At 39.8% G+C, this 72,089-nt stretch overlaps 2 protein-coding genes across 2 annotated transcripts; one reads left to right on the top strand and one right to left on the bottom strand.

Moving 5' to 3' along the window:
* The first annotated feature begins 47,836 nt into the window (after positions 1-47,836).
* On the top strand, positions 47,837-50,733 carry LOC104241250 (pentatricopeptide repeat-containing protein At4g14050, mitochondrial). Its single transcript, XM_009796179.2, has 2 exons — positions 47,837-47,971; positions 48,086-50,733. Exon 2 carries the CDS (start codon positions 48,143-48,145, stop codon positions 49,973-49,975), a length of 1,833 nt encoding a protein of 610 aa, XP_009794481.1. The 5' UTR covers positions 47,837-47,971; positions 48,086-48,142; the 3' UTR covers positions 49,976-50,733.
* An 87-nt stretch (positions 50,734-50,820) lies between these two features.
* Positions 50,821-66,692, bottom strand: LOC104241251 (probable acyl-activating enzyme 16, chloroplastic). Its single transcript, XM_009796180.2, has 18 exons — positions 66,222-66,692; positions 63,734-63,925; positions 62,302-62,416; positions 60,564-60,651; positions 60,163-60,374; positions 59,228-59,346; positions 57,663-57,812; positions 57,425-57,492; positions 56,843-56,948; positions 56,561-56,719; positions 55,920-55,973; positions 55,755-55,835; positions 53,957-54,094; positions 53,491-53,650; positions 52,096-52,175; positions 51,879-52,024; positions 51,284-51,341; positions 50,821-51,197 (listed from the first exon to the last, which is right to left on the bottom strand). Exons 1-18 carry the CDS (start codon positions 66,375-66,377, stop codon positions 51,105-51,107), a joined length of 2,175 nt encoding a protein of 724 aa, XP_009794482.1. The 5' UTR covers positions 66,378-66,692; the 3' UTR covers positions 50,821-51,104.
* Between the last annotated feature and the right edge of the window lie 5,397 nt (positions 66,693-72,089).

The raw sequence follows: 72,089 nt of genomic DNA, 5'->3' as shown, positions 1-72,089 counted from the left end.
TTATCCCCTAATCAGACCCTGTCTTATGCCAAGATTACCCTTATACCTTGCATATTACTGTATTACCCTAACTCTTAATAGTTAGTATATAAACCTCTCTGATTTCAGCCAATACCTGACTACTAGCTAATTAAACTCAATACTGCTTTCAGGCTGATTTGTTAGATTTCTAAAGCTAATTGCCAATTCTCTGCCTACGTTCAGGCAATGATTCAAACTTTAAGCAAACAGGGGTGTCAATCAAATGGTATGAGTTGGCCACATTGGGAGCCAAACCTGACCAACTCACAGCCAATTGATCCAATATGCAGTCAAGGGTGTAAACTATAATCGACGTGCTACTATATCAGGCTTACAAACAACATCATAAAATAAAAGAAACAGGCACAATAATCGTACTGAAATGTAGGCTCCTGATTTTTCAATCTTTCAAGTGAATTCAGTTGACGACACTTATTTAGATGACTACACAAACTATAATATACAACAAACAATCAATAAAACCAACAAACAAACTCATCATTAACTCAAAACGTACACACATGGACAGACGAGTCACAAAACAAAACAAACCAGAACCTGAACGACAGATAAAATTAGGAGGACAAAAGAAAAAGGAAAAATATCTCAGGGAAATGAAACTAAGACTGACTCAAGCTCGAACTCGGACCAGGTTATTTGGGGTCTAATGGAATTTAACCGAAGTGTTCTCAACTGAGAACACTTTGGTAAAAGTCTGCTAGACCCTGATCCTGCCACTGATTCGGACAGACCTCCATAACTCTAAGGTCTAGGGTTTCTGGTGGTCTGATTTGGGATCTGCTTAGTTCCGATCAGATTCGAACAGAACCAAAGTTATTCGGGGGGTGAGGCAGGTCAAGAGACGCTGTGGTGTGAGTTTGGGGTCAATCGGTGTAGATCTGGTTTTTGCTTGAATCTTCGATTGAAGATTCGAGAAGTTTCGGGGTGATTCGAGGTGAACGGTTGACAGATTCATGTTCGGGGTGGTTGGGTGCATCGGGGGTGTTATTTTGGTGGTCATCGGAATCCTAGTGGCCGGGGTTACAGAGGAGAAACCTAAGGTTTCTTAGGGTTTGAGAGGAGGGGGGTTTTGGGACGAAGGTGAACAGTGGGGCTAGGGGGTTTGGTTTGGGGCGTGGGGGTAAGGGGTTAGGTTTATATATGTAATAAGGGTTTAGATCCTGGCCGTTGGATCAAGTGAGATCAAGGGCCAGGATCTACTCATTGAAGAGAGACGACGTCATTCGGGGGCTGATAGTGGGTTGAGACCGGGTAGGGGATTGGACCGGGTCGTGTTAACGGGTTTGAATGAGGGCTTGGATCCGTTGGATAAATGGGGTTGGACGGCTCAGATCAACTTGCCTGAAACGGCGTCGTTGAGGTGAGATGATCAGCCTGATCAGGACCGTTCGTTTGAGTCAGATCAACGGCTTCAATAGGGACGCTGATACGGCGTCGTTTGAGTCCGTGCTTGGGCAGGCTCGACTTGGACTGGATCAGTGCTTTGGTTTTGGGCCTCGTTTTGGGGCCCAATCAGATTTTCCCCACCTTTTCCCTTTTTTTGATTAACAAAAAATTGAAATAAACTTCCTAAATAAATTGTAAAAATTAAAAATTAAATTAAAACAAAATTACACACATATTAGTTAACACCTATAACAACTAACAGACATTTTAACATTAAATACAAATCACTCAATGACAAGACATATATTTTTTGATTTTCTTTTCCTTTTGGAGTAACTTTCGCGAAGCAAAAATCACGTGCTTACAGCTGCCCCTCTTTGCCCGAAGACACGAAGGGTTTTCGCGCAAAGATAAAGCGGACAATTTTTGCTCGTCCGAGTTCTCCGTGTGAAGCATTTTTTGAAGAAGATTTGACCGAGCTTTGCTTCAGAGGTTTCCTACATATCCTGGGCTGAACAGGAATCAGGTCAATGTAGTTCGGGAAGTTTTGGTAGCTGGGACTACCGTATGATTGTAGTGTTCGCTGCTATTGTGTGCTGTTGCATGCTGCTGTAGGATGTTACCGCTCACCGATCTCCTTGTTACATTGTTCTAAAAGGAAAAACAAGAAGCTAAGCTAGACTATGGATCATGAGATCTCATCCATCTTCAACTTGTTCTTGTCGCCTTGCCCTTTTTGTCGGCTTGCGCTCTCCTCCGATGCTCTTATTTTGTGAACTTGGGGGATGACATTGGTCTTTTGCTTTTCTGAATGCCAGTTTTCGTCACTTTGTTTGGTCCGCTGGGGACATGGCCTTCTTTATTAAACCTTTCAGTGGTTCCTCTGGTGGTACGACTCTCTTCATCAGATCTGTTGCGCGGGGCATGATTCGATGTTCCCAAACCGCTTCTTTCAAGGCGCGACCTTTCTTCCTTTTGAATTGCGCGCTTGCCTTTGCAGCTTTCTGCTTCTTGGTGCTGGGGATTTTATTGTTTCCTGCTTGGGGGATCTCTGTTGTAACCTTCCGTCTTCAGGTGGGGTTACTGATTCCAAAATCTAGAGCTAAAAAGTATTCCCGCATTTTACTGGTGGACGACCTAGACCTTAAATGTATTCCCGCATTTTACTGGTGGGCGACCTAGAACTTAAATGTATTCCCGCATTATACTGGTGGACGACCTAGAACTTAAATGTATTCCCGCATTATACTGGTGGGCGACCTAGAACTTAAAAGTATTCCCGCATTATACTGGTGGGCGACCTAGAACTTAAATGTATTCCCGCATTATACTGGTGGGCGACCTAGAACTTAAATGTATTCCCGCATTATACTGGTGGGTGACCTAGAACTTAAATGTATTCCCGCATTATACTGGTGGGCGACCTAGAACTTAAAATGTATTCCCGCATTATAAGTATTTTTGTGATATTTTTGGATAATTATTTGTATTTGTCTGTGTTTGCTTATTTGTTAAATTAATAAAACATATAAAAATATGTCGCATTTTGCATGTAGGATTTCATTCTACAATTGTTAGTAATTAAATTAGTTTTACAAAAATTAAAAATTACAAAAATAGGCATCTTTTGCATTTTTAGCATTTAATGTCCAAATGAACAATTTTATGCTTAATTATTACTTAATTGTGCGTTAATTGTTATTGGGAGTTAATTTGCGCTTTTATAACTTAATTTAGTTCTTAATAATAATTTAAGTATTTTTATAATTTAGTTTTAGAAAATAAAAGAAGAAAAGATAACAAAAATACAAATAAAAATCGGATTGGGCCACTTTTTCAATTTTCAACCCCAGGCCCAAACAATTGTCCACGACCCAGTCCACTTCACACGGGTCGACCCGGTCTGCCCCATTAACCCAATACCCAACCCCTTTCTTCATTTTTTTGGTTTAAACACAAAAACAAAACAAAAAATAACAAAACCAAAAACCCTAAAACACTAACTCATCCGCCTCCTCTCTTCATCCTCTCAAAACTCCAAGCTCACAACCATGGCTGCCTCCCTATCAACAACACACACACACACAAAAGCTCCACCTCCCTCACGTCCAAGTAAACCCCGCGACTGCTGCGTCGACGTCAAGCTCGGGTTTGAAGCTTGACGTCCATGGCAGCCTTTGCCCCCGACCTCGTTCCAGCTCGGATCTCGTCATTGTTTTTGCTCCAGCTACTGCTACTTCTGTTTCAAATTCGCGTCCATGGCAGCCTTTGCCCCCGACCTCGTCGTCCATGGTTTCTTCACGAGCGAACGCACCCAGCTGCTCCTGTTTCGCGTCAACCACGGCTGTTGTCACTGCTCGCCGTCCAGTCCGTTCCCCAGTGCGTCGTTGACGCTGCTTCCCCTTCTACCATGGAAGTCGTTTGCCGCAGCCGCTCGTCGTCCAGTTAGATGCCAAACAGACCCATCACTGCTACTCGCGCCAGTTTCTTCATGTGACCATACACGCCCCAGCTGATTCACAGTCCATTTTCTTGTGACGGGCGGCCATCTTCTTTGGTCGTCCGTTCATGGTCGTCTTCGGCGACAAATTATCTTGGTGCGATACTCGTTTCCGGACAGTTTGTTTTCATCGTCATTTGTTTTAAGCTTGGGTCGACGAAACAGTCCGTACATATTTCATTTCAATCCGGTTAGTGATTTTTGAGTTTTATTTTGTCCGTATTTTGTTTTGATATTTTTCGAATCTAAAATCGGCAAATGTTTGTTTTGTTTATCGTTTGAATTAATTTTTAGTTCATGTTCATGTGTTGTTTGTTGAATTAATTTTCAGATTTCAAATGGAAGTTAATTAGTTATTTTTCATGTTTATTTCATGTTTGTATTGTTGTTTAAGTGAATGTTTGTTAGTTTAATGTTTGTTAGATTCAAATTGAAATTTAATTAATTATTTCTTCAATTTGTTTCATGTTGTTATGTATTTTCCAGAAATTATTTATGTTGTTTGAGTCATGTGAACCCGTCATGTTTGTTGCTAAAAATAGATTTAATTCATGTTCATCTTTGTTTGAAGTTCATGTTTAAATCCAGTGATTTAATGTGAGTTTATGTTTGTCTTTGATTTGTTAATTTAGTTTGAATCATGTGTTTTGTTGTTCGTATTGTTGTGTTCTTGCTCATACATTCATGGTCTAAATTAACCAGGATTGGTTCCCGATATGGTTAATTCATTCCATTAATTTTGAGTTGTGTTGTTCATCGTGTTCATATAATTGTTGTTGAAGATTGTTGAGAAATTGGTCATCTTGATCATATTTTGGTCAAGTTATGATTAATTGAGTGTTTAGAGCTGATGGGGGTAATTTGGTAAATTGCATTGCATTCGGGGGTAGATTTGTAATTGCAATAAGGTCGGAGGGGTAGTTTGGTAATTGAACATTATTTTGATTCTTTATGTTAAGCATGGGGGACAAATATAATGGGGTGGGGTTTTTGATGTACTTGTTTAATATAATGGGGGACAAGACAAAACATAATGGGGAGGAATCTTGTACTTGTTTAATGTAGGCATGGGGGACATATTGTAATGGGTTGGTAATGTGGCATTTATTTAATGTAGGCATGGGGGACATATGGTAATAGGTTGGGAATGTGGTATTTATTTAAAGAAGACATTTAATAGTAGGACAAAGCATGCCATTGGGGGAATAATTTGGGGGTTGGGAATTGAAGACTTGTCTTGCTATAAATATAGAGTCATTTCTTGACATTGAGGAGAAGACTTGAGAGTTTTAAGAGAGATTTTTGGGGGGAGAGAAAAAGAGTTGAATATTATTGAGAGGATTTTTAGAGAGAGTTGACAGATTCTTTTTACACTTGAGAGTTGACATACTTTTATACTTGAGAGAGTTTGTGATAGTAAAAGAGAAAGACAATTTGAACTTTCACTCGAACAATTCTGTTTGCTTTTCTTCGAGTGTTATTCAAAAGTCAGAAACTACTGCATCTCGTATCTTTTCTCTCTTCTGCTTTGACTGCGATTGTACTTTTGCACTGCTGAGTTTTCAATCTGTTACTGGGTTATTCTACTGGTTGTTACTGGTTTTGCGGTGTTGCTGAACCTGCTGTTGCCGCGTTATTACTGTTGCTGACTCCTACTTCTTTTGTTCTTGTACTGCTGTTTCCAGGTACACATTTGTACACTCTTGGCTTGAAGCGAAAAAATGAAATATTAATCAGGCTCCTGTTCCTGTTGAATTCTTTTGTTTGGATCTGTGTTTGAATATTAATTTTCCTCTCTTTGTATAAAAATGTAGTCGATTAATTAATGAGTAATGAGGCTGCATATGTATGATTTCTTCATCTAATAATGCTAGTTTAAATTACTTGAAGAATAGTTAATCGGCTTTGATATTATTGTGTATCCCTCTCATGTTCCAGCATTAGTAAATAATAGAGTATAAAAATGAAAGCAGTTTTTCTTTGTACAAACTCGATCGCAATTTTCCAATCGCATTAGCCGTAAACTAATAACTAATAGGTTACGTTTTCAGCATGTAAATAATTAAGAGATTTTCTTTTATTTTTAGAGACGAATTTAATAGAAAATATAGTCACTATAGGTTTATCCTTTAAAATAAAAATGAGACGAGCCTCGCCAAATGAATCACAAATCGTTGGGGCCCTCAATAATTGATCATGATAAATACTTAGAATTTGGGATGGACTGTTTAGTGAATTCCACTGCCTTCCCCAAAGATAATAACGCGTTAGATTCTTTAGGCGCGACTTAATTAAATTACATTCTTAAATTCGGGTGCGCATTTATGTGACCCAAATTCAAATCTCAACGGAGTCGAAATGTGTTAACAACTACGGGTGCATTGATTGTGACGTGGTTCGAGATGCATTTTCACGACGTTGCAATTCTATAAAAATAAATGATAATAATAAAAGCGGTTTAAACTTAATAAAAGCACATAAGTCACAACATGTATTTAAATCAGATATTTAGCCATTATAACAATTTAAGCGACCGTGCTAGAACCACGGGATTCGAGGGTGCCTAACACCTTCCCTCGGGTCAACAGAATTCCTTACTTAGAATTTCTGGTTCGCAGACTTCATTTGGAAAAGTCGAAAATTTCCTCGATTTGGGATTCAAGATAAACCGGTGACTTGGGACACCAAAAACCAAACCTTTCCCAAGTGGCGACTCTGAATTAAATAAATAATCCCATTTCGAATATTGTCACTTAAATTGGAAAAACTCCCCTCGCGCATTTAACCCTTCGGGGCCGGGCGCGCAAAAAGGAGGTGTGACAGTGGGCGACCTAGAACTTAAATGTATTCCCGCATTATACTGGTGGGCGACCTAGAACTTAAATGTATTGCCGCATTATACTGGTGGGCGACCTAGAACTTAAATGTATTCCCGCATTATACTGGTGGGCGACCTAGAACTTAAATGTATTCCCGCATTATATTGGTGGGCGACCTAGAACTTAAATGTATTCCCGCATTATACTGGTGGGCGACCTAGAACTTAAATGTATTCCCGCATTATACTGGTGGGCGACCTAGAACTTAAATGTATTCCCGCATTATACTGGTGGGCGGCCTAGAACTTAAATGTATTCCCGCATTATACTGGTGGGCGACCTAGAACTTAAATGTATTCCCGCATTATACTGGTGGGCGACCTAAAACTTAAAAGTATTCCCGCATTATACTGGTGGGCGACCTAGAACTTAAATGTATTCCCGCATTATACTGGTGGGCGACCTAGAACTTAAATGTATTCCCGCATTGTACTGGTGGGCGACCTAGAACTTAAATGTATTCCCGCATTGTACTGGTGGGCGACCTAGAACTTAAATGTATTCCCGCATTATACTGGTGGGCGACCTAGAACTTAAATGTATTCCCGCATTATACTGGTGGGCGACCTAGAACTTAAATGTATTCCCGCATTATACTGGTGGGCGACCTAGAACTTAAATGTATTCCCGCATTATACTGGTGGGCGACCTAGAACTTAAAAGTATTCCCGCATTATACTGGTGGGCGACCTAGAACTTAAATGTATTCCCGCATTATACTGGTGGGCGACCTAGAACTTAAATGTATTCCCGCATTATACTGGTGGGCGACCTAGAACTTAAATGTATTCCCGCATTATACTGGTGGGCGACCTAGAACTTAAATGTATTCCCGCATTATACTGGTGGGCGACCTAGAACTTAAATGTATTCCCGCATTATACTGGTGGGCGACCTAGAACTTAAATGTATTCCCGCATTATACTGGTGGGCGACCTAGAACTTAAATGTATTCCCGTATTATACTGGTGGGCGACCTAGAACTTAAATGTATTCCCGCATTATACTGGTGGGCGACCTAGAACTTAAAAGTATTCCCGCATTATATTGGTGGGCGACCTAGAACTTAAATGTATTCCCGCATTATACTGGTGGGCGACCTAGAACTTAAATGTATTCCCGCATTATACTGGTGGGCGACCTAGAACTTAAATGTATTCCCGCATTATACTGGTGGGCGACCTAGAACTTAAATGTATTCCCGCATTATACTGGTGGGCGACCTAGAACTTAAATGTATTCCCGCATTATACTGGTGGGCGACCTAGAACTTAAATGTATTCCCGCATTATACTGGTGGGCGACCTAGAACTTAAATGTATTCCCGCATTATACTGGTGGGCCACCTAGAACTTAAATGTATTCCCGCATTATACTGGTGGGTGACCTAGAACTTAAATATATTCCCGCATTATACTGGTGGGCCACCTAGAACTTAAATGTATTGAAATTGTTTCCCCGTTCTTCCGAGAAAATTTCGACGATTGGCAGAAAATTTTCTGCCCCGGTTTTTGGTGATCTCCCTGGCGTTGCGTTTTGCTGCCATTATCAATCCTTTGTTTTCCTGCAGCAGACAAAAGGATTTAGTTAGTTTTAATCGTGGTGGTAGAGGGTGCCTTTCCGGCGGATGATTTTTCCTCTCTTCCCCTTTTCTTGCTCTATGTCCCCATAATTGTTTGGTGGGCAAAATTGCCTGCTGGGGGTCTCTAGCCTACTGGGGGTTGGTTTTCAATTAATCCCCTTTTCTGCTTTCTCTTTAAGCACATGCTGTGGGAGTCTGCTTTTAACTCCCGAAACCACTCCTTTTAGGAGCTTACCTCCTCCAAAACTGCCGGGCACGATCACTGCATTTTCTGGGACCGGCCTTTAAGACTGTTTGTATTATCCTGCATTGGATGAATTCCCCTCCGGTTTCTGGTAGTAAGCTTTGAAAAATCCTTTCAAGACAAATTTTTTAGGACAAGAAATAAAGATATGGAAAGGAGAAAATCTTTCTGAACCAATATTTTGTGGGAGGAGACAATCAAAAGAACTTATCTGGAGGACACAACTGGTCCCCGTGATCATGGCGTGCACCATAGATTCCGACCCAGTCTATTTGTATCAATTGATTTGCCCGATGGTTTGACTTGCTGGGGATGATAAAGGAGTGTTCACTTCGTTTCTAATGTGGTAGCTTCGCTGATCTGTCTCGTCGCCTCATAGTGCCCTTCGAGGGGTTTTCACTAATGAGACTCTCTCTTTTCTCTCATCTCCCGGCGCCTTATGGTGCCTGTGAAGGTTTTCACCAATAAGACTCTCTCATTTCATATCCCTCATCTTACATCGCCTCTCGGTGCCTGTGAAGGTTTTCACCGATAAGACTCTCTCATTTTATTTCTTTCGAGGAATCGGGGTGTTGTAGATACGACCCTCTCTTCTGGAGATTCCTTTGACCATCAATTCATTCCCAAGTCTTACGATCCTCTTCTTTGCTGGGGATCGGTGTATTATTCTCGGCCTTATTTGCCTGACTTGGCATCTCTTGGACATTGATCGGGAGGTCTTTTGGACGTTGATGTTGGTTTTGGTGTGGGGTTAAAGAAAGTCTATAAAAGTGAAAATAATTTGATGGGTGATGTGCTACAACTTTTGGAATCAAACCTTTGTTGGAACTTAAAACATAACCTCTGCCCCAGTTTTCTTGCTTGGGGATTTTATTTTTTATACTTATGTTGAGCTATGTGAGTTACGCACACTGCGCCTATTATGCACACTATGTACATTATGCATCCTATATATACTGTGATGCACACTATGACCGAGCCGTGAGGCGCCTACGTATCCTCTTTGAGGAATCAGGTCAAACGTAGTTCCCACCGTTTTGTATTTCTTATGATTTTATCTTCCTTTTTTCTTTTTCCTTCTTTTCATTTTTCTTTTTCTTTTCTTTTCTCTTTTTTTTCATGTCTTTTCCATTAGTGATTCCAAAAGAGGGGTATGAAAGAATAACTTAAGGCTCAAAGGGGGAAGCAAGGGTTAAAAAGTGTTTGGATAGAAGAAAGAATTGCCTCCGTCATCTCATTATCCAATAAATGCCAAATACAAACAAATAAACCAAAAATTGCCATAATTAAAGAAATTACGCATAATATCTCTTGACTGCATCTGAATTGATAGCCATGTCGACACATCTACCTTCGACATCTGTCAAACACAAAGCACCGTTGGACAATACTCTGGTCACGATATAAGGCCCTTGCCAATTTGGGGCGAATTTGCCTTTTGCCTCGACCTGATGTGGGAGGATCTTCTTCAATACCTGCTGCCCTACTTCAAACTTCCTGGGGCGCACCTTCTTATTATATGTTCTCGCCATTCTCTTTTGGTATAGCTGACCATGGCACACTGCTGCCAATCTTTTCTCATCTATCAAGCTCAACTGTTCCAATCGAGCTTTGACCCATTCATCATCATTAATCCCGATTTTAGTGACAATCCGGAGGGACGGAATTTCGACTTCCGCTGGTATTACGGCCTCAGTTCCGTACACCAACAAATAAGGAGTTGTACCTATGGAAGTCCGGACAGTAGTGCGGTAACCCAACAAAGCAAAGGGTAATCTCTCGTGCCATTGTCTGGATCCTTCCACCATCTTTCGCAGTATCTTCTTGATATTCTTATTGGCTGCTTCGACCGCTCCATTCGCCTTGGGACGATATGGGGTGGAATTGCGGTGTGTAATCTTGAATTGTTGGCATACCTCTCTCATCAGGCTGCTATTAAGATTCGCACCGTTATCCGTGATGATCACTTTTGGGATCCCAAATCTGCAGATGATATGGGAATGCACAAAATCCACCACTGCCTTTTTAGTTACTGACTTGAAGGTTTTAGCCTCAACCCATTTGGTGAAGTAATCAATGGTCACTAGAATGAATCTATGGCCGTTGGATGCTGCTGGTTCGATAGGTCCAATGACATCCATGCCCCATGCTACAAACGGCCAGGGTGCTGACATCGTATGTAACTCTGTTGGCGGAGAATGAATCAGATCTCCATGTATCTGGCACTGATGGCATTTCCTCACGAAAGTGATACAGTCGTGTTCCATGGTGAGCCAATAACACCCTGTTCGAAGGATCTTTCTTACCAATACATATCCACTCATGTGTGGCCCACAAACTCCAGCATGTACCTCTGCCATAACCGTTGTGGCTTGACCGGCATCTATGCATCTCAACAATCCCAAATCCGGGGTTCTTTTGTACAATACTCCTCCACTGAGGAAGAAACCATTCGACAAACGCCGAAGGGCTCTTTTTTGGTCTCCAGAGGCATGTTCTGGATATATCCCCATTCTGAGGTATTCCTTGATATCATGAAACCAGGGTTCGCCATCTGCTTCTTCTTCTATGGCATTGCAGTAGGCGTGCTGATCACGGACCTGGATGTGTAGAGGATCAACATACATTTTGTCAGGGTGGTGCAGCATTGATGCTAAGGTGGCCAAGGCATCCGCAACCTCATTGTGAACTCTCGGGATGTGTTTGAACTTCACCGATCGAAATTGCTTGCTCAGATCATGCAAGCATTGTCGGTATGGTATGAGCTTTAGATCTCGTGTTTCCCATTCACCCTGAATTTGATGTACCAAGAGGTCCGAGTCTCCCAAGACCAAGACGTCTTGGACATCCATGTCAGCAGCCAAGCGCAGACCCAGAATGCAAGCCTCATACTCGGCCATATTGTTGGTGCAATAGAAGCGTAGTTGAGCCGTAACAGGATAATGCCGTCCTGTTTCAGAAATGAGTACTGCTCCTATTCCAACCCCTTTCGCGTTTGCAGCTCCATCGAAGAAAAGCTTCCAACCCGGTTCCTCAGGCAATTCCAACTCATTTGTATGCATTACCTCTTCGTCAGGAAAATACGTTCTTAAGGGCTCGTATTTTTCATCAACGGGATTCTCTGCCAAATGGTCTGCCAGCGCCTGGGCTTTCATGGTCGTCCTCGTTACATAGACGATATCAAACTCTGTGAGCAGAATTTGCCATTTTGCCAACCTTCCCGTGGGCATAGGTTTCTGAAAGATATACTTCAATGGGTCCAAACGGGATATGAGATAAGTAGTATACGAAGACAGGTAGTGTTTCAACTTCTGAGCTACCCAAGTTAGGGCGCAACATGTTTTCTCGAGTTGAGTGTACTTGACCTCATGTACTGTGAATTTCTTGCTAAGATAGTAGATGGCCTGCTCCTTCCTTCCTGTCTCATCATGTTGCCCCAGCACACAACCAAATGAATTTTCCAGGACCGTCAGATAAAGAATTAAGGGCTTCCCTGGCTTAGGCGGGACCAATACGGGTGGATTAGACAGATACCCTTTGATTTGGTCGAAGGCCTCCTGACACTCTGCCATCCAACCTACCGCAGCATCCTTTCTCAGCAGCCGGAATATGGGCTCACAAGTTGCGGTGAGTTGAGCGATGAACCTGCTGATGTAATTGAGTCTACCCAGCAAACTCATTACCTCTGTTTTGTTCCTTGGCGGTGGCAAATCTCGGATGGATTCAATTTTGGATGGGTCTAACTCAATCCCCCGTCGACTGACGATGAATCCTAGCAGCTTTCCTGATGGAACCCCGAATGCGCATTTGGCCGGGTTAAGCTTGATATCATACCTCCGGAGTCTTTGGAAAAATCTCCTTAGGTCTGCTACATGGTCCTCCTGACGCCAAGATTTGATGATCACATCATCGACGTACACCTCGATTTCTTTGTGTATCATGTCATGAAACACAGCAGTCATTGCTCGCATGTATGTTGCCCCGGCGTTCTTCAATCCGAACGGCATTACCCGATAGCAGTAAGTTCCCCATGGCATAATAAACGCTGTCTTTTCCGCATCCTCCTCGTCCATTAGGATCTGATGATAACCCGCATAGCAATCTACAAAGGATCTGATCTCGCGCCCCGCGCAATTATCGATCAAGATATGGATGTTGGGTAACGGAAAATTGTCCTTGGGACTTGCTTTGTTGAGGTTGCGGTAGTCGACGCACACCCTGATTTTTCCATCCTTCTTTGGGACTGGTACCACATTGGCCAACCACTCGGGATATCGAGTGACCCGAATGACCTTCGCTTGCAACTGCTTAATCACTTCTTCTTTGATCTTTACACTCATTTCTGTTTTAAATTTCCTTAGTTTTTGCTTGACCGGAGGGTATGCCGGGTCAGTGGGCAATTTGTGAACCACTAAATTGGTGCTTAATCCAGGCATATCGTCATATGACCATGCAAAAACATCTTTGAATTCCATGAGGGTTTTGATCAATTCTTCTCTGACATTCGGCTCAATGTGGATGCTAATTTTGGTCTCTTGGACGTTATCAGCGTCTCCTAGATTCACAGCCTCAGTGTCATTTAGGTTAGGCTTGGGTTTCTCTTCAAATTGGCACAGTTCTCGGTTTATCTCTTCGAAGGCTTCACCTTCATCACATTCAGATTCATCATCACAAACGACCTCTTGCATCATTGAGTCGGATTCAGATTGATTTATTAGACTAGGTCGAAGATCCGCTGTGCATGCCATGTCATTAGAACCAGTAAAAAGAGAACTGTTCAGAAAGAAAAAGAACAAAACAAAATTAAAATGGGACAAAAGAAAAGAACTTTATTAAACTTGCGGGATAAAAGGGTTCACACTTTTACAAAAACGAAAGTAAAATTTGGATTACACCCTTGAATAATCCGAACAAACAAACAAACAAAACATAAATCAAAGCCTACTACCAAGACTCCCCTCGGACAGGAAGAGGAGTAACTGTCCAATTGTTGGTCTTGGCCTCAGGCCCCACAAACTGTATCTCTGTTCCGCTGGAACCTTCTCCAGCTTCCACCATACTGACATCAGCGAATAGCTTCTCAAAACTCTGATTCAGGTCCTCATTTATACCGATCAATGGTCCTAGAATCTTCGGGACCGGTGACCCCCTGGCACTTGCTTTGACAAAAGACCTTGAGAGACGTGGCACCGGCTTAGGCAGAAACCAGACCCTCTTCTTCATTTTTCGCGCTCGCTTCCTATCTGCTGCGGTTGGTTTGAACCCCAATCCGAAAGTTTCCAGATTTTTAGGAAGGGAGACAGGTTGGACAATCCCTTGAAGCTCGACTCCCAGGCCTTTTCCTGGTACAAATCCATTACCCAGCATTTCTGAGACCATCATGACTGTTGCGGCAGCTACCCTAGGGTGCGGGATGATTTCTCCTTCAGAAATTTTGTTGGCCGATCCTGTATCGAAAATCTGGTAGACCCAAGGACCTTTGTCATCAGCGGTCTCTATGAAAGGTACGATGGCTCCGCCCGCGGTGCATGTTGTATCCTCGCCGTGTAACACGACCTCTTGTCTTTCCCACTCGAACTTCACCATCTGATGTAGGGTGGAGGGCACTGCCTTGGCTGCATGAATCCATGGTCGTCCCAACAACAGGTTATAAGATACTGTGGCGTCTAACACCTGGAATTCCATGGTGAACAAGTCTGGACCAATGGTCAGTTCAAGTACAACATCCCCCACAGTGGCTGTTCCATTTCCGTCGAACCCTCGGACACAGATGCTATTCTTGCGGATTCTTCTGCGGTCGATCTTTAACTGGTCCAGAGTGGATAATGGACAAATATTGGTGCTTGAGCCGTTATCCACCAATACTCGAGTTACCACCGAGTCTTCACATTTGACAGCTAGGTATAAAGCTTTATTATGCTCCGTACCTTCCATCGGCAGGTCATCATCTGAGAATGTTACCCTGTTCACCTCGAAAATCTTGTTGGCAATGGTTTCCAGGTGGTTTACAGAAATCTCATTGGGTACATGAGCTTCGTTCAATATCTTCATCAGGGCCCGTCGATGCTCCTCAGAATGGATCAGTAATGACAGCAACGAGATCTGGGCCGGTGTTTTTCTTAGCTGTTCGACCACGGAGTAGTCCTGCACTTTCATCTTCCTCAGGAACTCCTCAGCCTCTTCTTCGGACACAGGTTTCTTGGTTGCAACTGGGTTGGTTCTTCTTAGCTCCACCGGAGCAAAACATCGACCTGATCGAGTCAGCCCTTGCGCTTCACAACTGACTTCTTCCACCTGTTTTCCTTTGTACATCACCACCGCCTTTTCATATTTCCAAGGCACAGCCCTGCTGTCAATCATCGGCAGCTGGACCACAGGCTTTATGGTCACCAGTTCTCTACATACCCCTTTTAACACGACTGCCGGTGTGGGCGGGATTCCTGATATTACCAACTTGTTTGGCTCGGGTTTGCTTGTTATGGCGGACGGACTCTTTCCCAATATCACTACTGGCTTGACACTTTCTCCCTGTGACTGTACCCTCGTTCCCCCACTGGTTGAAACTTCCTTTGAGGCGGTTTGGATCATCATCACTGTTTGTAAGGGTTTTCTCAACTCTCCTCCCTCATATACCAACTCAATCATATGAGTCTCGTGGTGCGCTGGTAGTGGGTTCTGGTTGATGTTAGGAGCCTCCGGTGTCTGGACCTCGATCTTATTGGTGTCAATAAGATCCTGTATGGCATGCCTCAATTTCCAACACTTCTCGGTATCATGTCCGAGCATCCCTGAGCAGTATTCACAACTTATTGATCGATCCAAATTCTGAGGTGGGGGATTTGGTTCTCGAGTCTGGACAGGACTAACCAAACCCAATTGCCTCAACTTGTGGAACAAAGCGGTGTAGGTTTCTCCCAACTCCGTGAAAGTTCTCTGTTTCCGCAACCTGTCATTCCTAGCATCTGGATTTCCCCGAAAGCCTGCCCCTGAAGGGTTTCTATACGCCCTTGGTGGTGGATAGGTGTTTTGTGGTGGCGTATATATGTTCTGGGGAACCGGCGTGCGCCATTGCGGGCGAACCGGAGGCTGGGTATATGCCTGGGCCTGGTGTGCGGAACAATGTGGTTCTTGAGGTGGATAGAAATTTTGTGGTGGGTTGTATGGGTAGTTTGACCTATGAGGTCTGGGTTGGTTGTAGTGCGGCCTGATAGCCCTGGACCAACTGCCTGCCTCGATCGTGGCAACCTCTTCTTTCTTTCTTCTCAGCGCACCTCCCGTGCCGCTTTGAATAGCCTGGGTTGTGGCCTTGAGTGCTGAATAGTTTAAGATTTTGTCAGACCTCAGACCTTCTTCTATCATGACCCCTATCTTGACCACCTCGTTGAAAGATTTTCCAACCGTTGTCACCAAGTGACCAAAGTAGGTTGGATCCAATGTTTGCAAGAAATAATCCACCATCTCTCCCTCTCTCATGGGAGGATCGACTCTAGCTGCTTGTTCTCTCCAGTGGAACCCGAACTCGCGAAAGCTTTCCCCGGGTTTCTTCCCAGTTCTCAATAATGTGAGACGGTCAGGGACTATCTCGAGATTGTACTGGAAATGACCTGCAAAAGCCTGCGCCAGATCATCCCACGTGTACCACCTGCTGGAATCCTGCCTGGTATACCATTCTAGTGCAGATCCGCTCAGACTTTGGCCGAAATAAGCTATCAGCAGCTCATCCTTGCCGCCTGCCCCTCTCATTTTGCTACAGAATCCCCGCAAATGTGCCATGGGATCACCGTGCCCTTCATATAAATCAAACTTAGGCATCTTGAACCCAGCCGGGAGTTGGACGTCTGGGAAAGGGCACAGATCTTTGTATGCTACGCTGACTTGATTGCCCAGCCCGTGCAAGTTCCTGAAGGACTGCTCCAGGCTTTTGAACTTTCTCAATACTTCATCCTGTTCAGGGGCCTTAGCCGGCTTCTCAATCTCTGCCGGCACTTCCAAATGTGGATTGTAAGCCTATGGTTCGGGGGCATGAAACGTAGGCTCGGGGGGATAGTATTGTGTATCGTGAGCCTGAAACAATGGCTCACTGGTCGTTCTTTGCAAAGGGGCTGATGTTGGTCCCACAAAAATGGGAATATTGGGTGTTGGGAGAGGTTGATGGGGTGGTGGAGCTTGGGAATCATGAGGGCTTCTTTCTTGATGATAAAGGGGATTTGGGCGGCTTGTGGAAGGGCCGGAGTGAGGGTATTCTGGCATGTGTCCCAGTGTTTCAGGGCTCTTTTGTGTTTTGGCTATGGCTAGCTGCATTGCATTCATCTCTAGTACCATTCTTTCAATCTTTTCCATCGCTTCTTTTAGCAACTGGCTCATCGGCCTCTCTTCCTCATTACTATTCTCTGAAGTAGTCATGCTTGTTGCTATTGGTCCTTTGGATCTGGTTTGATAGGAGTGTGTTGCCAGAGTTCTTTAACAACTAACTTGTCTGGATTCAGACAACAACAAACTTTGTTAGCGTTAGAGTTTAACAGATTTGATCATAACACATAGAGGATGCAATGCTCCTAGGCAGTTAACCGTTTCTACATGTTTTGCTTCGAACAACACGCGTCATCCCGGCTTGCTCATTTGTCCTTTTGTTGTTATTTTTGTTTTTCTTTTCTTTATTCATTAAATCAGTCGAATCTTATGGGGATTGCCTACGTATCACGTCCCCGCGCGAATCAGACCAGGCGTAGTTCTGCCTCAAAGTAAAGACATACAAAATTCTTGTGAAATCATTGAATTCATTCTCAAAATTTTGCTATTACAAATTACTTCAAACAAAGAATAGCAACAATACAGACTCCACGGTTCTTTGACCCTATTTGATTAAAGGAAAAATAGAAAACAACATATGGGAATGCAACAAAGCCAAGTGATAGGATTTCGACCACTGATTAATTTTCCAACTTAGGGATCCACGAGGCATCATTCGGCCTTTTCGCGGCTCTAGGTGTGAGGTCTTTCTGCAAGCTTTTTAATTCATTCATGATCCGGTGGACGCCGCCCATGACGGAAGCAAGAAGGGTCTTTCGAGGCATTTTCTCGCATGCCAGGCATTTCATGTAGATGTAATGCCCAATTTCGTCAATCCTTCCTCGAATGTCGTCCCTTTCTGCGAACAACTGCCTTATCTGTCAGCTCTTTAATCCTAGCGTTTGTGCATTGGTGGCGAGCTGATCCTGGAACATCTCCATTTGCCTTTCCATCCTGGTCATTGCATTGTAATAGCGTCTTCTGTCGGCTTGGGCATCTTGTGTTTGCTTGAAGATCCGCTCTTGCAGAGCGGAATTCGTTTCCTTTACCGCTTTGACGCTCAGTTCACAATCCCTCATGACTTGCTGTAGGCGCTTCCTCCGGGCCATTGTACCTTTTTGCCCACTTGGTCCGCAATCTTGCTGTGCTAGCCTCGGATCTTTCCAAATCTTCCTGGCATTCTGCAACCTGATCTTTTAACCCTGCTATTAGTCTTTTATCCGCCCGGCTCCTTGGCTGGTTGTCGGCCTCCTTTCCCATCTTCCGGATCTGAGCTTTGAGGACTTCGCATTCTTTGGTTAATCTGTTCTTCTCTCCTTTGTGGGCGGCGGACTGTAATTGGTATTCAAACTTCATGTCTTGAACTTGCTGTTTGAGTTTGCCTGTTTCGGCGAGATATTCCCTCTCTTTGGCCAACCAGCCCCACTGCTCTTGTGAAGATCTGGCAAACTCTTGCAGGTGAGGTCTTTTGGTCAGCCTTCCAGATGATGGCTCCTCTTTGTACCAGGCATGATACCCGGGCGAAACCTCCCCTTTTGCCTGATTCATTACACAAGTATTTGCTTCTAAGTATTGACACTGGCTCCAAATTTGGCGAACCCTCGCTTCAGGAAATTGGCCGTTGGGACTGATCTCAATCACCTGGGTGCTTAAATCCTCGTCTTTCGGCACTATCTGACACCTCCCAAGTTGCCTTAAAACCCGATGTGGCGCATATGGTTGAATGCTCTTAAGTCTCATTAAGAGAAAATGGGGCCTGGCTGCTGGCATGTATATGACTTCGTCGATTGGTAACCATCCTAGCGCCCACTGTATTTGACTGGCGTCGAGGGTACGAAAATATGAGGTCCATGATGTGACTCCTTCAGGTAGGTAGGTCTCATTCACTCTGGTATAGAACTCCTCTATGCAGGTCCTTTCAGCGGATCCATGGTTCAGAAACTGGGCTCGGTGACACAGGTGTTCGGTCATCCACATTTGCAACAACAAATTGCAACCTTCGAAAAAACTTCCTCCGGCTTTGCAAGACGTGAGAGCCCGGAACATATCAGATACTATCATGGGCGCCAACGTACTATCTCTTTGTGTGAGCAACGTACTGACGACCCCTGCTATCTTTATGTCAATATTCCCGTCTTTTCTTGGGAACACTAAGAGCCCTAAGAAAGTTATCATGAAAGCAATCCGTCTATGTTCTTCCCACTTTTGACGATTACTTTTGCTGCATAACTGGTTTTCTGGCTTGTCGAATCCTCCTATGTGACCATATCTTTGATATATGAAACTCATGCTGCAAAAACCTTTCGCCAAGTCAGGGTTATGAATTGTTCTGACTATCTTTAAGGAGTCCAGAAACCGGTGTATTGCTACAGCTCTTGGAGCAATCAGATATTTGTGCCTCAAAGGAGTCTCAGCGCTGCCGATATACCCTGTTATTTCTTCTAAAGTTGGAGTAAGTTCAAAGTCCGAGAAATGGAAGACATTGTGCGCAGGATCCCAGTGGGGGACTAGTGCCCTTATGATATCTCCTCGTGGCCTGATATCCAATAAACCCGTGAGGCCTTTCAGATACTTCTTGATTTCGTCATGCCCTTCTTTGCCTAAATCATTCCACCAGAGCCGCAATTGGAGGGGGATTTTATTCATGATTGAAAAGGGTTCATTTGGAGTCGTGCTCATTCTGCACATTTATTAATAAGATTTTAACGAGCGAAACTTATTCTGATAACAACAAAAATATATGCAATTTTTCTCGAAAGGATTTCTGAACACGACCTCTCAGCACTTCATGAACGAAGATTTTTAAGGTTGTGTGAGAAAAAACGAGGTGGACGTTTGTACCAAGGAAGCCTTCCGGAGTTCCTTTCGGGAACATTTGGCTATTTTTGACATAAGCGGCATCACCCGGACTTGTTTATGACTCTTTAAAATTTGACATATTCGTTTTTGCTATTTTTTGTAAAAGGGGGAAGTTACATCACTAGACTTATTTATGACAAAATTAGAAATCTTTGACATGTTTTTTTTCTTTTCCTTTTTTTTTATTTATTATATTTTTCATTTTTCTTATTTTAGAAACAACTGAAAACTTTCCAAAAAAAAGTCGATAATGGAAAATATTTTTGGATTATTTGTTTTGAAAATTGGGATTCTAAAAACTTTTGGCAAGACAAATGTTCTTGCAATAGATAAAGATATATATTCATTTTTGGAAATAAAACTTTTGGATAATATATGCATGTATATATTTGTGACAAATAATGAAAGACTTTTTATTATTATTATTATTATTATTATTATTATTATAAAACCCATTTTAGAAATAAGACTCTTTTTGATTTTTATTTTTATAACAAGACAAACTATATATTTCTATATTTTCCGAAAAACAAAAACAGAACCACTATTCTCTTTTTTTTCCTTTACCTTTAATAAAACAAACTAATAAGACGTTTTTTTTCTTCTTCTTTTTTTCAAAATTTTGGCAGAGTTTTGACAGTATTTGGGTATTGGTTTTTTTCAAAGATAACAAATCAATTCCTTAACCGCTATTTCCCTTTTTTCCAATTTCACAACATCTGTACTATTCAAAACACCGGTCAGCATGCGTGCACGAGACAAATAAATGCACGGAAAACAAATAGGATGCATCAGGATGGCCTTTTCATATCGGGTCGCTAGTCCTAGACGGACCCAACCCCTGTGTTGAGTCCCCTAAGTCAAATGCAAAGTGATGCAAATAAGCGTTCCTACTAGGGATCCGACATGTAGTCACGTTATTCTATGTTCAAAACCTGGGTCGGTGTTCTAGACAGTGTACCCGAGCGGACAACTCGAGCTGAGGAAGGAGCTCCTTTCCGGGAACCAAAAGGTCAGCCGGCTTAGAAGCTTTCCGAGCCTCTTTTATTTAGGGTATGACACTAACAGAATAGGGAGTCTCAACCAGTAAGCACATCCCCGGAGGTAAGAAGAGAGAGGTTTCGGCACAGTTTACATACAGTTCAAATATTATCAAAGCGGTAAAAGCAGCATTTAGCACATTAGGCTCAAAACATGTAATAAAATCAGATAATAAATAAAGCCAAATAATAACAATTATTCTAAGCTCGAATTCATAACCCTGAACCAATGGTTCTGAGTAGGGATAGTCCCCAACAGAGTCGCCAGAACTGTCACACCTCCTTTTTCCGCACCCGAGGGGGCAGGGGAGTTTTTTCCAATTAAAGGACAATCGAAACGGGATTGGTTTATTTATTTCAGAGTCACCACTTGGGAGGTTTAGGGTGCCCAAGTCACCAATTTTAATCCCGAATCGAGGAAAAGAATGACTCCATATTACAGTCTGCGTACCAGAAATCCGGATAAGGAATTCTGTTAACCTGGGAAAAGGTGTTAGGCATTCCCGAGTTCCGTGGTTCTAGCACGGTCGCTCAACTGTTATATTCGGCTTGATTATCTGATTTTATACAAATATGAACTTATGTGCAAATTTTAACTTTCACCGCTTTCATAATTATTATTATTTTTACAAGGAATTGCAACGTCGTGAAAACATATCTCGAATCACGTTACATCAATGTACACGTGATTGTTGACATATCTCGACTCGGTTGAGATTTGGATTTGGGTCACATAAATGTGCACCCGAGTTAAGGAAAATAAATTATTAAAAGCGCGCTTAAAGCAACTAGCGTATTATTATTTTGGGGAAAGCCATGAAATTCGCTAAACGGCATGTCCCGAATTCTAAGTATTTTTATATATATACATTTAGAGGGCCCCGCACTTTGTACATTTTTGTTTGTCGAGGCTCGTCTCATTCCTTATGAAAAGAATTTGCAACGTCATGTAAATGCATCTCAGACCACGCCACAATCAATGTACCCGTGGTTAGAGACACATTTCGATTCCGTTGAGATTTGGATTTGGGTCACATAAATGTGCACCCGAGTTTAAGGAGATAACATTATTAAGTACGCGCTTAAAGAGACTATCGCGTTATTATTCTGGGAGGGCCGTGAGATTTGCTAAACGACCCGTCCTGGAAACTGAATGCTTCGATAATATACATTTAACGAGGGCCCCGCAGCTTGTGCGTTTTTATTTGTCGAGGCTCATCTCGTCTTTATTTTAAAAGGATATCCTATAGCAACTACGTTTCTGGTCGCATTTGTCTCTACTAATTGAAAGCGGAGATAGTCCTAGTTAATTATATGCTTGCAGGTCATTTATAGCAGGATTCGGAATGCTTAAAAAAAATCAGAAACAAGGCTGCGCCCCACAGACAAGCGATCGAATCTCATGGGCCCAAACCCAGTTTGTGCGAGATTGGCCAGGCTTGGGCCACTGATTTTCCGACGAGGCCTGCTTGGTCTGTTTCAACTTGGGCTCGACCTTCGTGAGGTTGAGACCGTAAACTTGTGTTCTTTGTTTTAAAGGTGTGGTTTATCAATTATAAAAAGGCAGTTTATCAAAAGGAAATGAACTTAGCTAACAATATATAGCTTCATGCTTGGCATGTATTAAAGAATATGCTACACGATTAGACTAAGTCTAAGATACAACCTACTGCATTGGGAATACTTTTACCTAACAGCATACATATACAAACTAACATTCAATCACCATGCATTGATATCTACTAGGCGTGCAAGCTACCATCAGTATCCAAACAAAATGTAAACTATTATACATTACATGATATTCAATATAATAGTCCGGGCACATTCAGAGGAGGAGCACTGATGCACCGGTGAGGAGGTTTGAGCGACTGGCTGTAGTGGGCACGCGGAGAGGTAGAGGAAGACCTAAGAAGTATTGGGGAGAGGTTATCAGACATGACATGGCGCGACTTAGGATTACTGAGGACATGGCCCTTGATAGGGAAGTATGGAGGTCGAGCATTAAGGTTGTAGGTTAGGGGAGAGTGTGAATATTTCTACAGCACAATAGAGTGAGACTATCCAGTTAGGAGTTTGACTAGGAATGTCATTGGTCGTCTATTGAAGCAGGGCTTTACCTTCTAGTTGTACTATACCAGCCATCTATTTCATATTTTGTATTTCGTATTCTGTATTTCATATTTTATATCTCTTATATATTGTTGTTATTTTATTACGCATTTTTATGGTACTAATATATCATCTCCTATTGCTTTTTTGAGCCGAGGGTCTCCTGGAAACAGTCTCTCTACCCTTCGGGGTAGAGGTAAGGTCTGCGTACATATTACCCTCCCCAGACCCCACTTGTGGGATCCTACTGGGTCGTTGTTGTTGTTGTTGTAGTCTATGTATAAAAAAAACATCTTCAAATCTTCTCTTTTGTATTCATGCTCAACTTTCAAGTTACATTGATACTGTTAATCGTGTACCTGGTATAGCAAAGCAAAAGAAGAAGGAGAATGATCAGCTGAGCAGTATACAACAAGCACAGCAACAGCAGGTAAGCAGCAATCAACAATCAACAGCAACAACAATCAGCAACGAATGTCACCAACAGTCCACAGACAGCCAACAACAATTTCCACAATAAGGAAAACCCAATAGGTGGTCGAGCACCAAACAAACACTCCCAGACACAGAGTAATAAGATGCAGCCAAGAAAAACCAGAATGTTCACTGCAGTAACAGCAGAAAATCAATAACCACAAAAGCTCAGCAAACAGCCAACAACAATCAGCAAAGACAACTTGAACAACTTGAACTCTTACACAGTTTTCAAATGATACTCATTCACAGTATTCTGAAATCTCTTTCTGTTTTTTCTTTTTTGAAGACTAAAAAGTCCAGCCCTTTTTTAGTTCTGCAACAGCTTATTTATAAGCCAACAACCCAGTGCAGTCAAGCTGCCTGGATCCTGCCAGTTGCAATCTGCCCATACCCCTTAACTCCCCATGCCTAAAGGCATCTTTCTCGGTAAACTTAATCAGCCCCCCATGCTTTGTCCTATTGCTCTAATCAAGGATTATGGGTGCATTTAAAGTATTCATTTTGAACCCATGCCCTCATGTTTTGTTCCCCATTGTCACTAGGTTAATCATATTTTAATTACCACTTGACATATTCTGAAATTATCCCCTAATCAGACCCTGTCTTATGCCAAGATTACCCTTATACCTTGCATATTACTGTATTACCCTAACTCTTAATAGTCAGTATATAAACCTCTTTGATTTCAGCCAATACCTGATTACTAGCTAATTAAACTCAATACTGCTTTCAGGCTGATTTGTTAGATTTCTAAAGCTAATTGCCAATTCTCTGCCTACGTTCAGGCAATGATTCAAACTTTAAGCAAACAGGGGTGCCAATCAAATGGTATGAGTTGGCCACATTGGGAGCCAAACCTGACCAACTCACAACCAATTGATCCAATATACAGTCAAGGGTGTAAACTATAATCGACGTGCTACTATATCAGGCTTACAAACAACATCATAAAATAAAAGAAACAGGCACAGTAATCGTACTGAAATGTAGGCTCCTGATTTTTCAATCTTTCAAGTGAATTTAGTTGACGACACTTATTTAGATGACTACACAAACTATAATATACAGCAAACAATCAATAAAACCAACAAACAAACTCATCATTAACTCAAAACGTACACACATGGACAGACGAGTCACAAAACAAAACAAACCAGAACCTGAACGACAGATAGAATTTAGGAGGACAAAAAAAAGGAAAAATACCTCAGGGAAATGAAACTAAGACTGACTCAAGCTCGAACTCGGACCAGGTTATTTGGGGTCTAATGGAATTTAACCGAAGTGTTCTCAACTGAGAACACTTTGGTAAAAGTCTGCTAGACCCTGATCCTGCCACTGATTCGGACAGACCTCCATAACTCTAAGGTCTAGGGTTTCTGGTGGTCTGATTTGGGATCTGCTCAGTTCCGGTCAGATTCGAACAGAACCAAAGTTATTCGGGGGGTGAGGGAAGTCAAGAGACGTTGTGGTGTGAGTTTGGGGTCAATCGGTGTAGATCTGGTTTTTGCTCGAATCTTCGATTGAAGATTCGAGAAGCTTCGGGGTGATTCGAGGTGAACGGTTGACAGATTCATGTTCGGGGTGGTTGGGTGCATCGGGGGTGTTATTTTGGTGGTCATCGGAATCCGAGTGGCCTGGGTTACAGAGGAGAAACCTAAGGTTTCTTAGGGTTTGAGAGGAGGGGGTTCTGGGACGAAGGTGAACATTGGGGCTAGGGGGTTTGGTTTGGGGCGTGGGGGTAAGGGGTTAGGTTTATATATGTATTGAGGGTTTAGATCCTGGCCGTTGGATCAAGTGAGATCAAGGGCCAGGATCTACTCATTGAAGAGAGACGACGTCGTTCGGGGGCTGATAGTGGGTTGAGACCGGGTAGGGGATTGGACCGATTTCGTGTTAACGGGTTTAAAGGAGAGCTTGGATCCGTTGGATAAATGGGGTTGGACGGCTCAGATCAACTTGCCTGAAACGGCGTCGTTGAGGTGAGATGAACAGCCTGATCAGGACCGTTCGTTTGAGTCAGATCAACGGCTTCAATAGGGACGCTGATACGGCGTCGTTTGAGTCCGTGCTTGGGCAGGCTCGACTTGGACTGGATCAGTGCTTTGGTTTTGGGCCTCGTTTTGGGGCCCAATCAGATTTTCCCCACCTTTTCCCTTTTTTTGATTAACAAAAAATTGAAATAAACTTCCTAAATAAATTGTAAAAATTAAAAATTAAATTAAAACAAAATTACACACATATTAGTTAACACCTATAACAACTAACAGACATTTTAACATTAAATACAAATCACTCAATGACAAGACATATATTTTTTGATTTTCTTTTCCTTTTGGAGTAACTTTCGCGAAGCAAAAATCACGTGCTTACAATCCCTCTCTTCTCTTTCTTGAGGAGAGCACGCTGGTCGTGACTTCTTTCTGTTAGTTTCATTTCCCAAAATAGAACAAGGATTCGGAGGAGTTGCAAAACCGGATGATCTTTTGGTTACCGGTACGCAGTTCCCATCCTTGGCTTGAGTTGTCTGCTCGGGTAAGCCAGGTCTAGAACAAACACCTAGGAAAAACCTAGTATAACAAAACCTCATGCCGGATCCCTAGTAGGAACGCTTATTTGCATCATGTGCACTTAACTTAGGGGACTCAACACATGGGTTGGGTCCGTCTAGGACAAGCAACCTGAAATGAAAAAACCATCCTGCTGCATCCTGTTTGTTTTATGCATTTATTTGCCGCAGACTTGCATGCTGACCGGCTTCTGAAAATACTGGAATATTGAAAAAAAAAGGGGGAAATAGCGGTGTAGAGAGATAATTCTGAGTTACCGGCATACTTTGCCAAAATTTTGTGAAAATAAAAAAAAATTAGTATAATTTGTTTAAACAAGTCTTGTTGTCAGAATTAGTTTATTGTCGTGGCCCGAACTACGCCGGTTTGATTCTCACAGGATGTGAGATACGTAGACAACCCTCATCGGGTCCAACCTCTCCTTTTGCAAAAATAGCCAAAAAATGTCAAAAATTTTAATTTTTCGTTATAAATAAGTCGGGTAATTTCATTCTTGTAAAAATAGCCGAATATCCCTAAAAAGACGCCGGAAGGCTGTTTTTGCGAAAATAGCCACCTTTGGTCATTTTCAAGGTTTTGTCCGGTTGGTAAAATACAACCTTTAAATCTTCTTCGAAGTGCTGAAAGGCCGTATTGACAAGACCGGAGTTTTATTTAAATGTGTGTCAATTTTAGTTTATTCTTTCTTTGAGTCCAATGAGTGTTAATCACCACAAACAAACATGCAGAATGAGCCAGAGTCCAAGTTTACCGGTAACAGTTAGGAGCAAGATCCCTTTGGAGTTGCGCTTGTGGTGGGGGGATTTGGAAAAGTCAGAGCGAGATAAGATCAAATCACATCTGGGAGGCCTCACCAGTTTGTTGAACGTCAGACCCAGATGTGATCTCATAAAAGCTTTGGTTACATTTTGGGACCCGACCCACAACGTATTCCACTTCTCAAATTTTGAACTCACCCCAACCTTAGAGGAGGTAGCAGGTTATATGGACATAACTGATGGGCTAAGGCACAAATATCTGATTGCTCCAAGAGCCGTCAATTCGCACAAGTTCATGGATCTGCTGAAGATAAGCAAGGGAGTCACGTACTCTGAATTGGATAGGGGTTTTTTCTACTCTACAGTTCATATACCAGAGGTATGGGCATATAAGAGGGTTCGACGATCTGGAAAGCAGGGTTTGCAACAGAGGGAATCGGACAAAATGGGATGAACATAGGCGGTTCGCCTTCATGGTAGCGTTCTTGGGCATTGTGGTGTTTCCTCGGAAAGACAGAAATATTGATTTGAAGGTGGCTGGAGTCGTCAAGGTCCTGATTACCAACAACAAAAGCACGCTTTCCCCTATGATAGTGTCCGAGATATACCGAGCTCTCACAGCCTGTAAAGTTTGGGCAGATTTTTTCGAAGGATGCAATTTGTTATTGCAGATGTGGATGATCGAGGACTTGTGTCATCATCCTCAGTATATGAGCTATAGGTCTACAAACGAAGGTTGTATTGAAGGATATAACACGAGGGTTTCAGGGCTCGAACTTCCAGAAGGGTCTGAAGACTGGGTATCTTGCCTTCGCGCCATCACTGCAGCACAAATAGGGTGGACATGTGGTTGGCTCCCTGTTGAAGAAATTGTGTACATGCCCGCCACGGGTCCTTACTTCCTCTTAATGGGACTCCGAGGCATTCAGCCTTATGCTCCTTACCGGGTGATGAGACAGTTAGGAAGGTTTCAAGTGGTACACCCAGATGAAGATCTCAGTGTTTATGCAATCGAGGTTAGCACCAACGGCCAATTCCCTGAAGAAACCGTTCGTTCTATATGGAATGAATGCCAGTATTTAACGGTAAACACTCGAGTGCGCGACCTATCCAGAGGCGAAGTCTCACCTGCTTATATCGCCTGGTACAGGAAGAGAGACGTTGTAAGGGATGAGCCAGAACGGCCAACCAAAAAACCTCACATTCAAGAGTTCGTTGAGGCGTCACAAGAACCATGGGACTGGTTGGCCAAAGAGCGCGAATACCGGGCCGAAATAGGCAAGTTGAAACAACAGATTAAGGATCTAAAATTTGAGAACAAGGTGCAAGTTGCTGCCGATGAAGGAGAGAAGAACAAATTAGCTCGGGAAAGCGAGATCCTCAAAGCTCAAATCCGGGAAATGAAAATAGCTGCCAGAAACCCGAAGAGAAGTCGGGCTGATGAAAAGCTCGTAAACGGTCTGAAGAATAAAGTCCTCGAGTATCAAGAAGACCTGGGAAAATTTAAAGCTGGTCTAGCGAGAATCCAGGTGAAATTGATAAAGAGGGCAGAAGAGCGAGCGCGGTCTATGCAACAAATGAAGAAGGACTACGAAAGGAGCATCGCTCTATTGAGATAAACAATATCCACTCTCGAAGAACGGATCTTCAGACAAGCCCGAGATGCCAGAGCAGATAGGAAACGATACTATGATCTAATGGCCCGAATGGAGAAACAAATGAATGAGTTTTAGGATCAACTCCTTTACAGCGCTCAGATGCTGGGGACGCGGAATCAACAAATAGAGCGATTGCTTATGGAAAGGGACAGAATTAAGGGAAGAATCGACGATATTGGGAACTACATCACCGTAAAGTGCCTAGCTTGTGAGGATATGTCCCGCACCACCTTCCTTGCTTCAATAATTATTTATTTCCACCAGATCATGGAAGATTTGAAAGATCTGCAAAGGGTCCTTGCACCAAAACCCGCGGCGAGGCCGAACGACGTCTCACGGGCGCCAAAATTCAAAACTCTGAAACATTCATAGTTTGAGTCTGTATTTTCCTTGTCTTCAGAGTCTGTTGTCCGTCTGAGTTTATATTCCCCTTTTTGGCATAAAAGTCTGTAGTCTGTATCAAGTCTATCATTTTCCTTTCAAAATGTTTGTCTTGTAATAAAACGTTTTGCTAGCAAAGGTTGAAAAATCCAAAATGGTGTCTTTATTTTCCGCACTTGTGGCAGTACGCACAGTCTGATTCATGCGGGGACATGATACGTAGGCAATCCACATAATATTCGACCACCACTAAAAAAGGAAACTTTGGAGGCACTTAAAAGAAGTCAGAATGACGCATGCGGTCAAAGCAAAGACATGATAAAAATGGTTATACTACTTAGGAACGTTGCATCCCCAATGTGAAATTGCAATATGTGTTAAACCCTAATGCTAACAAGTTTGTTGTTTATCCAGAAAGAGATTTCGAAACAGTTAGCTCATTAGAACGTTCTGGCAGATTACCATTACCACACAAGATCTAAAGGGCCCATTCCGGAAAGTATATCTAGTTCGGACAAAAGTGTTGAGGAGGAAAAGACAGAGATGCAAATGATGAAGGAGGAAGTAGACAGGTTGAGACAAGAGATAGCTGGGATGCACCTAGCCTAGGCTAGGGGACAAACATCACCAATACTTCCCCCTACTCCTACCCTCTCACCGACTCGGACTCCGGAACACCCTCCCTCTGGTCCATCAACGAGATTCCCCATTGCCCAATACTATCAGGGGGAAACTTCCTATAATCCCCAAGCACCACCACCTAAACAAAACCCTCCTCCACCAACTGTTCCTGTTTTCGTGGCACCTCCACCCGCCACATTGCAAAAATCATCCGATGAACCAATGTTTCAGGTTCATGATAACCAATATTATCCTCCCGAACTCACCTTCAATGCACCCGAGCCATACACTTACACCCCTCACCTTCAGCTCTCGGCAGAAATTGAGAGGCTGGCTAAGAATCCAGAGCAGGACGAAGTGCTTCGTAAAGTGAAAAGCCTGGAGCAATCCTTCAGGAATATGCATGGATTGGGCAGCCAAGTTAGTGTGGCCTACAAAGATCTATGTCCCTTCCCCGATGTTCAATTGCCGGCAGGTTTTAAGATGCCAAAGTTTGATCTATATGAGGGCTATGGTGATCCCATGGTGCATCTACGAGGTTTCTGTAGTAAGATGAGAGGGGAAGGAGGAAAGGATGAGCTACTGATAGCTCATTTCGGTCAAAGTTTAAGCGGGTCCGCACTAGAATGGTACACGAGGCAGGATCCTAGCAGGTGGTATACCTGGGACGATCTAGCACAAGCATTTGCAGGTTATTTCCAGTATAACCTTGAGATCGTCCCCGACCGTCTCACACTGTTTAAACTTGAGAAAAAGCCTGGAGAGAGCTTCAGGGAATTCGGATTCCGTTGGAGAGAACAAGCAGCAAGAGTCGATCCACCAATGAGGGAAGGTGAAATGGTGGACTACTTCTTACAAACTTTGGAGCCAACTTACTTTGGTCACCTGGTGACGTCAGTTGGTAAATCTTTCAACGAAGTAGTAAAAATGGGCGGTATGGTTGAAGAGGGACTCAGGTCCAACAAGATAATGAGCTATTCGGCAATCAAGGCCACAACTCAGGCCATCCAAAATGGCACGGGAGGTGCGCTCGGGAAAAAGAAGAGAGAGGAGGTCGCAACAGTCGAAGCACGTACTTGGTCCAGATCCAGAGGTCCTTCCCCTCGCTACCAACCCAGACCCCATTACCCAAATTATCCACACACTTCATACAACCCTCCACAACCCTATTATCTACCACAAGAGCCACATTTCTCCGTCCATCACGCCCAAACTTACACCCAGCCTCCGGCTCGCCCTTAATGGTGTGCGCTGGCTCCCCAACATACATATCCACCTCCACAAAACACATATCCACCACCAAGGGCCTACAGGAATCCTTCAGGGCCGAGCTTCCGCGGAAATCAGGCTTTCAGGAATGAAAGGGTGCAGAGGCCGAGAACATTCATTCCACTGGGAGAAACCTATACTACTCTGTTCCACAAGTTAAGGCAGTTAGGCCTATTAAGTCCTGTTGAGCCCAAATTGCCAAATCCCCTTCCCAAAAATCTGGACCACTCTGTAAGCTGTGAAGATTGTTTGGGGGCTCCCGGGCATGATACTGAGAAGTGTTGGAAGTTGAAGACTGTCGTGCAAGATCTTATTGACACAAATAGGATCGAGGTTCAAGCACCAGAGGCACCCAACATCAATGAGAACCCATTACCGGTGCACCATGAGGCCCACATGATCGAACTAGTGCACGAAGGAGGGAAGCCCAAGAAACCCTCACAAACAGTAATAATGATTCGTACCAGTCCAAACGAAAAGCCGACCAGTGGAAAGGCAGTGGTACAGTTGGGAAGGGTAGATGATAAGCCAGTTGTGGTAATGGGGAAAGGTTCGTTTGTTGTTGCGAAGAAGCCAGAGGCAGTCAAGGTAGTGCTACAGGGAGTACCAAGCGCACCAGTGTTAGTGGTGAAGGGGGCCCGCGTAGAACCAGTTGTTATCAGGCCAGTAATGCAGTTGCCGATAACAAGTGAGAAAGCCGTGCCCTGGAGCTACAGTCAAGTGACAGTGATGCATAAGGGGAAGGAGGTTGTGGAAGAAGTATGCGAGGTCCAGGGTTTAACTCGTTCGGGAAGGTGTTTTGCTCCCGCAGAATTGAGAAGGGACAATCCTATAACAGTAAAGAAGCCAGTGACGGAAGAAGAAGCAGAGGAGTTTTTGAAGAAGATGAAGGCACAGGACTACTCCATTGTAGAGCAGTTGAGGAAAACCCCGACCCAGATTTCGTTGCTATCCTTGTTGATCCATTCAAGCGATCATTGTTGGGCATTAATGAAGACTCTGAACGAAGCCCATATTCCGGACAAGCTCTCCGTGAACCATTTGGAGAAAATAGTGCACAAAATCTTCGAGGTAAACCGAGTGACATTTTCTAACGATGAGTTGCCAGTAGAGGGTACAGAACACAACAGAGCACTCTACCTGACTGTGAAATGCGAAGACTCGGTGGTCACTCGAGTACTGATTGATAATGGGTCCAGTGCCAATATCTATCCTTTGGCCACTCTGAACAAACTGAAGGTTGATGATGATAGGATTCACAAGAACAGCGTCTGCGTCCGAGGTTTTGATGGGGGCGGTACTGACACAGTGGGTGATATCATACAGGAATTGACAATTGGTCCGGTCGAGTTCACCATGGAATTTCAAGTGATAGATGTGGCGGTGTCGTATAATCTTCTATTGGGGCGACCCTGGATCCACGCAGCCAAAGCAGTGCCTTCTACACTGCATCAGATGGTCAAATTTGAATGGGATAGACAAGATATTGTGATACACGGGGATGACGGTACACATGCCGTTAGTGATGCCATTGTGCCCTTCATAGAAACCGACGATGACAAGGGCCCATGGGTCTATCAGGTTTTTGACGCAGTCTCAGTAGACAAAATTCCTGAGGGTGGGGGCCTCCCACTTCCCAGAATAGCAGCTTCAACCTTCATGATAGCCTCGAAAATGTTAAACAGTGGGTTTGTACCAGGAAAGGGTTTGGGGGTTGATCTGTAGGGTATTATCCAGCCAGTTTCCTTACCCAAGAACCTGGATACTTTTGGGCTAGGATTCAAGCCTACCGCAGCGGATGTAAAGCGGGCCCGCAAGTTTAAGAAAAGAGTCCGGGTCCTTCCTAAGCCAATCCCGCGCCTATCCAGATCATTTGTCAGAGCAGGTTTCAGAAAGTTGTCGGCCTCGAAAGTTTTCGGACCACTGATCGGGCCAGAAGGAGATTTGAATGAGGGATTTGAAAGGATGTTCGCTGATGTCAACATGATAGAAGCTGGAGAGGGTTCCGGTAAGGCAGACATATAGTTTGTGGGGCCTAGGGCCAATGTCAACAATTGGACGGCTACTCCTCTTCCTACCCGGAGGGAGTCTTGGTAGTAGGCTCTAGATTTTTCTTTCTTGTTTGCCGGATTATTCCAAAGTTGTAATCCAGTTTTTGTTTTATTTTTTTGTATTCAGCAAAAGTGTGAAACTCTGTTATCCCGCAGTTTAATAAAGTGAAAGTTTTCTCTCTTTATTGTTATTTTAATTCGGTTTTCTTCTTTTCTCTTTCTGAACAGTTCTCTTCATATTGGGTCTAATGATATGGCGTGCACAACGGATCTTCAACTCAGTCTAAAAAATCAATCTAATTCCGAACTAATCGTACAAGAGGTCGATTATAATGATGAATCGGAATACGATGAGGATGAAGGTTTCGAAGAGATAAACAGAGAGTTAAGCCAGTTTGAAGAGAAATCCAAGCCCAACTTGAATGACACAGAAGCCATCAATTTAGGGGATGCAGACGATATCCGGGAAACTAAAATAAGCATCCACATTGCACCAAATATCAGGGAAGAACTAATCAAAGCACTTATTGAGTTCAAAGATGTTTTTGCATGGTCGTATGATGACATGCCGGGGTTGAGCACGGATTTAGTGGTTCACAAATTGCCCACTGACCTGGCATGCCCTCCCGTTAAGCAGAAATTGAGGAAGTTCAAGACAGATATGAGTGTGAAGATTAAAGAAGAAGTAACCAAGTAGCTACAAGCAAAGGTTATTCGAGTCACTCGATATCCTGATTGGTTGGCTAATGTGGTGCCAGTGCCGAAGAAAGATGGGAAGATCAGGGTGTGCGTCGATTACCGCAATCTAAACAGGGCAAGCCCAAAGGATAACTTTCCATTACCCAATATCCATATCTTGATCGATAATTGTGCCAGATGTGAGATCGCGTCTTTTGTAGATTGTTATGCTGGGTATCATCAGATTCTGATGGATGAAAAAGATGCGGAAAAGACGACATTCATTACGCCGTGGGGGACTTATTGCTACTGGGTAATGCCATTTGGTTTGAAGAATGCTGGGGCAACGTACATGAGAGCAATGACTACTGTGTTTTATGACATGATACACAAAGAGATTGAGGTGTACGTGGACGATGTGATCATAAAGTCCAAGCATCAGGAAGACCACGTAGCAGACCTAAGGAAGTTTTTCCAAAGACTTCGAAGGTATGATATTAAGCTCAACCCGGCCAAATGTGCATTTGGTGTTCCATCTGGAAAGCTGTTGGGATTCATCGTCAGTCGGCGAGGTATTGAAGACCCGTCAAAGATCAAATCCATCCAAGATTTGCCACCGCCGAAGAACAAGACAGAAGTAATGAGTCTGTTGGGAAGGTTGAATTATATCAGCAGGTTTATTGCTCAACTCACAGCAACTTGTGAACCCATTTTTCGACTACTGAAGAAAGATGTTGTGGTAGAATGGACGGCAGAATGTCAGGAGGCATTTGACCAAATCAAAGGATATTTATCAAATCCACCTGTGTTGGTTCCCCCTAAACCGGGGAGACCGTTAATTCTTTATCTAACGGTCCTAGTGAATTTGTTTGGCTGCGTAATAGGACAACACGACATTACAGGAAGGAAGGAGCAAGTCATCTATTATCTCAGCAAGAAGTTTACAGTATATGAGGTTAAGTACACTCAACTCGATAAGACATATTGCGCCCTAACTTGGGTGGCCCAGAAATTGAAGCATTGTCTGTCATCATATACTACTTATCTCATTTCACGCTTGGATCCACTGAAGTATATTTTCCAGAAGCCTATGCCCACAGGGAGGTTAGCGAAATGGCAAATATTACTCACGGAGTTCGACATCGTCTATGTGATGAGGACGACCATGAAAGCCCAAGCACTGGCCGATCACTTGGCTGAGAATCCTGTTGATGAAGAATACGAGCCATTGAGGACATATTTTCCTGATGAATAAGTGATATATATAGATGAGTTGGAATTATCTGAGGAACCAGGTTGGAAGCTCTTCTTTGATGGAGCCGCAAATGCGAAAGGAGTTGGAATAGGAGCGGTACTTAGTTCTGAAACAGGACATCATTATCCTGTTATGGCACAACTACGTTTCTATTGTACCAATAACATGGCAGAATATGAGGTATACATTTTGGGCTTACGGTTGGCTGCAGACATGGATGTCCAGGACGTCTTGGTCTTGGGAGACTCGGACCTCCTGGTGCATCAGATTCAGGGTGAATGGGAAACAAGGGATTTGAAGCTCATACCATACCGACAATGCTTGCTTGACCTGAGCAAGCGATTTCGATTAGTGGAGTTCAGACACATCCCAAGAGTTCACAATGAGGTTGCCGATGCTTTGGCAACTTTGGCATCGATGTTGCATCACCCAGACAAAATTCATGTTGACCCATTGCATATTCAGGTTCGTGATCTGCATGCTTATTGCAACCTGATAGAGGAAGAAACGGATGGCGAGCCATGGTTTTATGATGTCAAGTAATACCTCAGGATGGGGACATACCCGGAGCAGGCCACCGGAGATCAAAAGAGAGCCATTCGGCGATTGGCAAATGGATTTTTCCTAAGTGGAGGAGTGTTGTACAAAAGAACCCCAGATTTGGGATTGCTGAGATGTATAGATGTTAGTCAAGCCACGACAGTTATGATAGAGGTGCATGCCGGAGTTTGTGGGCCCCATATGAGCGGATTCATATTGGCGAAGAATATTCTTCGAGCAGGGTACTATTGGCTCACTATGGAGCATGATTGTATCAATTTTGTGTGAAAATGTCATCAGTGTCAGATGCACGGAGATTTGATTCATTCTCCGCAGAGAGAATTGCACACAATGTCAACACCATGGCTATTTGTTGCATGGGGCATGGATGTCATTGGACCTATTGAGACGGCAGCTACCAACGGCCATAGGTTCATTCTGGTGACCATCGATTACTTCACTAAGTGGGTTGAAGCTAAAACCTTCAAGTCGGTAACTAAGAAGGCAGTGGTAGATTTTGTTCATTCCCATATCATCTGTAGATTTGGGATCCCAAAAGTGATCATCACGGATAATGGTTCTAATCTTAATAGCAATTTGATGAAAGAGGTATGTCAACAGTTTAAGATTACACACCGCAATTCCACCCCATATCGTCCCAAGGCGAATGGAGCAGTTGAAGCGGCCAACAAAAACATAAGAAAGATACTTCGGAAAATGGTAGAAGGTTCGAGGCAATGGCATGAAAAATTACCATTTGCATTGTTGGGTTATCGCACTATTGTCCGTACTTCGGTAGGGGCAACTCCTTATTTGTTGGTATACGGAACTGAAGCAGTAATACCGGCGAAAGTTGAAATTCCATCCCTTCACTGAAGCTGAGATTGATGATGATGAGTGGGTCAAACCCCGTTTGGAGCAGTTGAACTTGATTGATGAAAAAAGATTGGCAGTTGTGTGTCATGGCCAGTTATATCAAAAGAGAATGGTAAGAGCATACAACAAAAAGGTGCGTCCCTGGAAGTTTGAAGTGGGCCAGCAAGTGCTGAAACGCATCCTCCCACATCAGGCTGAGGCAAAGGGCAAGTTCGCCCCGAATTGGCAAGGGCCATTCATTGTAACCAGAGTGTTGTCCAATGGCGCTTTATGTTTAACAGATATTGAAGGGAAATGTGTCAACATGGCTATCAATTCTGACGCAGTTAAGAGATATTATGTATGATTTCTTTTAATTGTAATTGTTGTTTATTTGTACTTGGCACTTATCGGAGAATGAAATGACGGAGGCAATTCTTTTTTCTATCCAAACACTTTAACCTTTGTTTCCCCTTTTGAGCCTTATTTATTCTTTCATACCCCTCTTTTAGAATCAGTAATGAAAACGAAAGAAAAAGAAAAATAATGATAATAAAGACAGAAGAAAAGTCACAAGAAAAACATAGGAATTGGGAACTACGTTTGAACTGATTCCTCAAAGAAGGATACGTAGGCGCCTCACGACTCGGTCATAATGTAACATAGTGTAATAAAAAAAATCCCCAAGCATGAAACTGGGGCAGAAGTTGTGTTTATAATTTTGGAAAAGAAAGTTTGATTCCAAGAATTGTAATGTTTTACCCATCAAAATTATTTTGAACCTTTTGATACCCCTTTTCCTTTTAGCCATACACGAAAACCCATATTGATGTCCAAAAAGACCTCCCGATCAGTCTCCGAGAAATGCCAAGGCTTGCAAATGGAAGTCGGGAATAACACTTTGATCCCCAGCAGAGAAGAGGATCATAAACTGGAAATGAATTGATAGCCGAAAGAATCCCCAGCAGAGAGAGTCATATCGGTAGCACTCTAATCCTCAGCTGAAAAAATAAAGCAAAATGAGAGAGTCTTATCGGTGAAAACATTCACAAGCACCATAAAACGACGAGAGTTGAGAGAAATGAGAGAGTCTTATTAGTGAAAACCCCTCGAAGGGCACTATAAGGCGACAAGGCAAGATTAGCGAAAAGGGTCCACATTTGGCAAAGAGTTGAGTGCTTGTTTATCCCCAGCAAGATGAGGCCGTCCGAAAGATTGATTGATACAAATAGATTGGGTTGATTAATCCGGAATGCACGACATGATCATTGGGATTGGTTGCATCATTCAGATAAGTTCTTTTCTCTCTTTCTCCCCAGCATTTGTTTGGAAAGACTTCTTCTTTTTCTATTTTTGAAATCATCACTTTTTCATTTCTTGGTTTAAAGACTTTACCTCCCCAACAGTTTGTTTTTGAAAAGGATTTTCAGAGCTTACTACCAGTTGCCAAAACGGTGCAAAGCAAAAAGGCAAATAGGACAGGCCAAAAATAAGGCGACAAAGCGAAAAGAAGTTTGTCGTAAGAACAAATGATGAATGGGTCTAGATCCCAAGAGGACCAAATTTCCAGGGGAAGTTGGAGAAAAACAGAGAAGCAACAGTTAAAAGGTTATGAGGATCCCCAGCAGGAATATCATCCTCAGCAAATAATATCATCCCCAGCAAGTTTCGTAATAAAACACAAGGCAAGGAAGGGAGAAGGGAAAAGCCATCCCCGACAGGAGTGGCACGACCACTCACCACGTTTTAAACTAACAAATTTTTCTTTGATTTGAAGCAGGGAAATGAAATGTTATTGACAACGGGAAGACATGGCCACAAAGAAGATTATCACGCTGGGGCAGAAAATTTTCTCTCATTGCGAAAATTTTCTTGAAATCAGATACCCACTTGGGGAAGATGGAAGATAACACAAGTTTTGAAGGAAGTGAAATCCCCAGCAGTATACGGGAGAAGGCAATACAAGTTTAAAGAAAGCAATCTTGGAAGAAGCAAGATAACCCGAGTTTTAAGGGTAGTGGTATTTGAATCAGTGTCATCCCCACCATTGTTAAAAGGAGGAAAGTAACTAGTCTTAAAGAGGGAAGATAATTCCCCAGCAGTGTTATCCCCGTCAGGTTTCAGAGAAGTGAAAACACTAGTTTGAGGGAAGTTAGTTCCAGTGGAAAGAAAGCGCCAGCTTTAAAGGAAGTAATCTTTGAAGAAGGAAAATAACATAGTTGTGAATAAAACACCGGTGTTGTCCCCAGCAGTTTTCGGAGAAATAAGACACCAGTTTTGAGGGAAGCAGTTGGAAGAAGGTGTTATGCTGTTGAAGTCAGGAGCCCGCCTGAAGAATGGAGGTGTTACATTTAAGAAGTTATTGAAGTCACGAGCCCGCCTGGAGAATGGAGGTGTTAAAGTTTTAAGAAGTTGTTGAAGTCAGGAGCCCGCCTGGAGAATGGAGGTGTTACATTTTAAGAAGTTGTCGAGGTCAGGAGCCCGCCTGGAGAATGGAGGCTGAATTATCTTAAGTTGTTGAAGAAGTCAGGAGCTCGCCTGGAGAATGGAGGCTGAATTATCTTAAGAAGTTGTTGAAGTCAGGAGCCCGCCTGGAGAATGGAGGTATTACATTTTAAGAAAGTTGTTGAAGTCAGGAGCCCGCCTGGAGAATGGAGATGTTAAAATTTTAAGAAGTTGTTGAAGTCAGGAGCCCGCCTGGAAAATGGAGGTGTTACATTTTAAGAAAGTTGTTGAAGTCAGGAGCCCGCCTGGAGAATGGATGTGTTACATTTTAAGAAAGTTGTTGAAGTCAGGAGCCCGCCTGGAGAATGGAGGTGTTACATCCAAAAAAAAGTTATTGAAGTCAGGAGCCCACCTGGAGAATGGAGGTGTTATATTTTAAGAAGTAATTGGTGTTGAAGTCAGTAAAGCGGAGGAATACAACCAAAATCCCCAGCGGGAAACAACAAAAATCCCCAGCAGAGGAAGGCAGTTCAAGATTCGAAGGGAAAATAATGCGAAGCTCTCCAGAAGGAAATAAACAGTTCGAGATCGGCGATCAAGGGAGAATACAAGTCAAATTAGAAGTAAAGAAATACCAGAGGAAACACAAGGCAACAAGGCAGCAACAGTCACGTGACCAAGCTCGGGAATAAATCTTTGTAATTCATAGATCATAGCTTAGTATAACTTCTTTATCTTTCATCAAGGTGTAATAAGGAGGTCAGTAAACAGTAACGTCAGCAACAACAGTAGTAACAACAAAATTGCAGTCCCATGGTAGCCCCAACTACCAAAATTTCCCGAACTACATTAACTTGATTCCCTTCTAGCCAGGGATATGTAGGAAACCTTTGAAGCGAAGGTTCGGTTAAATACTTTTAAAAAATGCTTCACACGGAGTGTTCCAACGGGCAAAAATCCCTCGTGTCCGCTCACTTCATCTTTGCACGAAAACCCTTTGTGTTTTCGGACAAAGAGGGGCAGCTGTGAGCACGTGATTTTTGCTCTATGAGAACTACTCCCTAAAATTCAAAATAAAATGGTTTTGTGTTGTTTGCGATTTATTTGTGTTTTGTCTGCGCATGTTTGTTTCTACTTTAAATGAGAAAAGTACAAAAATATGTGTTGCATGTGCATTTAGGGTTTAATTATGCATTTCGGAATTAATTAAACTGCGTCCTATTTTAAAGAATGAAAATCGCGAAAAAATATGAATTCCGTTAGTTTGTCATTTTATTGTTTAATTGTGCGATTTTATTTTTTTGATCTTGTGTGTTAATTGTTATTAAAGGTTAATTAATATATTTTTAAATAATCTTGGTTTTTCTATTTAATTTAGGAATTTTGAATTAAGAAAATAGAAGAAAAAGAAAATAGAAGAAAAAGAGGAAAACAAGAGAAAATCGGACTGGGGCAATTGTAAAAAAGAGTCCAGGCCCAGTCCAACACCCTCTTGTCCGGTCCAACCCAGCCAGACTGGGGAACGAATGGAACGACGCCGTTTGGGCATGGAAAATCGGGTCCGTTGATCTCAGCTGATCAACGGTCCAGATCAGTCCCTCCGTCATGCCAATCCCCTTTGGATTTGGAGACGACTTTATTTGACAAGTTGCATAGAGTCTTGTTGAATGCCTCGGCTAGACCATTGGCGGCAGCATTGTACATAGAAGAGTTACGTTGCTTGAATCCAAAGAGTTCCCAAATCTTGTTCATCAACCTATTGGCGAACGGCTTGCCATTATCTATTATTATGTAACGAGGAATGCCAAAGCGATAGATTATGTTTACTCGGATGAAACTTGCAACATTTTCCTTCTTTACTTCCTTAAGAGCAACAACTTTAGCCCATTTTGAGAAGTAGTCAGTTGCAGCCAAGATGTATAGTGCCCATCAGAGGACTTTGGCAGTGGTCCAACAACATCCAATCCCCAAGCGTTAAATGGCTAGGATGCAACAGTCGGATGCAACACTTCAGGAGGTTGATGAATAAAATTCGCATGGAATTGACAAGCCTTGCATCTTCGAGCGTAGTCCAAGCAATATTTTACCATCGTTGGCTAATAATATCTCATCCTTTTTATATGGAAATGAAGCTTTTCTCCAGGCTGGTGTGACCCACATACCCCAGAATGTGCCTCTTGCAAAGCTTGGAGTGCTTCTTCTTCCGGTAAGCATCGCAAGAGTACTCCCTCGAATGACCTTCTATATAGAGTATCTTTGTAGTAAAGGAAACGAGGTGCATGACGACGGATTTCAGTCTTTCTCCTCGGATTTTCTAGAAGTATCCCATAGCATAAGTAGTCGATAATGGGTTGTCACCATTCTTTTTTCTCAACTTCAGAAACAGCGACAAGATGCTTGAGTTTATTTTCTTCACCTTCAGCCTCATTTGGCGGCAGTACTACCCATTTTTGGTAGACAGTAACTTGCGCTTGATCAGGCAGGGTTAACAATGAAGTTAGGGCAGCTAAAGCATCAGCCTTCTTATTTTCTTTCCTTGGCACATGCTGAATAGTCACATCACCAAGCCACCCCATTAAATTTTTAGCGTAATCATGATATGGGCGTAATTCAGGCTTCTTGACCTCGTAAAAGCTGATTGACCACTAACTGGGAGTCACCAAAGACTTGCAATTACTATTGCTTCATATCAACTGTCATTTCAAGCCCAAGTATTAATGATTGATATCAACTGTCATTTCAAGCCCAGAGACTTGAAGACAAAGCACTTCTCCAGAGGGTGGCTTACAAGTCGATGGTATTTGCAGTAATTTGGGTCATTTGTTTTCCCAGCTTCATTTGGTCGCTTCATCTCTAGAAGCTCAATGAGATTTAACTCGAGGAGTTCTTCAAAAATAGTTGGCACATCAGAATCCAAAAATGGGTACTTTTTCTCTTGCATTTCTTTTAAAGTCAACTTTCCACTTGGCTTATCTTGAAAGAGGTGGATTTCATACTCTACTTCTTGCTCACCTTCGACGTGAACTTTGCAGGTGATGTGTTGACATTCATAGCTTTTTTGCTTTTAGACTTGGGTACGAACTTGCTCAACTTCCTGGCTTCTTGCTTGTCATTCCCTTTGCGAGGTTCATAGATGGGCAACCTTTCATTTCCAGCAGAGGCCATGCTCAATTCCATGTCATGGGCACGAGTTGCATGTTCTTCAAATGTGCTAGGCTTAATACCTTGCAAGATGTAGTGCAATCCCCAATGCATGCCTGAGATGCACATCTCTATGCTAGAAGTTTCACTAAGCCTCTCTTTGCAGTTGAGGCTTGCATTCCTCCAACGATTGATAAAGTTGATAATCGGTTAACCCTTTCTTTGACGAGTATTTGTAAGTTCTATCATACTCACGGTACGTTTCGTGCTATAAAAGCGATTGAGGAACTCTTGCTATAATTGATCCCAACTATCAATAGATCCAGCCTCGAGGTATGTGTACCAGTCAAAAGCATTTTCTTTTAGCGAGCGGACAGACTGTTTGACGAGGTAATCTCCATAAGTCCCAGTATTGTTACACGTCTCAACGAAGTGCGCCACATCTTGCTTTAGATTACCTTTTCCATCAAACTGTTGAAACTTTGGAGGTTGACAACCAACACGAATCTTCAACATATCGACTCTTGTAGTGTACAGTTTTGCATATGTAAGGGAGGACTTCGCAGCAACTTCATACTTGTTCTTAATGGTTCCTTCAATGAACTCATTTAGTTGATCGATTGGAATCATCCCTTCAGATGAGACAAGGATAGCCTTAGCGGATGCTGCTTGTCTTTGGAGAGAAACACTGGGCATTCCAATTTGTTTGCAACGAATTTATGCAGAGAAAAATAAAACTGCAATCACAAACAACTATAAAGAATTTATTTTTATTGATAAACATTGTAGGTTATAACTCTGTTTATCCTTTGATTCTTCTCTCCGATTTATTCTACGTGATTCAAGGACCTTAGCAGCGTATTTCTCAAATGTAGTATTTTAAGAAAGTCATATTTGATATGTCTTTGATCTCTTAGTGAATATTTCAAGAATTTTATGGAATTTCGGAGATTTCTTATTTGACCTCTTTGTGCATATTCCGAGAGTTTATAAAATTACTGAGATCGTCTTTGAATGACATATGTAGCCTTATTTATAGGCATAAATTAGGATTTGGGTGGAGTGGCCACCAAGTAACCTTAATAGACTCCAAATATTTCAAGAGTCGTCTTGAATTTAGAATTTATCTTGATCTATTAAAATTTCAGTGTCTACAAAATGCAATACAGTTCTTGATTGCGGTTGCTTCTAAGAAATAATTTGTGAGTTCTTGATTATAAGTCAGTTTATCATTCAACGTATTATAGGTGAAAGTTGATAGAAATTAAGTGAAAGTATTTAATTCTTTTTCTTTGTTTAACTTTTCCACATTCAAAATATGGAAACATTTATTACTAGTGAATTTCGATAAATTCTCTCAGTTCACTTGCCAACTACTCCTTGCATTCAGTTTTACTTGGCATATATACTAAAAATATATTTTTATTTTTACTTGTCACTTTACGCATATCAAGAGGAGACAAAAAAAATTCTTGTTATACCCACAGTGTTTATTATTCATTTCAAATCATTTTCTCAAATCCAATAAAATATGCATCAATTAATATGGGTATCATTGTAAATTATGCACTTCATTTATTATTTCTTAAGGGGTGTGAAAAGTCAAAACGCGTCAAGTAAAAGTGAACGGAGGGATGTGAAAGAAATTAAAGAAAAAGAGATAAAGCAACCCCCACAAACGACTCTGAACCTTTTCCTTAACTTCTATGCCCTACAATGCATTGGATGCTTCGATGTCTTATCAACACAAAGAACTCAAAATTGGACTTAATTCTTCAAACGAATTATAATTCATGAATTGTGCCTTTATAGTGTATGATTTCAAGTTATTATTTAAGCTAGCTTGCCTTTTCGAAATTTGCTATTTTTTTTTCCTGGTTAGGTCTGTAACAAGCTTAGTCGCAACTCAATTTCCTTTTGAGTCAGATTCAACATTCTAAACAAAGGAAGCACAAATAAATGAGAGAAATAAAGAAGAAAAATATACAATTGAAATAAATAATCATTGTATATGATTAAACTCAACTTACAAACAAATGTACCTTCGTTCCTTATAAAGAATGCTATAGCATAGGACACTCGACTATAAGGAGAAAAATGCAGTAAAAGTTGAAGTAAAATCATGGTCAAAATGAGGCAATTTCACATAATCCATCTGCACTGCCACTTGCGAAACTTCAAAATGAAATAGCGAGTTCAGACGAATGATTAAGTGTTATGCATTTTCACTTTGATTTGTTAATTATATGGTTAGGTATAAACACATGATACATGTAAGTCTTTATTGTTCATACGCCACTCAAATATCTACAATAGAAAAACGGTCACAATAGTATGTTCTATCTCATTTTGAGCTCCAATTTTTCAAGTACACCAATTGAAGTTGTATTCCTTAAGGATGCAATTTATTGATGGTAACACCGAAACAAACACGTTTTTCGATACCTCAATTTCAAACTAGTTGGAGTCAACTATATAAATTTTTTAATTGTTCATCTATTTGTAAAGGTGGGCATAAAATCCGAAAAATCGAATTCCGAACCGAACTGAATTAATTTGGTATTTCGATTTTGATTTTTTCAGTATTTCGATTTATTTCGGTACAGAAATTTTGGTATTTCGTTAATTCGGTACGGTATACGATGTTGGATTTTTGATATACCGAAATAGTTTAAATACTAAAATAGTTTAATGAGGTGAGATCAATATTTCGGTGCCCATGTCATTATTAGTTTTGGTTGGTTTTATTTATAACTTGAGTTGATGGATAATCCATGAAACAAATTATATTGTGTCCATGAATTGCTGGAGCAAGAAGTTAAAAATAGGTGGAATAGGCGGATGACTTTTCGAAGCACATTTGCTTTTGAAGAATTCTAGTGTCTATCTGTAGGCATGCAGTGAAGCTGATTTAAATTTTTTTCATTGTCCGATATGTCACCAATTTTATAGATATTGAAGTGGTTTAAGTGAACGTACAGAAGTCGATGATTTGTATGGAGGTAAGTCGTCGGGTCTCTTGCATTATACAACTTTCGTTTGCTTTTAGTATTCACTTTTGGTTTGGATAATTTCCATTTCATACCAAATAGGGTTCTGGTTGCCCGTGGTTTCTTTTATGATTAATTAAATCATGGAAGCTTTATGAGGCAGTTTAATACTTCTCATGTTTGTGTAATACTACCTCGTGTATTAAGAAAATGGAAGTTACAAATCACTCTATCTGTGGTCTCAGAGAAATCTGAACCCCTTTTTCAACCCTCATCTTAAAAATTGGACCAGTAAATTAATCATCATTATTTAATATGAGGTGAGATCATTTAATGGAACCATTTTGCTAGCATAAATGAACTAAATTAATCTTTTGGTGGAATCTCAAACAACATGGATTACATCAGGTAATGGAATGGGGGAGACAGTGAAGATTTGGTTTAAACCGAAACCGTACCGAACCAAAATAAGAAATATCGAACCGTGCCGAAATATTATGGTACGGTATTTAGTATATACAATTGATAAACCGAATACCGAAGTATCGAACCGAAATTCTTAAATACCGAACCGAAATACCGAGCGCCCATTATTTAAGAAAAGTTTCCGGTGAAGAAAGCTTGTGCCCTTCACAGTACTGATCGACCAGAGACCGAAATCACCGCGATTATGGAGACAATGCTCCTGTAGAGTTGGGTAAAGCGGTTAATCAGCGATTGGCCTTAGCAATCTAGTAGAGACGAAATAGTATACTGATTAGAATTCACTTACAGAATGAGAATGGATGTTGGATTCTTTCTAATAGTTCAACTAAATTAATGAAAAGCCAGATTTGGAAGTTGTATTTTGGTTATCAGTTATATTTATGTGATGCGCTATGAACCCTTTCTCTTTCTCTCTTTTGTATGTATGTATGTATAGATGTTGATTATGAATGTGTATGTTGGATTACTCAGCGGAAATAAATTTTTAGTATGAATACAATTTCTCTTTTGTTTGTTGACTTATAGGTGCTCTTCCGACCAAATGGAGTTTGCATTCGGTAGTAAATCAAGAAAACCTAAACAATGATGATGGGTTGCGCAAGCACTTTAGCCGAGACTAAAATTTGAAGTTTTTCGTCTCAATGGCCTTTATCCTACTACATAGGGTGTTGGCAAATATGGCCAAAATGATGTTATCATAATCTTCCTTAGTCTTGGCAAACCTTGTAGTTACTGCAAAAAAAAAAAAAAAGGAAAAAATATATTGGAACAGACTCGCTATGAGTGTTAAACTTTTTTCACTTTGGTCTTGGTTGGTCACACATCCAATTATTTATGTGAAAAACATTTTAGAGTAGGGTTTAATAAAGATTAATTGCTTATTTTTGGTAAAATTAAGTTGATAAAATAAAATGTCTTTAAATACCGCGCATATTCTCTAGTTCACGTATAAATGCAAGAACATGGAATTATCAGACGTTACCTTTTCCCATCAGGATTGAAAGCCAAAACATTTATTGGTCCAAAACAGCTGAAGCATCCTTATCGTCTCCCAAAACCACCTATTAAACCATGAGAACCATTAGATTAGAAATATATCATTTGCAGCTTGTTTGGATACATGCTGTAATGGCGTTGAGAACTACCGATATCATTGAAGTTGAAAAGTTCAAAAATGCAATTGCATTTCTGTTTATAATTTATATAAGATTGGTGAAGAAAATGGCATAATAGCTTCCTGGCCACTTAAATTTGTAGGGTTTTTAAAAGCTGATACATGAACTTTCAACTTTCTCATTTGAACACTCTCAACTCATTTTTCATGTAATTAATAAACACATTTGACGATTGACCATGTGCGCATGTATTACACATACACATACACATACGTATTTATCCAGTCAGCAAATGACCAATGGATGTCTTATACGTCAAGTCCGCGAAAACCCTAACCTAACAGATCGGGGTCCCCTCTTTTATTCCATAGATCGACCCCCTCCCCTCATTTTAACCTCTCTCTAACCAGTGGCGGATCCAGAATTTTTAGATTCGTGGGTGCTTAACTTTTTTGATTAAAGTACTCCATATCTCATCGTATAAGTACATAATTATTTGAACATGATGAAAAAAAAAAGTAATGAAAAACCCCATAATATTAATATTATAGACGTCATGAAACTGTGATGGTTAAGACCAACTACCGAGAAAAGAGATTGGTGGATTTACTGTTCTAGGAGACCAGTTCGTCTTCAAAAGGATGAACTTTGGAGTCTCTTTTTAAGTATTTTTTTTCTTTTGTTGTTATACTGAATTAGATTAAAAAAAATTTAAAAAAGAACATAAAACAAAAATCAGCAAAAAATCGAAAAAATTAGTAGAATTAATGTCTAGTGGAAAGAATAAAAAAATAGACCTAATTGGGGCAAAAGAAAGAAGCTTGAATCTTGATAATATAGGGAAAATACCTACTATTAAAAAGGACCTTTCCTTACTAAAGCACCCACCAAACTTCCACCACCTTTCCTTACTAAAGCACCCATCAAACTTCTCTATCTGGGTGCTTGTTGTCTTGTTATATCCATTTGGTTAAATTTTTAATATAACTATACACACTCTTTGTCAAAGTTAATGGGTGCTTAAGCCCCCAAATGTGATACATACATCCGCCATTGTCTCTAACCAAACCCTCCCCTGTTAAACCCGGGTTACCAATGGGCTAACATTTACTCACCATCTTCCAAAATCAATCATAATCACTCACCCATTTGTTTTTGTTTTCGTTTATTATATATTAATCTCGTTCTGAATGAGCTTCATTTGGTTTGTGTTTTCGATTCAAGTGATGTTATATGATCTGAAGGTTCGTTTGTCTCTTTTCGATTCCATCATTTTCACGGCCTGGAAAAAGAAAAAAATTAGAAGTGGAGCTTCAAATTTTACAAAAATGGAGGAATGGAGCTTCAAATTTAAAAAAAATAAAAGGAGGAATATGGTATTTTAGAAGGAATGAATAAGAAGACACTTAAATACAACCCATTTTGTACCATTGGGCGTCGGGAAGGGGGCTTTCACGCTCCTGTGTATCGTGTTCCTCATGCGGCCTGCTGATTAGGACCAACTGATGTCATATGGGCATGGTCAATAATTAAATGTATTTATAGTTACGGAAAAAATGAAATTCGAGTGTTCAAATGAAAAGTTTAAAGTTTATTTTTAAAAATTCTACAAGTTTAAGTGGCTAGTAAGTCATTAAGCCGAACAAAATCCTCACTAAATCGATTTTTTGGAGACATGGGCTTAATGTGGATCAGTTTAAAGTAGCGACCTAGACGTTTAGAGTCTCACGCGGCTAACGTCTCAACAGGTGAGACATTCGACTTATGCACACTTACGCCTTGAATTTTTCGGCAATTTGTTTTTTATTTACAAAAACAAATATTCTAATATAGTTTTATATAAATGCTATTTTTATTTTCAGAAATATTTGAAGTTAATAGTAATTCGTTAGTTTCCTCTCTTAAAACACTGGTTATGAATGCATCACTTTCAATTTCTTCACCAACTTCAACGATGCGCCAGATTCCATTTCCCTACCGATGGCAGAAAATTACATGCTCAAATAGTCAAGATTGGCTTAGACAATTGCTCGCTAAAGCTTTGCAACAATCTCGTAGATATGTATGGCAAATGTGGCCTCTTAGTCAACGCCGTCCAACTGTTTGATGAAATGCCTCAAAGAGATTTAGCTTCATGGGCCTCAGTTTTTACTGCACACAACGAAGCTAACCAACACAAAAAGACCCTTTCCCTCTTTCCCAACATGTTTTTGGATGGTCTTTGGCCTGACCATTTCGTTTTTGCTAGCATTGTTAAGGCTTGTGCTAACTTAGGGACTTTGAAAGTTGGCAAACAAGTGCATGCTCAGTTCTTGAAATCAGAATTTTGTCATGATGATGTTGTTAAGTCTTCTATGGTTGATATGTATGCAAAATGTGGATTGCCTGATAATGCCAGAACTGTTTTTGACGGGATATTGGTCAAGAATATGATTTGTTCATCTGCAATGATATCGGGGTATGCACGTGTTGGGAGGAAAGATGAAGCTTTTGAGCTACTAGGGAAGTTGCCAGTAAAGAATTTGCAATGTTGGACTGCTCTGATATCTGGGCTCGTGCAAAATGGGAGCTTGGTTGATGCCATTGATGTATTTCTTGAAGTAAGAAGAGAGAGTGTCGATATGAATGATCCATTCATTCTTTCAAGTATAGTAGGAGCTTGTGCTAGCTTAGCAGCATTACAGCTCGGGAAACAGATTCATCGATTAGTTTTAGGACTTGGTTATGAACTTAGTTTGTTTGTTAGCAATGCCCTTGTGGATATGTATGCAAAGTGTAGCGATATCGTGGAAGCAAAGAGGATATTTGATAGCATGTTGACAAGAGATGTTGTATCTTGGACCTCAATTATTGTTGGGATGGCACAACACGGGCTAGCTATTGAGGCGTTATCATTATATGAGGACATGACCTTGGCTGGTGTGAAGCCAAATGAAGTAACTTTTGTTGGATTAATCTATGCTTGTAGTCATGTTGGATTAGTAAGCAAAGGTCAGAGTCTTTTTAAATCCATGATTGAAGATTATAAGTTAAGTCCTTCTCTTCAGCACTATACTTGCTTGTTGGATCTGTTTAGTCGATCTGGTCACCTTCAGAACGCTGAGAACCTTCTTAACACGATGCCATTTCAGCCTGATGAAGCTGCGTGGGCTGCTTTATTGAGTGCTTGTAAGCAACACGGAAATACTGAAATGGGAGTTAGGGTCGCCGATCGCTTACTAATTCTCGGACCAAAAGATCCTTCAACTTGTATACTGCTGTCAAATACATATGCTGGTGCAGCTTTGTGGGACAATGTATCTAAGTTGAGGAAGCTGCTGGCAAATTTGGAAGTTAGGAAAGAACCTGGCTACAGTTCTATTGATTTGGGAAAAGATACTACGACATTCTATGCTGGAGAGGCATTGTATCATATGAAGGATGAGATATTTGCACTGCTAAAGGAGTTTGATTCCGAGATGAGGAAGAGAGGTTATATTCCCGATACCACGTTCGTTTTGCATGATATGGAGCAGCAAGAGAAGGAAAGGCAGCTTTTTTGGCATAGTGAGAGATTGGCTGTTGGTTACGGACTTCTGAGGACTGTTCCTGGATCAGTAATAAGGGTGGTGAAAAACCTTCGAATTTGTGGTGATTGCCACACAGTTATAAAATTTATATCAAGCATTACAGGTCGGAAAATTGTCGTTAGAGATGCTAATAGATTCCATCACTTTGATAAGGGGATATGTTCATGTAATGACTTTTGGTAATTGTGTGTCGTCAACTGTTAAGTATGTTTGTCCCTCTATATTTGGCAAGCTGTACATTATTTGACATCCATCGTTGGAGACTCTTTCAAATATGGGCAGCCCGGTGTACTAAGCTCCCGCTATGTGCGGGGTCCGGAGAAGGGCCGGATCTCTTTCAAATATACCTGTGCTTAAGGTATCAAAAGCTGGTGGTGAGTCTTTAACGTGCTTTCAGGTGTTTCAATGCGCGTTCTTCAGAAGTGATCTTGTATCTACCATGAAGAGAAACTATTTCTATTGGATATAAGGAAATTTTTGACTTGGTAGACACTGGAAAGAAGATAAAGGTGATGATCATACTTTGTTTAACCCTTATTATGTTACATTGCTTTGAACTCTTCATAACCTTTCAGAGAACTCACTCCAATTTCCTGAGTTTTCTTTAGCAGGAGATATCTGTAGTATGGGAATGTAACAAAATACCTATGAATTTTAGGGCTTTGGTACGAGGGATAAAGGATAATTAATCCCAGGACTACATCTGAAATGAGTTTATCCCATGTTTGGTTGGGGAAAAATCGTGGTATAACTAATCCCGGATTAGTTATACCGGGATTGTAGTGTTTTTTTAATCCCTATAGGAAGGTGGGATAACTAATCCGGGATAAATAATTTCGGAATAATTAACCTTGGGATAACTTATTTCCAACCAAACGACCCCTTAGTGAAAGAATTATTCCTCAGGACACCTGAATCTACAACTTTGATTATTAATTAGGGAGGTCTAAGTATGGAATAATTGGTTTATCGATAAATCGAAAATGAAAACACACATGGAATAGGGGAAAATAGCAAGAACAATTACATCTCCCAAAACTGAATGTAATTTATTTATTCAGGAGACAATATTACATGCTTATTGAACAAGTCTGTGGTACAAAGCTACAAAAAGTAGTTAATTTGCCTTCAATTACTACTTTTACATCCTCATAAATATACAGTTCTATTAGATGCAGTCAATTTCAATCACTATATTATCATTACAAACACATTTTTTATGGAAAAGTAATTTGAAAACCCGTTCGCTGGTTGTAATTCAGATTTTGCAGCTTTTGTAGAAAAAATAGCGAGGGGATTCCAGAGAGAAGAATCATTTGTACAAGTTCTCAATTTGCTCTTTGTAGAGAGCTGCAATTTTGTCTCTCTTGATTTTCATGGTTGGTGTTAGTAAGCCACTATCAATCTGCATGCCAAAAAAATACTGTATCGTGACAAATAGTCTTGACATTTAAATCAAATTGTCAAAGAAGTACAGTTAGTAAATGGTACCGTGAAAGGTTCATCGACAATAAGGATAGGTCCAACTTGAAATGAGCAACCTGAAGTCCTGCATTTTTAACAAAGATGGCACAGGATTTTTATTTTAATGGAACTGGAAATAAAATACTGATAGGACAGAAGTCGGAACGCCACGATATATTAGTATAGGTAGAACGGACTTGGTCAATGGCAGACATTAGAACTACAATAATAAAAACCCGGTGTAATCCCACAAGTGGGGCCTGGGGAGAGTAGGGTATACGCAGCCTTACCCCTACCTTGTGAAGGTAGAGAGGTTGTTTCTGATAGACCCTCGGCTCAGGTGAATCATAATCACATTGAAAAGAAAACAATAGTGCACAAACCATGGAAAGGAAACAGTAACATGGCATATTACCAACAACAGCAGGACAATAGAACTACAATTAATATGAAATAAATAATGGAGTTAAGACCTTTCCAAAATCATATAAGAGGGGTTAATTTGGTGATTCGTTGCATCATTTAAACATTTCCATCAGGAAGTATCCATTTGCTGGGTAAAGAAGTTTCCTGATATAAATATCCGAGTTACTTAGTCAATGTAGAAGCTGTAAGTCCTTACCATTTTCTTAACTCCTCGTATAATATGCCAACTGCTTTTTCCTTGCTAACTTCAGTGGTTTCAGAATCCACAATAGCTGATCTTTTAGCCGCTAACAGAATCTCTTCCTTATTTGGAACAATTATAGCTCCAAGACGTCGTTGGTCCTACATGTTACTGATGTCAAACTTGTACAACGTGAGAGAAAATCTTAATTATGCACTCAATGACAATTCACCTGGCCAATGACAACAATCTGCTGGATCAGACTACTTCCCATTGCAGCTTCTTCAATCTCTGATGGTTCAACATTCTCACCTAGTTTTTCCCCAGGAGGCAAATACATAAAAATAAAGTTCAAAGCTCTGAATTGCAATTATAATAAGGCCAACCTCATTGCAGTTTATGAAGAGAAAAATCATCTATGATAATAGACACATCATAGAGGCCCTAATTACAAAAAGGTGTTCACGTGCATTTCACAACAACTACTACGCTTCAATACCAAGCTAGTTGCGGTCAGGTATATGAATCCTCATTGTTCAAGCAGCTTGGTTAAGCCCGTTTTAATCCAATCTTATAAATATTAGTTTCTCTAAAGTTAAAAGTTCTCTACATTTTCTAAAGGGCAACCCGGTGCACGAAGCATCCCACGTTTACGCAGGGTCCGGAGAAGGGCTGCACCCCAAGGGGGTGTGATGCAGACAGCTTACCTTGATGCAAGAATCAGGGGTTGCTTTCATGGGTTCGCTCGAACCCATGACCTATAGGTCACACGGAGACAATTTGACCATTGTTCCAAGGCTCCCCTTCAAATCTCTAGCTATCTAAGAAGACTAAAGACTCCTAACAAATGTTGGAATAAAGTAAACGTATTAACAGGGCTAAAACTTAATGCCAACTAATTGAATACTGGCCATACCAAGCTTCAGATCTTTATTCTTTGTACATTAGTCAATTGCTAGTTTCTATAGAATATATTCTGGAACTTCTTTTATAATGGTGGTGTCTGGCCCATCTTGCGAGCTTGGACATTCTATATTACCCGCTACCTCCCACAAGGACAAACACCAAGTAACTCTATCCTTTTCGCCTAGCATTTTCTAATTTGGAACTTCCAACAGCTGCAAGTTTTAATGGGAATCTAATTAGGAAATTTCCTCTGAACTCACAAACTCCTATGTAGTGAACGGTGTGTCATAGCCCAAACGACCCAACTCAAATCAATTTTCATTTGTTTATTCTTCTTTTAAAATATCTACCTAAATCAATATATCAGTAATCCAACCCGTCCAAACTCTACCTACATGAATACATCACCTCACCAGTACATCCAAACTTGGGGGCATTGAATGGCGTACACATTTATTGGTTTAAATTGGCACTTATACTTTTAACTTTCAGCTATAAATTGGACAAGCCAAAATCTTTATTCAGAGGGGAGAGTTCCAGACATTCTGCCTCTTATTTTTCATCTTTTTCATTTGGGGTGGGGGAAGGTGGTCGGGACTTTGGGGTTTGGTGACAGTTGATCTTCATTCGAACACATAACTGACAACAATACAACATAGACAGACTTACATGTTGCTAGGGTAGTCAAAGAGCAGGCATACTAGAAATAATTATAGCTCACCAGTTGAAAGGACTATGGTATCCTTTGCACGGCCTTCAAGGACTATTACACCCCCACTTTTACGACTTCGCCCTACAGAATGATCAGGCGCAATCCAACCAAGATCACCAGTGTTCAGCCATCCATTCTCATCAATAGCTTGTTTTGTCGCCAATGGATTCTAACAATAATTTACATAATATTGATGGTTAACCAACACTGCAAGTGGAATAATATTCCGGAGTAACATATACAGCAGAAAAGTGACCACCTATGAAGCTACTGAAGGCAAAACGTGCTTATGATGTCTTTCATAATGATGAAGACTAACAAGGAAGCTCTTTCTAAGTATTGCTGGAAAAGCAACAGAAGGGAAACATGGAGTACTTACAATTCATTGGATTCAACTGATCAAGCTATTGCTAACAGGTGTAACTGAGAGGAACTCTAGAATTCATTACGCTCAAACAAAATTTTATGCACTAACCTTATAGTAGCCCTTCATTACTAGTGGCCCTCTGGCTTTGACAATGCCTCTTGAGCCTGGAGGAAGGACCTCATCTGTTTCAGCATTTACAATTTTTACTTCTACATACCGAATGGGATGCCCAACTGAGCCAAGTACCTTCAGAGATTAAATCGATGACTGTTAAATATCACATTCAGAATGTGCAAAGTTATGGAGATCAATCAGAAACCTTTGGCCAAAAGTGATTAACAAATCAAAGTTCAAAGTTGGAAATGGAAATAAAATATCACTGTGGAATGATAACTGGCTAGGACAAGGAACTTTGAAGGGACTTTTCCCTGACATTCATGATCTGAATCAGCAACAACAAGCAGTTTTAGAAGAGGTATGGACAGCCCAGGGATGGAACTTCACCTTCAGGAGAATGTTAAATGATTGGGAGATTGACAGATTGACTGAGTTCTATAGGGTCTTGGAACAGTTCAGTGGCATCAACGCAAGCCAAGATCTTATCATGTGGCAAGGGAATGGGCAGGGGAAGTTCTCAGTTAAGAGTGTATACAAGGAATACAACCTATCCAACAATCAGATTGGATGTTGGCCATGGAAGATGATATGGAAAGTTAAAATTCCATACAAGGTCGCTTGCTTCACATGGTTATTGGCAAAAGAAGCAGTTTTAACTCAAGACAACCTAACAAAAAGAGGATTCCAATTGTGCTCTAGGTGTTACTTATGTGGAGAACAGGCAGAGACAATTAACCATCTCTTTTTGCATTGCAAATTCACTACACAGATATGAAGGATTTTCATCAGTCTAAAGGGAATTCAATGGGCAATGCCGGGAAGAACCCTTGATATTCTAGCTAGCTGGAGTAAAGAGGGTGCATTTTCGAGAGACAAAGAGAGATGGAGAATTGTCCCAGCTTGTATATGGTGGACAGTCTGGGAAGAGAGAAACCAAAGATGCTTTGAAGAAAAGTTCAGCAACATCTAGAAGATAAAGATGAAATGTTTATCTCTTTTTTATTTTTGATGTAAAGGAAAACTTTTGGAGAACCTTGAATCCATCCTAGATGCCCTAGATTCATTGTAAGAAGAACAAGGGTGAACAATGTCTTTTTTTGTTTAGTTTTGTATGGGCACTCACACTGTAATTATGGGTGACTGCACAATTTCAGTGAAGTCTTTATATTAATATACAAAATTGTTACCTTCTAAAAAAAAAAAAAAGAATGTGCACAGTTAAAGCAAAGTAGTGATAGAAACTAGCCTAAGAATATGTAAATTATAAATTGCATTTTTGTGTGGCGGGAAGCAACAAATGTGCCATATGAAACAATTTCACTTGATGGTTGTGGTGTTATGACATCTTTAACAGATATAATCAATGGTACGTGAAGCCTGTGAATTGAATACTTCACTAAATTCAAAAGAATACTTTAGGAAAAACCCTTTTTCAGCATATCTTGATGAATGAACTGCTTGAAATTTTTGCATCATAAAGTCTGACTGAAGGTAATGTTATGCTCTTATATCAATAGCAATTAACTTAGTGGTAACTATATTCGTGATTGCTAGATTCACAGGAAAAAGTATTCTTTTGTCAATATACAGAGGAAAGTATTTTAATTTACTTCACGTCCTCCACCAGATTCCCGCATAAGAATTTATAATGCACGCCTGCAGAAAGGTGCTTAGAAGCTCAAGGCACTGCTCTATACCAATATCATACAAGGTATCTCTATGAGAAACTTCAATGTCGAAGCAGAAGTTGAATTCTTTTGGTTCTATAGGTAGAGGATACAGTACTCACATTACACGCAGGATGACGGGCAGAAATCACGGGAGATGACTCAGTCAGACCATATCCATTCTGAATCTTTATGCCAATTGCCTAAGAATTACCAAATGGCATGTCAGAAAGGAGCACGAATCCAATTGCCTACTAACAATAATTAAGACTATAAGAGCTACTAACCTCGAAGAACTTGTCAACATGTGAAGAAAGACTACCGCCTCCACTTATGCCAGCCTGTAAAATATAAAAGGAAGGTAATCAACTGTCTTCACGATCTAGTGGACCTAAGTCACTTTGGGCCATGCAGAATATAAATAACAGTAAAATATTAGCGAGATCTTTACAGAAAAGAGTAGGATGTGGCTGTTAACTAGGTGTTGAAAGATGAAAGTTTACAACTATGCATTTGGAAAAACAACAGCACTAAAACATGTAAGCTATTTTCTGCAACCTTTTCTAGTTATTTCCACTCACATGTGACATGAGAGTATGTGTATTGTCTCCAACTTTTTCAAATTATTTCCACTCACATTGACATGAGAAAAACTTTCATCTTCTCACTTTTAAATTTCTTATTTTATCTAAACTTTGTCCTACTGATATTGTCAGTTTATCCTGTTAGCTCTTCTATTTTCTTTTGATACACCCTAACTGCATCAAAAATTTCTTTGTGTCGTGGATATGTATAGTGTACCTAGCTTGCCCATGTTTTAATAATATAGGGAAAATGGCAGAAGTTTAACAATGACGCATCAACCTTCGAACTTCAGAGATGCACCAGACAAAGAACACCAGAAGTCACAAACAGTAGCATATCTGACCTTTGAAATACCAATGCTTGCGTGTATTTTACTGTAAACAATTTTCTTCGCCAGCATATGCAGCGGCCATAATATAGCAGCAATAGTTCTAGCCCACAGCCAGTCGAGCAATGATACAATATATGAAGGTTGCTTGGTGTCCTTCATTAAACATTTCCCCTGCATAAGAGACCGTGAAATAAAAGAGTAAATCATGATTATCTAAGCAAAACTCTGTGCTTATTCCCTACAATAATGGTGCATGTAAGCTGAAATCATAGTACAATAATATCAGGAATTAACCTCGTAAATCCTTTTTGCCTCCATGTAAGCCATACTGATCCTTAAAAATAATAGGGCAATGAATTTACGAGCAGCAGAGTTTGAATTGATCTGCTTTAGAATTCCACTGTAAAGTTCATAAAAAGTCGTGTATCATTTAATAATATAGAATAATAAAAATTGATTAACTGCAGATATTTCAAGAGAAAAATGCCATAAAGCACAAAAATTTCCAGCAATTTAAGAAACGAGAAATTCAAAGAAATGTGAAACTAATTTATCTAATGCACGGTGACATTTGGAGAAGAATTTCCATCATATTCAGGCGATAAAATTGTTTCAAAAGATTAAGTGAACAAGGAGATATATAGCAGAGGTTTTACTCAGTATTTCTTCAGAAAACACTTTGGCGGACGGAGTATTACGGTGTTTTATCATTCAGAAGGTTACTGCTTTCATTGCCCAATCAGTTCTCAGCATTCAACTGATTTTCTTCGTTGTCCCAGAAAAAACATATTTTTTAGAGGAAGAGTTTCTATGAATTAGACAAGAAAAGTTTTCCAGAACAGAGTCTTAGAATAGCCATCCACATTAAGGACATACCTGTATAATGTCTCATACACTAAAGGAACACTTATCAAGTAATGTGGCTGATAACGCCGCAAATCTTCCTACAACAGTAAGAAGGTTGTGAGGCAGTGGTAACAAAGATTAATAGTCAAAGTACCATAAATTTAAGGGGACAAAATATTAGGGCAGAGATCAGATCAATGTTTTAGATTCTCTCAAAACATCATTGGCGAAATAAGGGGTTTAGATTGACTACAAAATGGAAACACACCTTCAAATTTTTCACAGTTGTGTACACTTGCTCTGTTCCATGTGTGAATATGAAATATTCACAGGCACGCTCATATGCATGCCAAGGTGGAAGCATGCTTAGAAATCTGTCCCCAGGTACAGCAGGTACAATCTCCCCCAAATTCAAAATCTAACAAAGAGAATGCAGGGATGTCAACTACTTTATGTACCCAAATACTAGCAGTCCAGCATACTTATCGATACCACAGATACTTTTGGAAGTTAAAGAACACGGATGCTTGGATATTAACATGATACTAAAAGATGGGAAACCAGCCAAACAAAAGATCAATCAGAAAAATAATAGCAACAGCAAAAAACATTATTTTCTATATATAATGGTAATAATAAGAAAACAAGCACTCATTCAAGTAATTAGGATCGCCAAGAAACATTCTTGTTGGTTTTAGTTTCAAGCTGCTTTTACGGTGATTTATTCCGACTGTATTATGATTATTTCTGGTGACGTTTTAGTGACATTGTGACTCTTTTTATGTGACCGTTCTGCTGGCACCGCACCTCTTTATAGTGATCGCTCTGGTAGAACCACGACTCTTTCTAGTGAGCGTTCCAAAGGTAACACTTTTGTTCTCAGTGGCTTTTACGGCGTTAGCGCTAATCGCCTCTCATGAACACTTTTTTAGAAACATTTAAAGCTATATATTCTCCAAAACCCATTTCTCTTCATGATATCAGAGTTTGGATATTGAGTCCATTTTCTGGACATTAAATTTTTGAACATTGCCCTGACAAGTTTTTCGATTACTCTAAGCTGCCAATTCAAGCAATTATAATGATGTTCTAATGATTTGTGTAATTGTACCGCTTCGGGAGGAGTAAGAAAAGATCCATTTCCATATATGTTACAAGAAGCACTTTCTTTACACAACTACCATCAACTTTCAGGGGAAAAGAATTCCAGCACTGCTTTTCTTTTGGTGATTGTTCATTATTCTAACAACCCTACTCGGACAGTTGTTCATTATTCAAGTATTTTTTAACAGTTCTTATGGGAAATAAGTAAACCACGTTTCACCACCTTGAGTTTGAGGGCTTCTGAAAAAAAGAAAATCATTCAATATTTGGTAGAATATCCTCGATGATAATGTCATAAACTAAGAATTCAGAAATAGGATTCTTTCTTTAAAAAGCCTATATAAGAAGCCCGCTTAGTAGTTAACCTACAATTCAGCAAGAGGTTTTTTCTCTTTCCTTTCTCTCTTTCACATAACTAAACATCACTTCTCAACCAAACTTTTTCTCATTGACGCCTTTCTCCAAGGGTATTTTATTCGTTTTTCTGCAAAAAAATCGCACGAGTACGGAACCTATTGAAGCGCAAATTTCAAGATGACATAGCGCTCAAGTTCAAAGATAGATTGGTCCATCTATCCTTTTCCCCGATTTTGTACCTCAAGTTAATAGCTTCTTTTCAGAACCAAGATCAGACAAACAAGATAAAGGGTAATAAGACACTGATGAACCGACAAAAATTAGCTACAACTACAGAATTCTTAGCACTAGAGTAAATGTACAAGAGCAAACCTGGTGAAGCAGATTTTTATGCGTAAGCATGACACCTTTTGGATTACCGGTGGTTCCACTGGTATAGACAATTGTAGCCACATCATCAGAGTTGATTGCCTCAAATGAATATTGTTTCCCTAAAAAATTATTTTGTTAGTTACAGATATTCTCCCCAATGGGAACTACATTAGTGAAAAGTGGAACTTCAGAATCGAAGACAAAATAAAACTGTTACCAAACTGAATTATCGCATTGAGAACATAACTTAGATACATATCACTGCTAAAATATACAGTGATTACAGACTAGATATCGACCTCATCCCCAATATGGAAGTTGTAACAGAAATAGAAAGGATAAAAAACAGAGTTGCTCTAATATCCATGATAGATATTAGTAATCACTTCTCACCGGCCAAATATTTGAAAACAATTCCTACTAGCTAGAAGTTCTACTAGCTTGATGAACATGTCCAAAATTCCATAAATTACGGGGTTACATTTCGACAAGCTAAAAGGTAAGCAGCAGGCCAAATTGTTATGATAGAAATAGCATGAGCTTCAGGAGATTGATTTCTACGCTGAAGCCTCGAAATTTAATCTACTAAGTAACAATTTATTGTGTTTACATCAGGAAGGAGTTATCCTTGGCGTTAGTATCTCGGAGAACTCACAGACATAACATGTACAAGAAAAGAGTCAGGAAGATAAACTTGCAACTTGAAGTCGATACTTCCTAAGAGAACTATGTTCTAAGAAGATGATAAAGAAAAGTAGAGAGGAAAGAAAGAGCAAAATTAACAGGTTTATTCTAAATGCAGGATAATGAGTCAAGGAAATTCTGTTGTTTGAAGAAAAGAAATCACCAATATATCATCTTAGGAAAACACTAATTAGTTTTAAGCAAGAAATATATTTTTAATTAAATTATGTCTCTTACAGTAAATGTCTTACTGGCATCTTCAGAATCAAGCAGATCCACACGACTCTTGTGACCCAATTCTATAATCTCCTTATAAGTATATACAGGATATCCCTGCACGGCTTCTCTTCCAAGGCTTGATTTCTCGCCCCAAAGTAAAATAGCAAATCGTATAGCTGTGTGGGAACCAAAGGTGTCTGAAATCCGGTTGTACATCTCAGGATTGTCAATAGCAAGAGCGACACTGGCAAAATGCATGCAGAAAAAATAGGCTACTTCGTCAAATCGATCACACTTGCTGGTGTAAACTAAACAACGAGAAACCCATGATTCTATAATCTGTCCACAAATGAGCAGAAGAAGTAACATGCTCATGAACATGTTAATTAGAACAAACAACCAAATCTCAATGCACAAGAACATCTGCACTAACCTTTCAGAGTGGCTGTATAATTGCAATAGCTCTTGAACTGATGACCTTGAACCCCTCACAACGTTGATAGCCCCACTCGCCATCGTACCTAAAGGAAATTGGACACTTTTACACCAGAGCTTCCACTTAAATTGAACATAATTTGGACTGTGATCATAACAACAAAAGAAAACCACAGTACATATAGTAGTCCTTTGGAATAAGTGCATCGGTGATTAAGCAACCCCATTTACCATCTCGTTGACATGCTTGAGTTCAATTTATTTTACAGGACAGCATATTAGCTGGACCTTACGATGGTAAATGGTGATTTTGTAGGTTTGCAATAGACGAACGCATGTGAATAACAGCCTGCTGACTTATCCCCTATTTAAACAAGCTAACTCAGAAGCTTGCACACTTGGCAGCTGTTCAGTATCTCATTTTCGAGCGATTTGAGAACTCAAATCCTGGAGATAACCAAGCAACTACCACCCCTCAATGGACGAGCTGAAAAGTAGCACCTTCGTTCTCCATGATAATGAGTAGGAAAAAAAAGTGGTTAAATGGGCAATTACCAAGGTAGAAGATGAAATGCATGTTATTGATTCCTTCCCTAATATGAGAATTCCTCTACAGAACTCTGAAGTAAGGAAAAACTGGGTACTTCTCCCATTATATTTTCAGAATTGTGTGCGCTTTCAATTGATAATTTGGTTCATGCATTATTTTGATTATGAATGTAGTATCTGTTTACTACTAGTAGCCAGTCATTAAGTCCTATAACAGGTAATTTATAGAAAAAAGATTGTTCTACTACAAATAAACTAGGGTGTTCTTTTGAAGGATAAAACAAAACAAAGCACGAACGTAATTCATTGATTCGAACGATGTGCCAATGGCTTTAGGGGATTTCTCCGTTACCAAAAGAAATACTCTAGGGGTTTGGCCTAGTGCCAAGAGCGCAGGCTGTGACGTATGGGTTGGGCACACAACACGGGTTAAAACCTTGTCGCAGACAGAAGCTTGGAATTTAAATGGAGGAGGATAAAGGGGTGAGCCCATTATCCACCAAATTCCAAACCGTGGGCGACCAACCTCAAGATTTTCTCGGTTATAAGAAAAGATGAAAAATAATTCAAGCGCTTTAAGTTCAAGTTATGTACATGATATATTTCTAGAGACATAATGGATAGAAACAGTTAAATGATCAAAAAGTTGGTGTTATATATGCTCTTCAGCATAAGGGCAGCCCAGTGCACAAAATATCCCGCATTCACACAGGAGCTGGGAAGAGCCGTACCCCAAGGGGTATGATTAGACAACCTACCCTAATGCAAGCATTACTGAATTAGTGCATGTTTCCACGGCTAGAACCAGTGACTTATTTTCCCTTCAACATACAAACTAATATTATCATAGCTTAATCGCAAAGATGGTGCTTCCAACTTCTGCCTGCTTATGTAGAGGGTTCAACTCTTTCAAGAAGCCATTATACCCCGATAATTGGTGAGCCAATAACCTAAAATGCTTTTGTCTTTTTCAATAGCAGATGACCATTTTCATGATCCATAAGTTTTACATGTGCATTTTAGGTTCAAGCCATTTATGATCCAAGTACCTAGGATTATCCTAATCTGGGAAATTTTTTGAAATTCGAAAAAGAAAACAGGAAAAAGAAAGAAAAAAGTAATACGTAATAAATAAAGCTAAAGGTTACTGATTTCTAGGATATACAAAATAGGATGAATTGATTTACCTTGATCTGCAACAAGCCATCGACATGAATTATCAGCAAAGAGCGCAATCTTCTCATTTGGCTTTAGCCCAACAACTCTCAAACCTTCAGAGAAATCCACAATCTCCTGATAAAGCTGCATTTTTTGGTAATGCATTTAAAAAAAGTACTATGGATAGAATAGCAGAGCTAATAACATAGTTAAATGCACTTAATTTCTCCGATTAGCTAGTCGCCTTCTTGCAAAAAATTTATTAAGTAGTAATTACAAAAACCATGCATCCGATTACACCCAAAACAGATTTTGACTAGGGAGACCACTCAGGAGCGGAGCAAGTGTTTCAGTGATGGGTTCGGCGAACCCAGTATCTTAGATCCTAAACTCTTTATTTGTCTTTAGAAATTCATTGAATATGTAAAAATTAATTTAGAACCCAATAACTTAAAAAGACTAGAACCCCCAACCCATAAGCTTCAAATCTTGCCTCTGCCTCTGCAGACCACAATTTTACTGCATTATCCTGTGCTATCTAGTTTTAGTACAATTATTCTCAGGCACAACCGTATATTCATGATAAAGTATCTGCCCAAGTGTCAAAAGATCCAACAAACATTAATGCTAGATTAGATTAAAAGAAGATTGCCAAGTCATTTCATCGTTTTCCTTATCAAAAAAAAAAAAAAAAAGAAGATTGCTAGGTGAAATTTTTGTTGCCTTGCAGTTTTTCAACTCTTCAGATCCACTTGATGTTAGGGATGAAATACTACCACCACCCAGAATGATCAGGTCTAGAAGCATTCATGACACTACTCATAGAAATCATGTTTCGAGCGATAGAAGCCTTAAATAAGAAATCAAATTCTACCACACCCATTTTTGGAACAAAGGGAGCATAGAGTATACGACAATTTCTTTTTTTGAGAAGGAATATACGACAAATTTACCTGAAAGAAAAGAAAGAAAAAGGAAGATGGATGGGCTAAGGATGACTCAAATTCCTAAAGTCAAAGGCAAGGCCTTACACCATATGGTTCACCACGCCTAAAAGCAACCACATACTCAAACAAAAGACTATAATCCTACACTAACATTGACTCATAAATACTGAAAAAGAAGATCCTATCTAGGAACTCATGTTCATAATATTTGTTCCTAGCAAGTACATACAAATGAAAAGATGGGAAGCTCACGCAGTCACGCATATGGATAACAAGATGGATAGTCTCATGCAGTCAGCCAATAGTGGGCCACTACACAAACTCGTGAAAGCAACTATCATTCCAGAGAAAAAGCTCTTTAAAAGAGAAGAAAATTTTATAGCAAGATTTAATGAATTCTCATATTGCAGGACTTCACATATTAAAATAACTAACACAAAGGGTTGATTATTTCATCTTTAGATAAAAATAAACCAAAAAAAGGATATTGCGAAGAATAAAGAAAAAAAGTGACCTGTTTATAAGTCATGGTTGTAGGAGGATCATGATATGGGTCCACAACTGCTACACAGTCACCAAACTTCTCTGCCGAAGTCCGCCAAATGTCGGGAACAGTTCTCCACTCTGTCAAGGGAAACCCACCATTACCGGATAACAATTCACTTTCTAGAAAAGGCGAGCACTTCCTGATTTCCATTTCTGCAGTCTGGGAACATGATTCGGTGAATCCCATAAATAAATACACAATAGAAGCAGTAGCTGAACACTACATGATAAGCTTTCAAATTGACTAAAAACAATTGATAGGTATACCTAGTGCAGATCCCAACTTCTCAGATAAAAGTAGATTAATACAGGTAAATTTATATACTTATAGGATGATGCCAGAGAGTCGGTGAACGTTACATTTAAAAGACCACCATGTGTTTCCTGACACTTTATCTTCTCTAGTCTTCCACAATAATAATTTTTGAAGATTCAACTAACAAGCTTAACCCAAAAACTGGAGAGGGTTAAAACTTATAAAGGATGGTGGATTGGTAGTGAAGAATTTGAAACTTCATAATAAAAGTCTTCTTTGAACGGGAGATTAGAAGGGTGAACCTTTTGATTGAGAAACTAGCAGTGATTGTCAAAGAAAGTTCGTAAATCTTTTATTATCGGATGGCCAATGTAGATGGCAAATTTTCTCTGAACTCAAGTTATTGGCTGTTGTGAAAATAAAATGTTGAAAATGAGATTTATCTGCCCTGGAAAATGAAAATGGAAACAAAATCTCCACCTAAAATGGCATGCTTTATATGGATTCTTACATAATGCAGCCTAACCCAGGATAACTTTTAGAGAAGAGGCTTTAAATATGCAACATATGATGCACCCAAGGGTATGTCCAGTGGTCAATGAAGTTGAATAAAGACCAGGGAAGACCAGGGTTACTAGCAAAAAAACTAGGTAATTTCTTCTTAGCTGCCAAGTCTGGGTAAGCAGAGTTACCACCTAGAGTTACCCAATATCTATATAGTTTGGATGGTGCAGCTATTCAAGTTGAGGTGTGTGCAAACTAATCCACCTGATTACTACAATGATAATAATACAATAAAAGTTATCAACCGTCCTAATATTACTCTAGCCCAAACATGCTTAAATTCGAAGTTCTAATGGAATCCAGACAGTTATGGAGCCTTTCTTTTAACATATATGGAGTCCTGTGGGTTATGCCCGAATGCTTGAAAGAGGCTACAGGCTGGGTAGGGACAAAGGACACTGAAGAGGCAGAGACAAGCTTGGCGAGAAATTCTTCTCTATGTACGCAGAACAGTGTGGCACGTGGATAGATAGAAACCATAGATGCTTGATGGGAAAGAACATACATCTCTTGTAAAGTTCAAATATCTTGAAAATCATCATTTTTATGCAGGATGAATAGTGTAAACAAAATAGATGATATGCTGGACTTAATTGACTCCTTATAGCTATAAAAGTGATCAGCCACAGATGACTACACCTGCTTTGTGCCACTCTATCAATGAGATTACTTTAACTGATCGAAGAATTATTTCAAGATCGGTACACGAAATGCATCAACAATAAAACAGTAATTGGAGGCTAACTAAATTTAGTTGGTATTAACAAAATTACATTTAAACACAAATGCAATAAATGCAATTAATGCAATAAAATTACATTTTATTGGTACCGAATCCAATAAAAAATTATTCGCAACATATTCATTCAGGAAATTTCCATTATTAATGCTGCTTGTGCTTCCCAAGCTTAAGTCAATTATAGCAATTGTACTTTCAAACCTGGACTCAGTTATAACAAATAGGGAAAACATTGCAAATTAATGTAGAACAATGATAAATACTCCCTCTGTCCCAATTTACGTGACACGCTTTCCTCTTTAGGCTATCCCAAGAAATTACACCTTTCTACACTTGAAAACAATAGCTTTAAACTCTCAATTTTACCCTTAGTGACATTTAGCTGGAGCCACTATGGAGGGATAGAGATAGGCTGAGTCCTTGGTACTAAGCCAATGCAAAAACTTTCTCGCCTAGGAGGTAACCCAAGTAATCTTCTGGAAATACATTTGCGAATCCTCAATTGTATAGCCATGCAAATGCCTATGACATGTTTTAGACCACGAGTTTCAAAAAAAAATCTATATTTCTTAAACTCCATTCCTAGTAAAAAATAAGTCACATAAAATGGGACAGAGGGAGTATAATTTACAATGATGACTACAATTAACAACTACAATTAAATGGTAGTCCGGTGCACTAAGCTGCCGCTATGTGTGGGGTCAGGGTAAGTACTAGACCACAAGGGTCTATTGTACTCAAGAGGTTATTTTCACGGTCTCGAACCCTGTGAACTACTCGTCACATGCCAGCAACTTTACCAATTACGCTAAGGGTACCCTTCGATTAACAACTATAATTATTATAAATAAATAAAAACAGCAAGAGCATTACATAAAACAAAGTTCTAAGAATTACCTTAAACTCGCAATAAACTCGACCGATCCTCCGACTTCTGTGTGACTTGGAGTTGACCAATTTCTGCTGAGACCAAAAATGGCTTACCCCATATCTTCCACTATATGGGGTAGCAAAAAGATTGGATTTTAAACTCATGGTAATCATCTCTGACATCTACAACAATACCCTTTTAAATTCTGTGCATAAATATATTGTACAGAGGGTAATTCCCTGATGCTACAGGAGGGTATTAATGGTGAGAAGGAGTCAATAGTTAGGAATTAAGCAAAGAAAAATAGAGAGGAACAAAGCTGCAGCATTGAAGTATCCGCAGAGAAGATTTAAAAGGGGTGAAAATTGGTGAAGAATTGATGACTTCTAGGAATTCATTCACGAGTGAGGGAGTGTGTGACAGTGTGTGTGTGTGTGTGTGAGCGCGCGCATTGATTAGTGTGACATTCAACAAGTCTGACAACCAATCTACTCCTACAATAGTTACCTCCGTCAACTGCTAGAGTATTATTGGGTCCGCTGCTAAACAAGTTATCTCTTCATTAATTATTTTAGGATTAATTATTCCAATCTCTTATAGCAATAAAAAAAAATACTACAATTCTAAAATAACTAATTCCAGATTAGTTATATTACGATTTTATTCCAATTAAATATAAAATAAACTTATTTCAAATTCAATTCCAGGATTAATTATTCTTTATTCCTCAAACGAGCCCCCAAAATGTAATATCCTATCCCTATTTGTCTCTTCTTGAATTTTAGGGAAACAATTTAATATTAGGAAGGGGCTTTGGTGCAACTGGCCAAGTGACCAGGAGGGCACGAGTTCGAACCGTGCAAACAGCATCTTGCAGAAATGCAAGGTAAGATTGCGTACAGTAGATCCTTGCAGTCTGGTCCTTCCCCCGCTTAGTGCATCGGGCTGCCTTTTTTTAATTTAATATAGAGAGTATTTAATTTGTCTAAATGATTATTGATTAGAAATATGAAAAATAATACTGTATAGTCATTCTCAAAATAATAGTCGTATACAAATTTTATATATTTTTCAGCTACAGAATATAGGCGCGGGCTAAAAGGGAAAAAAACCCTTTACAAATACTTGTGTAAAAGTATAATGGGCCTTGGCCCAGTAACTCCATAAGAATAGTAAAAATTGCACGGGGCGCCCTATTTGGTCGCCCCCATTTAACTTATATCCATTTTTTTAAAAACTTTTAACTTGTACCTACTTTTTAAACAACTTTAGCCCCCTTTCTCCTCCTCCTTCTCCTCCTTCATATTCTTCTTTCTTCTTCTACAACGATCCTCTGGAAAAATATGCCTCTAAGTGATAACAGTTTTAACATTTGTGGTTTTTCATATCAGTTAGAATATTGAGTGCCAATTCTTACTACTTAAAGTTATATATTTTGTCTCGTTTAATCACCACTTCACTCACACATGTTAGTTTTGCAGGTTTCAACACAATACAATTGTGTTATTTGAATCTAGCAAGCTGCTATGCTCTGTGTTGTTGTCTCGATAGAATTCTTCGATTCCTCTAGGATTAATTCCCGAAGATGGTGAGACCTATGCGTTGACAAACTTAAACGTGAGCGCAAACTACGGATACGTTATATACTGCGTACATATTGGACAAAAGAAAGAAGAGTTTGGATCAGATAACATAAACATAAGAGCATAAAATATGCTTAAGTTAATCAAATATAGAACAAAAACTTCAGCTCTAGAGCTGAAGTTCCCCAGTTACAAAACAAAAACTTCAGCTCTAGAGCTGAAGTTCGCCAATTACAAAAACAAAAACTTCAGCTCTAGAGCTGAAGTTCGCCAGTTACAAACAAAAACTTCAGCTCTAGAGCTGAAGTTCGCAAGTTACAAAACAAAAACACAAAAACAAAAACTTTAACTGTAGAGCTGAAGTTCGCGAGTTACAAAACAAAAACTTTAGCTCTAGAGCTGAACTTCAGGCCCGGCTACTAGAATGCTGAAGTTTTGCATGATTGTCTTTGCTACTTCAGCCCCGTATGCTGAAGTTATGCAAAAAAACGGGTACACTTGCAATTTTTTTTGCAAAGCAGGCACAAGTTAAAATGTGACACAAAAAGCGGGTATAGATGCAAATGCCCCATAAGAATATGGGCTATAGACTAGATAGATAAGGGTATTTTTAGAAAATTGAGAGCAAAGAAAGGGCAAGTGCACAGATAGTCATTCTTAGGGATAATGTTATTTAGAGATTAGTTAGTACTTATTTTGTCATGAAATTTTAAACTAAAAATATTAACTTCAGGATAATTTTATCCCGAAAAACTGAAATTCATGACGCACTGACTAATTTCTAAATAACAGCCCTTTACAGTGTCTACCTGGTGTCATTTCTACAACACAGGGAGACAAGTGCACAAATAGTCATTCTCAGGGATGCTATTTAGAGATTAACCGGTATTTATTTTGTCTTGGAACTTTAAACTAAAATTTTAACTTCATGACAATTCAGGACATTTTTATCCTGAAAATTGAACTGAAAAACTGAAATTCAGGACTGATTGGCTAATTTCTAAATAGCAGCCCTGTAGAGTGGCTACTTGGTGTCATTTCTACAAGATAGGGGCGGGAAAAGGCCCAAGTTTCTACAATATCCGCATTTTGCACAATTAATTGAAACAATTAGAAGTTCTAGAACATTTTTCCTCACAATAATTAATCATAGAAGATCCACATGCAATTGAAACTTTTCTGTTCTTTATTTTATTTTAATTTTTTACGTCCAGAAATTTTTAAGAAATTTATTTTGAATAAAATACTAGGAAATACTCGATAATTGCAATCTAGTTGAAAAAAACTTGAGGACTCGATGTGATGATTTTACAATTGCATGATATTATAAAGTTTTCTCATTAATGAGGAGTCAATAGATTTTATATCTTTCTTTTATATATAATATATCCACAATATATAATCCATTTTCACGGAATTTGGCGGAAATTCTTAGTGCAACATCTCAACTATTCAGCTGATGCTTCTTGTTGCATCATATTTTGTCCAAGTGTTCGAATTTTGTAGAGATCAAAACTACTCTCTATTTGGATTGCAGTTAAACCTTTTTATAACTGACTCGTTTGTTCTGAATATTCTTGAATGTTATAGCAAATTGTTGTGATAAAGAACAAAATATGATATTTGGTTCCAAAAAACTTGACTTTTATAGCGAAATACTGTTATATAAGGATGTTATTATAAAGAGGTTTGACTGTATATCCGGAAAAAAAAAAAAAAAAAAAAAAGTTGGCTCACGACTAATTCAAACGCTGCCTAGCAGACAAAGCATCTATATGAACCCCTTCATTTAAGCAACGATTATCAACTAACATCCCGGCGTTAGAAAATTACAAAGTGTAATTAGATAGAATTATTATTTTTACGTATATATATACTATATGATGAATCCTATCAATGTTCTCTGTTAGACGCTAAATGAACAAGATTCTTTCTTACTTTAGTAGAATACTTAGCAAGATATTTTATTTATGTATCGACGGGTGGAGGCAGATTTATGATTTAAAGCTTATGAGTTCCTACCTCGATTTCAAATAGGCAATCCAGTATACTAAACTCCCGCTATGCACTGGATTTTGGGGAACGGTCGGACTACAAGGATATATCGTACGCAGCCTTATCCTGCATTTCTGCAAGAGGCTGTTTCCAGTGGCGAAGCTAGGAATTTTGCCAAGGATGTTCAAACTTGAAAGAAGTGAAAAAATTTCCGACAAAAATTGTTCAATATATGTTATATACTTCTAAAATATAATATTTTACCTATATACACAGTGTAATTTTTGACGAAGGGTAGGGTGGTCAATTGACCATCCTTGTGACCATGTGGCTTCGCCACTGACTGTTTTCACGGCTCGAACCCGTGATCTCCTGGTCACATGACATTAATTTTACTAGTTATGCCTAAACTTCCTTTCCTACATTGACTCTAAGTAAATTTACAATAATAACTGAATTTACGATCAAATATTTATAAGTATTTAATAAACTTTTTAATACATAAAAAAATCTAAACAAAAGCTATTAGGTTTTCACAAACTGTATCTCGAACTCTAGATCTGCCTGTCGACGGGGTAATAATCACTTTGCAGGTGCAGTTTCCAAAGATATAAAGAAAAACTAATATTTTTTGTTGCAAATTATATGCCAAAATGCAATTATAATTGTTTCTTTGTCATCCTATCTTTATTATTTTCTTCTAGAAAATCAAAAGCTACCCTATCATTGCAATTTTGCGGTCATACTTTGTATATTGAAAATACATGAACAAAATATTTTAAGGAAATTAATACCAATTTTCGTTACCTTATATTGCTGAAAATATATTATTTTCAAAGAAAATAATTTCGACAAAAAGATGGATTCAATCATCTTTTTCGCAAAATATTGCTCCATATAATCAATGAATGCCAAGTAAAATTTTCCCTTTTTTCTTAACGCTAAGAATTTTAATCATTCAAGAAACGAAACAAACATGATGAGTTTAAATGATACACCTAACATGCTATAAATTTCTTATTCATATAGTTTAATCACCAACATATATACGTGTCATTTTCGCTGTCCAATTGAAATTTGACAAATGTAGTTAACCTCTAATCATGACCATTAAAAAAGGAAAACGGCAATATATTATGCTTCTAATATAAATTTTTCAATCTTGATCAACTTCATGTACTTAATAGTTATACTAACAGTAACCCTACTTCTCACATGAAAAAAAAACAAAAAAAAAAACCATATTTCTATGATTGACTTTTCCCTACCACCCAAATTGTGGTGGAGTGGTAAGTATCCCTCTATTATTAATCAAAGTTTTGAGGTTCGAGTTCTAGATATGCAGTCGCAAAAAGCGATTTATATTAAGTTGGACTTTCCGACATGAATCCGAATTGCTCAGCCCAAAGGTGATACTAGTGAAAACCAAAAAAGAAATTAGACTTTTACCAAACCCTTGAATCATGGCACTTATCTTGCTATAATTGTATCTATCAGTGACAAAGATAGACTTGTGCATTATTAATAATGATTAGTGGTTGCCAACAAATTAAAGATTAATCATTTTATACTTAGACCTTTGTACACATTTTGTATTCCCAGCTGTCCCAAGTGTTATGATTAATTGAAGCACAATCATAGGACATCTTATGCAAAAAAGCAAATAATTATATTGTATAGTAGGGTATACATGAACCGGATTGGTTCGGTTTTTATCAAAATCAAATTAAATCAACTATATTGATTTGGTTTGGTTTAGTCGAATTTTTCGGGTTTATTGTTACATGAATATTATTTCAATCTTACTTTGTTAAATTTATGATAAATAAAAATTGCCAAACATATCATCTATTAAAAAATTCTTATGGAAAATTTTCTTAGTAATGCATGATAATTGTCTTTTTAGTCGGTTCTATTTAATGATATGTTCTATTTAATTTTAAATTATCGAAATACCACTTCAAATTCTAAAAAGATATAAGAATTTAATAGATCTTAACATATGAATATGGAAGAACAAAGAAATTGATGCATTTCAGTAACACTTGATAAGAAAGCGATCATACAACTCATTGTTTAAAGTTAATAAAAATGGAGCACTTTATATTTAACTAAATATTACATACTATAAGACAATTGCAAATATTTTTAGATATTTTAAAAAAAATTATATATAAAGTCTTAAAAGTATATATAAAATTATAGATTTATATGTCGGTTTGGTCCGAATTTTTTACTCAAATCCAAACCAAATCAAACCAAACCTAATCGAATTTTTAATCGATTTGATTTAACTTTTCAGTTTAGTACGGTTTT

This window comes from Nicotiana sylvestris, chromosome 1 (genome assembly GCF_000393655.2).
Source record: "Nicotiana sylvestris chromosome 1, ASM39365v2, whole genome shotgun sequence".
Taxonomy (NCBI): domain Eukaryota; kingdom Viridiplantae; phylum Streptophyta; class Magnoliopsida; order Solanales; family Solanaceae; genus Nicotiana; species Nicotiana sylvestris.
This window is presented reverse-complemented; position numbering and strand designations above follow the sequence as displayed.

Coding starts and splice junctions, on each gene's coding strand:
- LOC104241250 (XM_009796179.2), top strand. CDS start 48,143: ATGCATCACTTTCAATTTCTTCACCAACTTCAACGATGCGCCAGATTC.
- LOC104241251 (XM_009796180.2), bottom strand. CDS start 66,377: ATGTCAGAGATGATTACCATGAGTTTAAAATCCAATCTTTTTGCTACC. Junction 62,417..63,733: donor CAACCATGACTTATAAACAG/GTCACTTTTTTT, acceptor CAAAAAATGCAG/CTTTATCAGGAGATTGTGGA. Junction 60,375..60,563: donor TTATACAGCCACTCTGAAAG/GTTAGTGCAGAT, acceptor GCATTTTGCCAG/TGTCGCTCTTGCTATTGACA.